This window comes from Oncorhynchus gorbuscha, linkage group LG19, assembly GCF_021184085.1.
Source record: "Oncorhynchus gorbuscha isolate QuinsamMale2020 ecotype Even-year linkage group LG19, OgorEven_v1.0, whole genome shotgun sequence".
Lineage (NCBI taxonomy): Eukaryota > Metazoa > Chordata > Actinopteri > Salmoniformes > Salmonidae > Oncorhynchus > Oncorhynchus gorbuscha.
Window position 1 is genome coordinate 11,809,663 of NC_060191.1, and position 60,948 is coordinate 11,870,610.

General features: G+C 43.6%; 1 protein-coding gene across 1 annotated transcript; it reads left to right on the forward strand.

Moving 5' to 3' along the window:
* The first annotated feature begins 30,969 nt into the window (after nt 1-30,969).
* LOC124004701 (activating signal cointegrator 1 complex subunit 3-like) lies at nt 30,970-48,288 on the forward strand. The gene is made up of 5 exons (XM_046313412.1): nt 30,970-31,058; nt 31,609-31,756; nt 32,830-32,980; nt 36,513-36,891; nt 48,207-48,288. The coding sequence occupies exons 2-4, from the start codon at nt 31,667-31,669 to the stop codon at nt 36,527-36,529; spliced, it is 258 nt and encodes an 85-aa protein (XP_046169368.1). The 5' UTR covers nt 30,970-31,058; nt 31,609-31,666; the 3' UTR covers nt 36,530-36,891; nt 48,207-48,288.
* The last annotated feature ends 12,660 nt before the right edge of the window (nt 48,289-60,948 follow it).

The following is a 60,948-nucleotide window of genomic DNA, read 5'->3' on the forward strand; positions in this document are numbered from 1 at the left end:
TAGGTTGCTCTGCAACTAGTCCTAATGCAATCAAAGCACAAACACACAGTGTTGTTTTGTCTAGAGACTGGGGACACTGTCTGATGAGTCTCCCTCAGATCTGCGTGTGTTGACGTCAACAATAGAGTCAGTTCCAGACAAAACGCGGTATCTGTCAGCGACAATGCCCTGTCTCTCAGAAGCCAATCTGGAATTGGCACCATTCCTCCAGTGACGGTTAGAGTGCATTACGACACTCTGCTGTAAAATTGACATTGTGCTTCTACTGTCGCATCTCACAAATGAACACGCTGATGTGATGTGTGGCACTTTCAAACTGAAATTGTGTCAGTATTTCATTTTGTTTATCTGTTATCTGACTGGTAAACATTGGAAGCTAATTTCTTATCACTCAGTACAACAGCTTGAGAGAGAAAGAAAAGAGAAAGAGGGAGAAAAAGCGAGAGAACGAGAGGGAGAGAGAGAAAGAGAGATCACGGGTGATAGGACTGATCATATGTATGGAGGAAGCCTGGCTGTGATAAGTAGGTCTGTGCTGGTTTAAAGAGTGACCCTGAAACAGGCTGGGATGCAGGGAGAGGTCTGGATTGAAAATTCCCTCCACATCTTCTCATGCTCTGCCACCCTGGCCAAATGACTACTGACGGATATAGTACAGGCGAGCACTGAGAAGTGTAAATTGGTTCACTTTGCACTCTCTAAAACATTTATGTCAGTGGAATCAGCCATTTAGAGGAAAAAATATTGTTTTAAAACTGATTTATACTTCCAATAGGAAAATGAATAGAAAAGCGCTCTTTGTGAGGGCTGCATGGTGGGTTTACATTTCAATGTGTGAAGGAACCATGGGTCAGAGAGAAAGATGGGGGAGAGGAGTGAGACAGACAGACAGACAGACAGACAGACAGACAGACAGACAGACAGACAGACAGACAGACAGACAGACAGACAGACAGACAGACAGACAGACAGACAGACAGACAGACAGACAGACAGACAGACAGACAGACAGACAGACAGACAGACAGACAGACAGACAGACAGACAGACAGACAGACAGACAGACAGACAGACAGACAGACAGACAGACAGACAGACAGGAGAGAGGAGAGAGATAGATGGACAGAAAAACAGAGAAGAGGCGGAGAGAGAGAAAGAGAAAGAGAGGGGGAGAGGAGTGAGATAGATGGACAGAAAAACAGAGAAGAGGCGGAGAGAGAGAGAAAGAGAGAGAGGAGAGAGATAGATGGACGAAAAACAGAGAGAGGAGTGAGATAGATGGACAGAAAAACAGAGAAGAGGTGGAGAGAGAGAGAGAAAGAGCGAGGGAGAGGAGTGAGATAGATGGACAGAAAAACAGAGAAGAGGCGGAGAGAAAGAGAAAGAGAGGAGGGAGAGGAGTGAGATAGATGGACAGAAAAACAGAGAAGAGGCGGAGAGAGAGAGAGAGAGAGAGAGAGAGAGTGAGATAGATGGACAGAAAAACAGAGAGAGAGAGAGAGAGAAAGAGAGGGGGAGAGGAGTGAGATAGATGGACAGAAAAACAGAGAAGAGGCGGAGAGAGAGAGAGAGAAAGAGCGAGGGAGAGGAGTGAGATAGATGGACAGAAAAACAGAGAAGAGGGAGAGAGAGAGGAGAGAGAGAGAGAGAGAAAAACAGAGAAGAGAGGGGGAGAGGAGTGAGATAGATGGACAGAAAAACAGAGAAGAGGCGGAGAGAGAGAGAGAAAGAGAGGGGGAGAGGAGTGAGATAGATGGACAGAAAAACAGAGAAGAAGCGGAGAGAGAGAAAGAGAAAGAGAGGGGGAGAGGAGTGAGATAGATGGACAGAAAGACAGAGAAGAGGCGGAGAGAGAGAGAGAGAAAGAGCGAGGGAGAGGAGTGAAATAGATGGACAGAAAAAAAGAGAAGAGGCGGAGAGAGAGAGAGAGAAAGAGAGGGGGAGAGGAGTGAGATAGATGGACAGAAAAACAGAGAAGAGGCGGAGAGAGAGAGAGAGAAGGAGCGAGGGAGAGGAGTGAGATAGATGGACAGAAAAACAGAGAAGAGGCGGAGAGAGAGAGAGAGAGAGAAAGAGCGAGGGAGAGGAGTGAGATAGATGGACAGAAAAACAGAGAAGAGGCGGAGAGAGAGAGAGAGAAAGAGCGAGGGAGAGGAGTGAGATAGATGGACAGAAAAACAGAGAAGAGGCGGAGAGAGAGAGAAAGAGCGAGGGAGAGGAGTGAGATAGATGGACAGAAAAACAGAGAAGAGGCAGAGAGAGGGAGAGAGAAAGAGCGAGGGAGAGGAGTGAGATAGATGGACAGAAAAACAGAGAAGAGGCGGAGAGAGAGAGAAAGAGCGAGGGAGAGGAGTGAGATAGATGGACAGAAAAACAGAGAAGAGGCGGAGAGAGAGAGAGAGAGAGAGAGAGAGAGAGAGAGAGAGAGAGAGAGAGAGAGAGAGAGAGAGAGAGAGAAAGAGCGAGGGAGAGGAGTGAGATAGACAGACAGAAAAACAGAGAAGAGGCGGAGAGAGAGAGAGAGAAAGAGCGAGGGAGAGGAGTGAGATAGATGGACAGAAAAACAGAGAAGAGGCGGAGAGAGAGAGAGAGAAAGAGCGAGGGAGAGGAGTGAGATAGATGGACAGAAAAACAGAGAAGAGGCGGAGAGAGAGAGAGAGAGGGGGAGAGGAGTGAGATAGACAGACAGAGAAGAGGCAGAGAGAGAGAAAGAGAGGGGGAGAGGAGTGAGATAGAAAGACAGAAAGACAAAGACAGAGAAGAGGCAGAGAGAGAGAAAGAGAGGGGGAGACGAGTGAGATAGATGGACAGAAAGACAGAGAAGAGGCAGAGAGATAGAAAGAGAGGGGGAGAGGAGTGAGATAGACGGACAGAAAAACAGAGAAGAGGCGGAGAGAGGGAGAGAGAAAGAGCGAGGGAGAGGAGTGAGATAGATGGACCGAAAAACAGAGAAGAGGCGGAGAGAGAGAGAAAGAGAGGGGGAGAGGAGTGAGAGAGATGGACAGAAAGACAGAGAAGAGGCGGAGAGATAGAGAGAAAGAGCGAGGGAGAGGAGTGAGGGAGAAAAAGGGGGAGAGGAGTGAGATAGACAGACAGACAGAAGAGGCAGAGAGAGAGAAAAAGTGGGAGAGGAGTGAGATAGACAGACAGAGACAGAGAAGAGGCGGAGAATGAAAGAGAGGGGGAGAGGAGTGAGATAGACAGACAGAGGAGAGGCAGAGAGAGAGAAAGAGAGGGGGAGAGAGGAGATAGAGACAGAAAAACAGAGAAGAAAGACAGAAAGACAGAGAAGAGATAGATGGACAGAAAAACAGAGAGAGAAAGAGAGAGGGGAGGGAGAGGAGAGTGAGATAGATGGACAGAAAGACAGAGAAGAGGCAGAGAGACAGAAAGAGGTGGAGGGGAGAGAAAGAGAGGAGAGATAGATGGACAGAAAAACAGAGAAGAAGCGGAGAGAGAGAAAGAAAAGAGCGGGGAGAGGGGAGTGAGATAGATGGACAGAAAAACAGAGAAGAGGCGGGAGAGGAGAGATAGAGACAGAAAAACAGAGACAGAGAAGAGAGAGAGAGTGAAATAGATGGACAGAAAAACAGAGAAGAGGCGGAGAGAGAGAGAGAGAAAGAGAGGGGGAGAGGAGTGAGATAGATGGACAGAAAAACAGAGAAGAGGCGGAGAGAGAGAGAGAGAGAAAGAGCGAGGGAGAGAGGGCTATTTGCACTCATTCATTTCAGTGGGAGAGAAAAGATTAAATGATAAAGCCATGACTATTTGGGGTTTTAATGTCATTGCTTTTAATTACACTATCAAAATGATACATCAGGAGAAGTGGATACACATTACCCTGACATGTATTAAGTGACTCAGCTAAATGAATTGTAGTGTAGTGAATGAATTATAGTGAAATGTAGCTGTAGTGATTCAGTGCCTTGCAAAAGTATTCATGACCTTTGGATTTCTTCACATTTTATTGTGTTACGAAGTGGGATTATAATGGATTTAATTGTCACTTTTTGTCAACAATCTACACAAAATACTACATAATGTCAAAGTGAGAAAATAAATCTATATTTTTTATAAAGAAACAACATTCATAACTAAAATATAGTTGCATAAGTATTCAGCCCCTTTAATTAGGCACGTCTACATTAGTTCAGGGGTCAGAATTTGCTAAACAGATCACATAAGTTATATGGCCTCACTCTATGTGATATAATAGGGGTTGACCTGATTTCTGAATGACTAACCTTTCCTCTGTCCTCCATACATACAAAATCTGGAAGGTCCCTCAGTCAAATATTGAATTACAAGCACAGATTCAACTACAAAGGCTTTTTGAAAGCCTCATAAAGAAGGGCAGTGATTGGTAGATGGGTAACATTAAGAAATGTAATATTTCTTTAAGCACGTCCAAGTTAATAACTATGCTACCTTATATAATGTTACTTACCCTACATTATTCATCTCATATGCATATGTATATACTGTACTCTACATCATCGACTGCATCCTTATGTAACACATGTATCACTAGCCACTTTAACTATGCCACTTTGTTTACTTTGTCTACACACTCATCTCATATGTATATACTGTACTCGATACCATCTACTGTATGCTGCTCTGTACCATCACTCATTCATATATCCTTATGTACATGTTCCTTATCCCCTTACACTGTGTATAAGACAGTAGTTTTGGAATTGTTAGTTAGATTACTTGTTGGTTATCACTGCATTGTCGGAACTAGAAGCACAAGCATTTCGCTACACTCGCATTAACATCTGCTAACCATGTGTATGTGACAAATAAAATTTGATTTGATTTGATTTGATTTGTTTGTAGATGATGTATTAAACCACCCAGACACATTAAAGATACAGTTGTACTTCTGAACTGAGCTGAAGGAGTGGAAGGGAACTGCTCAGAGATGTTACCACGAGGCCATTGGTGATTTTAAAACAACTACAGAGTTCAATGGCTGTGATGGGAGAAAACTGCGGACGGATCAACAACATTGTAATGACTCCACAATAATGACCTAAATGACAGAGTGAAAAGAAGAATACAAATATACAGAATACATATATTCAAAAACATGTATGTATGCAACAAGGCACTAATTAACACTGAAACAACAACAAAAAACATAGCAAAATAATAGACCTTTTGGCCTTAATGCAAAGCCATATGTTTGGGGCAAATCCAACAACTCCTTCCTCATTTTCAAGCATGTTGGTGGCTGCATCATGTTATGGGTATGACCGTGTGGTGCAGCGGTCTAAGGCACTGCATCTCAGTGCACAAGGCGTCACTACAGTCCCACGGTTCAAATTCAGGCTGTCTCAAATACAGCCGTCATTGGGAGTCCTATAGGGTGGCGCACTATTGGCCAAGCGTCGTCCAGGTTTGGCCAGGGTAGGCCATCATTGTAAATAAGAATGTGTTCTTAACTGACTTGCATAGTTAAATAATAAAAACAGGGTGGAGCTAAGCACAGGCAAAATCCTAGAGGAAAACCTGCTTCAGCCTGCTTTACACCAGAGACTAGGATAGGAATTCACCTTCCAGCAGGACAATAACCCACAACACAAAGCCAAATCTACACTGGAGTTGCTTACCAAGAATACTGTGAATGTTCCTGAGTGGCCAAGCTTCAGTTTGGACTTAAATCTGTTTTAAAATCTATGGCAAAACTTGAAAATTGCTGTCTAGCCATGATCCCCAACATCTTGATAGAGCTTGAAGAATTTTGAAAATAATAATGGTAAATATTGCACAATCCAGAAGACTCACAGCTGTAATCGATGCCAAAGATGTTTCTAACATGTATTGACTCAGGGAGCTAAATGACTATATTTAAATTATTTAATTTTGTCACGTTCGTTTGTATAGACGGACCAAGGTGCAGCATATGTTGAGTTCCACATCATATTTAATAGTGAAACTTTGCAAAACAAACAAACAAAACAACAAACCGTGACAACGGAGGTGCTACAAAAATGCTACTTAAGTATGATCCCCAATTAGAGACAACGATAGTCAGCTGCCTCTAATTGGGAATCATACCAACACAGAAAAAAACAACTAGAACCCCACAAATATAAACTAGACAAAATCCCTAGTCATGCCCTGACCTACTCTACCATAGAAAATAAATGCTTCCTGTGGTCAGGATGTGACAGTACCCCCACCCCCCAAAAAAAGGTGGGGACTCCGACCGCAAAATCTGAAACAAAAAGGGAGGGGGGGTGTCTAGTGTCGGTGGCGGCTCTGGTGCGTGGCAAAGTACCCATTCAGCTCTTGGATCCACCAACTTTGGTGGTGGCTCTGGTGCGGGCCGAAGAACCCTCTCATCCCGCGGATCCAGCCAGGGACCCAGGCTGAACACTGTGCCTGGATTGGACCTCGGAGCAGAAGAAGGCTCTTGGAGCGGGACTGGACGCCGTGCTCAGACTGGGCATTGGCACAGGGGAAGGCTCCGGCCATGGAGCTGGAGTTTCCGGACCGTGGACCGTCTCAGGAGGTTCCGGACCGTGAAATGTCACCGGAAGCTCCGGACCGGGAACTGTCGCCGGAAGCTCCAGACCGGGAACTGTCGCCGGAAGCTCTGGACTGGGGATCGTCGCAGGAAGCCTGATCCATGGGGCCGGTGACACGCACCTCAGGGCGAGCGTGAGGAGCAGGCATAAGACGTACCTGACTGGGGACACGCACTTGAGGGGGAGTGCGAGGAGCAGGCACAGGACGTACTGGGCTGTGGAGGAGCACTGGACACCATGGCACGGTGAGTGCGGGGAGCAGGCACAGGACGTACTGGGCTGTGGAGGCGTACTGGATACCATGGCACGGTGAGTGCGGGGAGCAGGCACAGGGCGTACTGGGCTGTGGAGGCGTACTGGAGACCATGGCACGGTGAGTGCGGGGAGCAGGCACAGGACGTACTGGGCTGTTGAAGAGCACTGGAGACCATGGCACGGTGAGTGCGGGGAGCAGGCACAGGACGTACTGGGCTGTTGAAGATCACTGGAGACCATGGCACGGTGAGTACGAGGAGTTGGCACAGGACGTACTGGGCTGTTGAGGAGCACTGGAGACCTGGTGTGTATAGCAGGCATCACTTGTACCGGACCTTTAACACACTTCTCAGGGTGAGTACGGAGAGCTGACTCAGGTGGCTTTAAATCGAAATCACGCTCCTAAGGGCAAATGTCGTGCATCCTCCACCAATTCAATAACTCTCATTTCTCTCTCCTCCACATTCTCCCGCAACTCACTGACAGTCTCTGGTTCACTCCTCGGTTCCGCCGACCACCCCGTGTCCCCCCCCCCTCAATTATTTGGGGGGGGGGCTTTCCTTGTGGTTGCGAACCCCGGCGTCGTCGCTGACCTCCCTTTTCTCCTTGCGTCTCCCACCAAGGAAGGCGATCCTCTCCTGCCAGGATTTCCTCCCAAGTTCATGTTATCCTCTCCTCTTTGGCACGCTGCTTGGTCCTGTTGTGATGGGATATTTTGTCACGTTCGTTTGTATAGACGAATAGGTTGAGTTCCACATAATATTTAATAGTGAAACTTTGCAAAACAATCAAACAAAACAACAAACTGTGACAACAGAGGTGCTACATACACTTACTCAAAACAATATCCCATAACACACAGGTGGAAAAATGCTACGTATGATCCCCAATTAGAGACAATGATAGCCAGCTGCCTCTAATTGGGAATCATACCAACACACCAACATAGAAAAAACAAACTAGAACCCCACATAGAAAATAAACTACACTAAATCCCTAGTCATGCCCTGACCTACTCTACCATAGAAAATAAAGGCGTCCTATGGTCAGGACGTGACAAATTTGTATTAATAATTATTATTTTAAAAATAATATTCCACTTTGACATTACAGAGTATTTTGTGTAGACTGTTGACCAATAAATGACAACTAAATAAATGTTCATCCCACTTTATAACACAAAATCCAAGGGGTCTGAATACTTTTGCATGTACTGTCCTGTACTGGAATGCTGTCAAGAAACGTGGGTACATTTTCCATGATATCAAATAAGGTAACTACCTATATATAAAAAATAAAATAACATGTACAGAAAAAGTACCACTGTTATTGAACTTAATTAAAATGTCCTCTTTTACAGTGTGATTTCACAGAGATAGCTAGGGGGTCGAGCGACAGTCGTCTGTTTGCTTGGCAGTAGTATTCTGTTTGCTCTGATTAAAATACACTGTGACAATTCATGTGTGACTGTTTGTAACATGAATTTAACCTCAAATCAATAAGAAGCTGGAATTGACTTCGCCCCCACATACACTGAATATTCAATGCACAAAGTGGCATGTAAATATCTAAGGGAAACCACGTTTGCAACGATAGCTTGTATGTTGTAGCTATACTATAGGCAACATATAAAGATATCACCGATCACTAGCCACACTTCACTTAGGGAAGTGGCAGCCCCATAGAGATGCATGTAGAGATCATGTTACCATGAGAACTGGCCGTTGAGGGGAGTTCCATAGAGTGTCCTGGGCATCTTTCTCAGACCAGGTGACTGACTGACTGACTGACTGACTGACTGACTGACTGACGAGAGAGGTCCCTGATGTTAGTCTCCACAATTCAGAGGTTAAATGCCTACTCTTCGCAGATGACCTATGCCTGCTGTCACCCACAGCACATGGCCTACAGCAGAGCATGGACCTGCTAGAGCAGTACTGCCAGACCTGGGCCCTGGCAGTAAACCCCAAAAAGACTAAAATAATGATTTTCCAGAGAAGATCCAGATCTCAAGGAATTAGACCAAAGTTCTCAATTGGTACAAAATATATAGAGTACTGTACACACTACAATTACTTACGTTTTAAAAACAAGCTCAACTGGACACCTTAATGAGGCAGTGAATGAACGGAGAGAAAGCACGAAGGGCATTCTACGCCATTAAAAAGCTCATTCAAATTTAAATACCTATTAAAATTTGGCTAAAACTAATTGAATGTGTCATTGAACCAATTGCACTTTATGGCAGCGAGGTGTGGGGTCCACTTGCAAAACAAGATTTCATCAAATGGGACAAACACCCCATTGAAACCCTGCATGCAGACTTCTGTAAGATTCTCCTACATGTCCAGAGGAAATCTACAAACGATGCATACAGGGCAGAATTGGGCTAATATCCACTAATAATAAAAACTCAAAAAAGAGCAATTAAGTTTTGGAACATCTAAAATACAGTGACCCCCTCTCATATCATTACCAAGCCCTGCAATGCCAAGAGCTGAGCAAAGAAGAGTCCCCTCATCCAGCTGGTCCTGGGGCTGAGTTCACAAACCTGTTCTACTAATGCACTGAAGCCTCAGGACCAGAACATACAATCAATCAGGATAAACCAAATTACAACACAGTCAAAACAAAACTATATTGCTTATTGGGAAACACAAACACAAGCACAAAGCAAAATGCAGGTGCTATCTGGCCCTAAATCGACAGTACACTGTGGCTAAATATTTGACCATGGGTACTGATCAAAACCTTAGAAAAACCTTGACAAATTACAGGCCCAGTGAGCACAGCCTTGCCATTGAGAAGGGAAGACACAGGAAAACATGGCTCCCTGTAGAGGAAAGGCTGTGCAACCACTGCACAACAGCAGGACCTGAGACGGAGCTGCATTTCCTGACAAAATGTAAAAAATATAAAACAATTAGAGAGTGTAATTTTCCCAAATTTGAAACCCTTATTTAAGGTTTCAAAGTCCTCTCTGATGAGAGTAGGCTACCCGTCCTGTTTGCGGAGGACGCAGAGAGCTGTGGGTTGGCAGCGCACTACATTTCTGCCTGCCATAAGTTGAGGGACAGTGTCTGACAGACCAATCAACCTGCACATGTACTCTACTGTATGCCTATTGTTATTGTTGAATGGATGGTTATTTTGACACTTGGTTATTGTTGTTACTGTTGTCCCGTTGACAATTTTGATTCTCATTTTTATTGATTTATTTTATGTTTATATTGTAAATATCCAAAATAAGCTTTGGCAATTTGTACATTGTTGCGTCAGGCCAATAAAGCAAATTGAATTGAATTGAATTGAATTGAGAGAGAGAGAGAGAGAGAGAGAGAGAGAGAGAGAGAGAGAGAGAGAGAGAGAGAGAGAGAGAGAGAGAGAGAGAGAGAGAGAGAGAGAGAGAGAGAGAGAGAGAGAGACAGAGACAGAGAGACAGAGAGAGAGACAGAGAGAGACAGAGAGAGAGACAGAGAGAGACAGAGAGAGAGAGAGACAGAGAGAGAGACAGAGAGAGAGACAGAGCGACAGAGATAGAGAGAGACAGACAGAGAGACAGAGGTAGAGAGAGTGACAGAGAGAGAGAGAGAGACAGAGAGAGAGAGAGGAGAGAGAGGTTAGGCTGTGGCCAGCTGACTTACTGGCTGACTTTCTGGCTAGCTGACTCTGCTCTATAGTGGTAGCAGAGTGGAGGTCCAGTATCATTTGTAGTTAGTCTCACTACTGTGATCTCTCCACGCCGCAGTTGATGGAGTGGTTCTTACCTGTGATGTGCTTGAGAAAGCTATTGTGTTTGGTGATGGATAGAGTTTCTCAGTGCAGTCGGGTCTGGCCGGCTGCTCCGAGGTTTAAATCAATCCGTTCATTTGTGTCTCTGTGGGATTGATTATCTGAAAGTGCAAACAGTTGAGGCGCAGTCTGGACGATGAGGCTCTGACTACGTACACACTCAACAGTACATTTTCATTCAATCACACACCGCCGCCACTCCTAAGTGCTACCTCTGCTATTACAATGACAAGTAGGAAAACACAGCAGTACCTGCATCTGCCAAAATGTACAGTATGAACATTTAAAAAAACTCAGATCTAAGTGTTTTTTGTCATGGTTGTGCATCAAACAAATTGCATTTTGGGTGATATAGAAATCCCCCCATGTGGTCATTAATAAAGCTGCATTCAAGCAGAAAAAACAAGTCTGTCTGTCAGCACAATGAAAATGGATTTGACTTGATTTAATATTTCATCTTGAGATTTCTAACAAATTGGACTCCTTGTGTTGATACAGGAAAGTTATTTTATGCATATGTTTAAGTCACAGTAAGGATCCAGTGACGTCATTCATGTGGTGTTCAAGCCGAATGTTTGAAGTTATATAAGAGGAATCACCACACCATATAGGTCAAACTGTTTAGCTCCTCACCAAGGAGAACCCTGCCATGTTGATGTGCGGCATGTTCATGTCTCTTCCTATGTATGTAGATCTAGAAATGTAGGGCCTATGGAGAAATGCCAGACGAAATGGTGTTAGAACCAAGAAGGTTTCAATGTCTCCCTTCATACTGTATATGGCCCTAAAAAGGGTTCAAATCTACAGGTACTGTAACTGACAAAATAACGGAAACACTTGAGCAAATGAGGGATACAAAGAACTGTATATTGAAAGCAAGTGCTTCCACTGGTGTGGTTCCACAGTTAACAGTGTGTGTGTGTGTCTCAGTCACCAGATTTCAACCCAATTGAACACCTATGGGAAATTCCGGAGAGGCGCCTGAAACAGCATTTCCCGCCACCATCAAAAACATAGTGGACGAATGATGTCGCATCCCTCCAATAGTTCCAGACACTTGTAAAATCTATGCCATGGTGCATTGAAGCTGTTCTGATGGCTTGTGGTGGTCCAACGGCCTATTAAGACACTATGTTGGTGTTTCCTTTATTTTGGTAGTTACATGTATTAGAGGTCGACCGATTAATCGGAATGGCAGACTAATTAGAGGCAATTTCAAGTTTTCATAACAATCGGTAATCTGCATTTTTAGACACCGATCATGGCCGATTACAATGCATCAAGGTCATCATGGTTGATGATATTACTAGTTGATCTAGCTTTGCATGTAATCGATGCGGTGCCTGTTAATTTATCATTGAATCATAGCCTACTCCGCCAAACGGGTGATTTAACAAGCGTATTCACGAAAAAAGCAATATCGTTGCACCAATATGTACCTAACCATAAACATCAATACCTTTCTTAAAATCAATACACAAGTATATAATTTATAAACCTGCATATTTAGTTAATATTGCCTGCTGAGATGAATTTATTTTAACTAGGGAAATTGTGGCACTTCGCTCGTTGCGAACTGTGAAGACTATTTCTTCCTAACAAAGACAGCTAACTTCGCCAAACGGGGGATGATTTAACAAAAGCACATTTGCGAAAAAAAGCATAATCGTTGCATAAATGTACCCAACCATAAACATCAATGCCTTTCTTAAAAGCAATACACAGAAGTATATATTTTTAAACCTGCATATTAGTTAAAATAAATTCATGTTAGCAGGCAATATTAAACTAGGGAAATTGTGTCACTTCTCTTGCGTTCATTGCATGCAGAGTCAGGGTATATGCAACAGTTTGGTCTTTGCCTTGGTCGTTGCGAACTAATTTGCCAGAATTTTACATGACTACGACATAAAATTGAAGGAGCAATGTAACAGGAATATTTAAACTTATGGATGCCACCCGTTAGATAAAATACGGAACGGTTTAGTATTTCACTGAAAGAATAAACATTTTATTTTGAGCTTCCGGATTTGACCATATTAATGACCTAATGCTCGTATTTCTGTGTGTTATTATGTTATAATTAAGTCTATGATTTGATATTTGATAGAGCAGTCTGACTGAGCAGTGGTAGGCAGCAGCAGGCTCACAAGCATTCAGTAAAACAGCACTTTTAGGCGTTTGCCAGCAGCTCTTCGCAATGCTTCAAGCATTGCGCTGTTTATGACTTCAAGTCTATCAACTCCCGAGATTAGGCTGGTGTAAACGATGTGAAATGGCTAGCTAGTTAGCGGGGTGCACGCTAATAGCGTTTCAAACGTCACTCGCTCTGAGACTTGGAGTAGTTGTTCCCCTTGTTCTGCAAGGGCCCCGGCTTTTGTGGAGTGATGGGTAACGATGCTTCGAGGGTGGCTGTTGTCGATGTGTTCCTGGTTCGACCCCAGGTAGGAGCGAGGAGAGGGACGGAAGCTATACTGTTACACTGGCAATACTATAGTGCCTATAAAAACATCCAATAGTAAAAGGTATATGAAATACAAATGGTATAGAGGGAAATAGTCCTATAATTCCTATAATAACCTCAACCTAAAACTTCTTACCTGGGAATATTGAAGACTCGTGTTAAAAACATCTCTAGGGTTCGTGGGACGCTAGCATCCCATCTAGCCAACATCCAGTGAGGTTGCAGAGCGCCAAATTCAATTACAGAAATGCTCATTATAAAAATTCAGTAAACAAAACATATTTTACATAGGTTTAAAGATGAAGTTCTTGTTAAGCCAACCACAGTGTCATATTTATAAAATGCTTTTCGGCGAAAGCATACCTAGCCCAGAACATACCTAGCCCAGAACATAGCCCAGTTGACAAATTATTACAAACAGTAACCAGCCAAGCAAAAACGTTACAAAACTCAGAAATAGAGATACAGTTAATCCCTTACCTTTGTTGATCTTCATATGGTGGCAATCAGAAGACATTACTTTACTCAATAAATGTTCCTTTTGTTCGATGAAGTCTCTTTTTATCCAAAAACCTCCATTTTGTTAGCGCGTTTTCTTCAGTAATCCACAGGCTCAAACTCAGTCAAAACAATCAGACAAAAAAATCAAAATTGTATCCATAAAGTTCATAGAAACATGTCAAACGATGTTTATATTCAAAACCTCAGGTTGTTTTTTAGCCTAAATGATCTATAATATTTAAACCGGACAATAACGTTGTCAATATAAAAGTATAAAAGAATAGAAAAAGAAATGCACATGCGCCTGAAAAAACTCTGCATCACGTTAGGGTTAGGGTGTCACGCCTTGGTCATAGTATTTTGTGTTTTCGTTATATATTTGGTCAGGCCAGGGTGTGACATGGGTTTATTTTGTTGTGTTTCGTATTGGGGTTTTGTAGGCATTGGGATTGCGGCTGAGTAGGGGTGTAGCATAGGTTTGGCTGCCTGAGGCGGTTCTCAATCAGAGTCAGGTGATTCTCGTTGTCTCTGATTGCGAACCATATTTAGGTAGCCGGGGTTTCACTGTATATTTTGTGGGTGATTGTTCCTGTCTCTGTGTAGTTGTTCACCAGACAGATGTGTAGGTTTTCACGTTCCGTTTGTTGTTTTTGTATATATATATATATATAGTTATTTCATGTATCGTTTATTCTTTATTAAAGAACATGAGTAACCACCACGCTGCATTTTGGTCCGCTTCTCCTTCAATAGACGAACGCCGTTACATAGGGTCCACTCATTCAGACTGGTCTTACTCCCTCATTTATAAGAATACAAGCCTGAAACGATTTCTAAAGACTGTTGACATCTTGTGGAAGGCATTAGGAACTGCAAATGGAGTCCTAAGTCAATGGATACTGTAATGGCATTGAATAGAAAACTACAAAACCACAAAAAATGACTTCCTGAATGGATTTGTCTCAGGTTTCTGCCTTCGAACACAGACACTATTTTAACAGTTTTGGAAACTTTAGAGTGTTTTCCATCCAAATATACCAGTTATATGCATATCATATCTTCTGGGCCTGAGTAGCAGACCGTGTAATTTGGGCATGCTTTTCATCCAAAATTCCGAATGCTGCCCCCTACCCGAAGAGAGGTTAAAAGGAACCACCAGCTTTCATATGTTCTCATGTTCTGAGCAAGGAACTTAACTTTTACTTTCTTCTCCAACACTTTGTTTTTGCATTATTTGAACCAAATTGAACATGTTTCATTATTAATTTGAGGCTAAATTGATTTGATTGATGTATTATAGTAAGTTAAAATAAAAGTGTTCATTCAGTATTGTTGAAATTGTCATTATTACAAATAAATAAATAAATAAATATTTTGTATTTTATATTTTAAATCGGTCGATTAATTGGTATCGGCTTTTTTTTGGTCCTCCAATAATCGGTATTGGCGTTGAAAAATCATAATCGGTCTACCTCTAACCTGTATATAGAACTGCAAACCATCCTTATTATAAGCAGTTCTGTGAAGAAGTTCTGCTATAGGTCCAGTGACCAGTGACCAGTGACACAGGTACGATAATGAATATAACATCCACCCATCCCAGGACACCAACAACAGTAGACCTTTGGTTGTAGATTCATCTGTTAGTGCCAGCTGGGGCCTCCCCATCCCATCCCCTCCCCACACCACTAGAGCAGCACGCCATGCCCATCCCCCTAACCCACACCACCAGGACACCCCTCCTGTACCCCACACCCCCAGAGCGGAGAGAATGGGGGTGTCTACCTGGTAGCCCGTCTGCAGGGCTGCTAAATGGAATGTCAGACACTTCCCCTCCTCAGACAAGAGCAGTGAGTGTCAGACAGAGTGGGAATTACCCAGAATCCTATTCCAGCCACGATGCCTGATGCTAGGTCTAATAATGACATTCTATGAAAATCACCATCTAGTCGTCTCAAAAGGCTGGGCAACACTAAAGTGCAAAAGATGTTATTCTCTCTCTCTCTTTCTCTCTCCTCCTCTCACCCTCATAGATTGAAGACGGGGCACAGCTTAGACATTATAGTGAAATGGCCACCAAGTGTGTCTAAGACTCCTGCTGCATTCTGACTGAAGATACAATCCTTCTTTTTGAACTGTTCAATATTTGGAGTAGAAATATTTGTTTCACTATGTATTTATCATTCTGAATTACTTTACCAGAAAAGTTTACCTCAGAGTTCTGACACATCTGTATTGGGTACGAGAATCTCAGGCGCTGTACAGAATTCTATTTCACCTTACATTTTATTCCGACATGCACCATCATATTAGATTCTATCTAAAATTGTTTTTTTTACATTTTCAAATATTGTCCAGTTAGATTGACCAACTATTCCAAGCGAGAATCCAATTTGATAACCTAGAAAGTATATGAAGCAGGAAAAATAAACCAAATAATTTAACTTATTTCAGAGACCATTCTGTGGAACAAGCAGTCAACACATCTGTCAGGCTCCTAACCAGACACCATGGAGAGAAAGATTAGCAGAGCAACCCCTCTTCACACAAACTGCTGGAAAATGCAGAGGCATGTCACATGTAACATGCACACCCTCCACACACCGTCAAACATGCACACCCTCCACACACACCGTGTCTCTCTCTCTCTCTCTCTCTCTCTCTCTCTCTCTCTCTCTCTCTCTCTCTCTCTCTCTCTCTCTCTCTCTCTCTCTCTCTCTCTCTCTCTCTCTCTCTCTCTCTCTCTCTCTCTCTCTCTCTCTCTCTCCTATAGTTGTTGGGGAGCATCTGGCAGATTGGACTCATATTTCAGGGATGTGTTATTAAGATTTTCTGATCATGTCTGAGCTGCAGCATAAGTCCTTCACCATGGAGCACAATTCACAATGTAAATAATTAGGATAGGTTTGATATCCAGGGCTGGGGAGGGGAAAAGCTGTTACCAGGCATCCTGGAAGCGCATTAGCACAGTGTTCAGTGCCATTATGACACAAACAAATGACCCTGCTCAGCCACAGCAGACAGCAAGAGGGTTTCTTATTGTTTCTGTTTGGAGCGAGAAGTGTCCCTCTCTCTCTCTCTCTTGCACTCTCTATCTCTCTTCTCCTCTCTCTCTCTCTTTGCTCCTCTCTCTGCTCCTCTCTCTCTCGCTCTGCACCTCTCTCTGCTCCTCTATCCATCTCTCTCGCCCTGCTCCCCCCCCTCTCTCTCTCTCGCTCTCTCTGCTCCTCTCTCTTTCTGCTCCTCTCTCTCTTGCCCTGCTCCCCTCTCTCTCTTTGCTCCTCAATCCATCTCTCTCACCCTACCCCCCTCTCTCTCTCTGCTCCTCTCTCTCTTGCCCCGCCCCGCTCCCCTCTCTCTCTCTGCTCCTCTATCCATCTCTCTCGCCCTGCTCCCCCCTCTCTCTCTCGCTCTCTCTGCTCCTCTCTCTTTCTGCTCCTCTCTCTCTTGCCCTGCTCCCCTCTCTCTCTTTGCTCCTCAATCCATCTCTCTCACCCTACTCCCCCCCCTCTCTCTCTCCGCTCCTCTCTCTCTCGCCCCGCCCCGCTCCCCTCTCTCTCTTTCTCTCGCAGTGCTCTCCCTTCTCTCCTCTCTCTCGGCTCTGTAGGACATTAGCAGACAGGAACCTCTAATGTACCCACCACCACCCTTCATTTGAACATTTGAAATGTACAGAATGCTAAGTAGTTATTTCTTCATGCAGGGTTTGCTTTGTTTCTTTTGAGGAAAGAAAAATGTGAATGTCAGATCGGCCCTGTGAAATGGTAAACATCATTAAATATTATGCTCTGGGAAATAAATACAATTTATATTCCCCCAGACCCCCCCAGAACTTTCTTGATTGATTATTTGAGATTCTGACCTGGGAGAAAATGTACTGTTACGATCCATTTTTAATCAGTAGATCCTTTTTACAAATGTACCAAAAACACACAGCAATGTTTTCAAAAATCACATTCTACTCGTAGTATTAACATGATATTTATGCACCTTTCTGCATCTGATTCAACAATTAGAGAAAACATCAACAACAAGACACAACAGATACATAGAATGTATTCTATTCATTCACACTGTAGCAGTTCAGTGTACAAATGAATAGCCTAAAGAATGTTGTTACCACTAGACACATTCTATTATTTCATTGCTGTGTCAGGGCCCACATTATAGGGAGCACAACACAGAAATAATGCTCTCTGTCTGGCTGCCATTGTAAGTCCAGTCATAATGTAAATGCTGATGGCAGGTGTAGCAGGTAAGGATCACATTGCAACATTTACATAATAGAATAACACACCAGTTTGTAAGAGAGGAAAGAATGCTGGGTAATTTGGAGCTGGCATGCAGAGAATGATGTCAGCACTTCAGCACAGTATATTGTATTTGTCTTTGCGCAGAAATCTTTTTTTTGTTGGTACAACATCCACACTGAGCTAAAGGGTAGAGCTGCCACTTTCAAGGAGTGGAACTCTAACCCGGAAGCGTATAATAAATCCCGCTATGCCCTCCGACGAACCATCAAACAGGCAAAGCTAAGGACTAAGATCGAATTGAACTACACCGGCTCCGACGCTCGTCGGATGTGGCAGGGCTTACAAAGTGTTACAGACTACAAAAGGAAGCACAGCCAAGAGCTGCCCAGTGACACGAGCATATCAGATGAGCTAAATCACTTCTATGCTGCTTCGAGGCAAGTAACACTGAAACATGCATGAGAGCATCAGTTGTTCCGGACGACTGTGTGACACACGCTCCGCAGCCGATGTAAGACCTTTAACCTCTTAGTCCGCCCCATCCCGGATCCGGGATCGTGACTACAACCTCAAGCTCATTACCATAACGCAAAATTAGCGATTTCTGAAAATTGCAAATTAAATGAAATAAATATGCCTATCCTCAAGCTTATCATTTTCTTAACAATCCTGTCGTCTCAGATTTTCAAAATATGCTTTAGAACCAGAGAAAATCAATAATTTGTGTAAGAGTGGTGATAGCTAGCTTAGCATTTAGCGTTAGCATTTAGCACGCAACATTCACAAAAACCAGCAAAGGGATCAAATAAAATAATTTACCTTTGAAGAACTTCAGATGTTTCAATGAGGAGACTCTCAGTTACATAGCAGATGTCCAGTTTTTCCTGAAAGATGCTTGTGTAGGACACAACGTTCCGTTTGTTACTATGCATTTGGCTACCGAAACTAACCGAAAATTCAGTCACCTAAACGTCAAACTTTTTTCCGAATTAACTCCATAATATCGACTGAAACATGGAAAACGTTGTTTGAATCAATCCTCAAGGTGTTTTGTCATATATCTCTTCATTGAAATCCCTTCCCTGGAAGCGTGCATTCTTCTCTGATTCGGATGGAAAAATACTGGTACCTGACTTTTGCGCACCAATTTCCACGCAGACACCGTGCGGGACACTTGGTAATTGTAGGCTCTTATGGTCAATCTTCCAATGATATGCCTACAAATACGTCACAATGCTGCAGACACCTGGGGGAAACGATAGGAAGTGTCCGTTCATTCCTATCGCATTCACAGCCATATAAGGAGATCATGGAAAACGTGCCTCCCAGAAATCCTGTTGATTTCCTGGTCACTCAAACATCTTGGTTTTGCCTGTAGATTCTGTTCTATGGCACTCACAGTGAAAATCTTTACAGTTCTGGAAACGTCAGAGTGTCTTCTTTCCAAAACTATCAATTCCAAGCATAGTCGAGCATCTTTTCGTGACAAAATATTGCGCTTAAAACGGGCATGTCTTTTTATCCAAAAATGAAATACTGCCCCTAGAGTCTTAACAGGTTAAACAGGCCAACATTCACAAGGCCGCAGGGCCAGACGGATTACCAGGACGTGTACTCCGAGCATGCACTGACCAACTGGCAAGTGTCTTCACTGACATTTTCAACATCTCCCTGTCTGAGTCTGTAATACATACATGTTTCAAGCAGATCACCGTAGTCCCTGTGCCCAAGAACACTAAGGTAACCTGCCTAAATGACTACTGGCCGGTAGCACTCACGTCTGTAGCCATGAAGGGCTTTGAAAGGCTGGTCATGGCTCACATGAACACCATTATCCCAGAAACCCTAGACCCACTCCAATTTGCATACCGCCCCAACAGATCCACAGATGATGCTATTTCTATTGCACTCCGCACTGCCATTTCCCACCTGGACAAAAGGAACACCTATGTGAGAATGGTATTCGTTGACACCTCCCTCTGTAACTGGATCCTGGACGGGCCACCCCCAGGTGGTAAGGGTAGGTTACAACACATCGGCCATGTTGATCCTCAACACAGAGCCCCTTAGGGGTGTGTGCTCAGTCCCCTCCTGTACTCCCTGTTCACTCATGACTGCACGGCCAGGCACAACTCAAAAAACATTATGACGTCTGCCAATGACACATTAGGCCTGATCACCGACAACAACGAGACAGCCTATAGGGAGGAGGTCAGAGCCCTGACCGTGTGGTGCAACAACCTCTTCCTCAATGTAATCAAGGTAAAGGAGATGACTGTGGACTACAGGAAAAGTAGGACCAAGCACGCCCCCATTCTCATCGACGGAGCTGTAGTGGAGCAGGTTGAGAGCTTCAAGTTCAGTGGCGTCCACATCACAAATAAATTAACATGGTCCAAGACAGTCGTGAAGAAGGCACGACAAAACCTATTCCCCCTCAGGAGACTGAAAAGATCTGGCATGAGTCCTCAGATCCTCAAAAGGTTCTACAGCTGTACCACCGAGAGTATCCTGATGGGTTGCATCACTGCCTGGTATGGCAACTGCTCGGCCTCCAACCGCAAGGCACTGCTGAAGGTAGTGCGAATGGCCCAGTAGATCACAGGCCAAGCTTCCTGCATTACAAGACCTCTATATCAGACGATGTCAGAGGAAGGCCTTAAAAATTGTCAAAGACTCCAGCCACCCTAGTCATAGACTGTTCTCTCTGTTACCACACGGCAAGCATTACTGGAGCGCCAAGTTTAGGTCAAAGAGGCTTCTAAACAGCTTCCACCCCCAAGCCATAAGACTCCTGAACATCTAATCAGCCAGAAGCGAGCCAGAAGCTAACCAGTTCACTGGCTAACGTTAGTATTCTGCTAACCACGGTTGGTGGTCATTAGCTATCCTTTAGCTCGAAAAGCTATCGGCAGTTTTGTACAACGCGACTCAGACCAGAGCATACCGGACCTATTTTCTCTCCATATCCCCGGATTTCTACCGCAAGCGCTGGACATTTACACCTGGATCTTGCAGCTAGCTAGCTGCTATCCAAATGACTATTAGCTTACTTTGATCCTGGAGCAAATATCAGTTATTCCGGAGCTAGACAGCTGAAGAGTTCCATCAGCCACTCCTGGGCTACAATCACCTATCCGGAACCGATTTACCCCACCGGGCCTTCCTGACTGGACTACTGATGTTATCTGCCTGAGGGAGTTATCCAACTGTCCCCTCCGTCGCGACGTTACCTGAATGCCCATCTGCGGCCCGCTAATAGTTAGCTGTCTTATTGGCTGCTATCTGAATAGGTCTATCGGACAATTTTCTTGGGTCACTATAACTATATCTATTTTGCCAATTGGATTGGTCCCCTCTACCACACGGAACCCCACTAATCTACCGACGGAAACGCACGAGGTGGCTAAAAACAGACCTCCATCCTCTGCCAGCTTGCTACCGATGGCCCAGCTAGCTGTCTGACCTCAACCAACCTGACTACTCACTAGACACTTATGATCACTCGGCTAAGCATGCCTTTCCTTAATATCAATATACATTGTCCATTGCTGTTCTGGTTAGTGTTTATTGGCTTATTTCACTGTAGAGCCTCTAGCCCTGCTCATTATACCTTATCCAAACTTTCAGTTCCACCACCCACACATGTGATGACATCACCTGGTTTCAATGATGTTTCTAGAGACAATATCTCTCTCATCATCACTCAATGCCTAGGTTTACCTCCACTGTGTTCACATCCTACCATACCTCTGTCTGTACATTATACCTTGAAGCTATTTTATTGCCCCCAGAAACCTCCTTTTTACTGTGTTCAGGACGTCCTAGAAGACCAATTCTCATAGCTTTTAGCCGTACCCTTATCCTACTCCTCCTCTGTTCTCTGGTGATGTAGAGGTGAATCCAGGCCCTGCAGTGCCTAGCTCCACTCCTATTCCCCAGGCACTCTCTTTTTATGACTTCTGTAACCGTAATAGCCTTGGTTCCATGCATGTTAACATTAGAAACCTCCTCCCTAAGTTAGTTTTATTCGCTGCTTTAGGACACTCTGCCAACACAGATGTCCTAGCCGTGTCTGAATCCTGGCTTAGGAAGACCACCAAAAACTCTGAAATCTCCATCCCTAACTACAACATTTTCAGACAAGATAGAACGGCCAAAGGGGGAGGTGTTGCAATCTACTGCAGAGAGCCGGCAGAGTTCTGTCCTACTATCCAGGTCTGTACCCAAACAATTTGAAATTCTACTTTTAAAAATCAAGCTCTCTAAAAACAAGTCTATCACCGTTGTCGCCTGCTATAGACCACCCTCTGCTCCCAACTGTGCTCTGGACACCATATGTGAACTGATTGCCCCACATCCATCTTCAGAGCTCGTGCTGCTAGGTGACCTAAACTGGAACATGCTTAACAGCCATCCTACAATCTAAGCTTGATGCCCTCAATCTCACACAAATTATCAATGAACCTACCAGGTACCACCCCAAAGCCGTAAACACGGGCACCCTCATAGATATCATCCTAACCAACTTACCCTCTAAATACACCTCTGCTGTTTTCAAACAAGATCTCAGCGATCACTGCCTCATTGCCTGTATCAAATATGGGTCTGCAGTCAAGGGACCTCCACTCATCACTGTCAAACGCTCCCTGAAACTCTTCAGTGAGCAGGCCTTTCAAATCGACCTGGCCCGGGTATCATGGAATGAAATTGACCTCATCCCGTCAGTAGAGGATGCCTTGTTATTTAAAAAAAATAACTTCCTCACCATCTTAAATAAGCATGCCCCATTCAAGAAATTTAGAACTAGGAACATATATAGCCCTTGGTTCTCTCCAGAACTGACAGCCCTTAACCAACACAAAAACATCCTATGGCGTTCTGCATTAGCATTGAACAGCCCCCGTGAAATGCAACTTTTCAGGTTAGAAACCAATATACACAGGCAGTTAGAAAAGCCAAGCTAGCTTTTTCAAGCAGAAATTTGCTTCCTGCAATACAAACTCCAAAAGTTGCAAAGTTCAGGGACACTGTAAAGTCCATGGAGAATAAGAACACCTCCTCCCAGCTGCCCACTGCACTGAGGATATGAAACTCTGTTACCACCGATAAATCCACTATAATTGAGAATTTCAATAAGCATTTTTCTACGGCTGGCCATGCTTTCCACCTGGCTACCCCTACGCCGGTCAACTGCACTGTTCCCCCGACAGCAACTCGCCCAAGCCTTCCCCATTTCTCCTTCTCCCAAATCCAGTCAGTTGATGGTCTGAAAGAGCTGCAAAATCTGGACCCCTACAAATCAGCCGGGCTAAACAATCTGGACCCTTTCTTTCTAAAATGATCTGCCGAAATTGTTGCAACCCCTATTACTAGCCTGTTCAACCTCTCTTTCGTGTCGTCTGAGATTCCCAAAGATGGGAAAGCAGCTGCGGTCATCCCCCACTTCAAAGAGGGGGACACTCTTGACCCAAACTGCTACAGACATATATCTATCCTACCCTACACTGCTTTTCTAAGGTCTTCGAAAGCCAAGTCAACAAACAGATTACCGACCATTTCGAATCCCACCGCACCTTCTCCGCTATGCAATCTGGTTTTAGAGTTGGACATGGGTGCACCTCAGCCACGCTCAAGGTCCTAAAAGACATCTTAACCGCCATCGATAAGAAACAATACTGTGCAGCCGTATTCACTGACCTGGCCAAGGCTTTCGACTCTGTCAATCACCACATCCTCATCGGCAGATTCGATAGCCTTGGTTTCTCAAATGATTGCCTCACCTGGTTTACAACTACTTCTCTGATAGAGTTCCGTGTGTCAAATCGGAGGGCCTGTTGTCCGGATCTCTGGCAGTCTCTATGGGGGTGCCACAGGGTTCAATTCATGGGCCGACTCTCTTCTCTGTATACATCAATGATGTCGCTCTTGCTGCTAGTGAGTCTCTGATCCACCTCTACACAGACAACACCATTCTGTATACTTCTGGCCCTTCTTTGGACACTGTGTTAACAGCCCTCCAGACAAGCTTCAATGCCATGCAACTCTCCTTCCTTGGCCTCCAACTGCTCTTAAATACAAGTAAACCTAAATGCATGCTCTTCAACCGATCGCTGCCTGCACCTGCCCGCCCGTCCAGCATCACTACTCTGAATGGTTCTGACTTAGAATATGTGGACAACTACAAATACCTAGGTGTCTGGTTAGACTGTAAACTCTCCTTCCAGACTCACATCAAACATCTACAATCCAAAGTTAAATCTAGAATTGGCTTCCTAATTCGCAACAAAGCATCCTTCAATCATGCTGCCAAACATACCCTAGTAAAACTGACCATCCTACCGATCCTCGACTTCGGCGATGTCATTCACAAGATGTCATTTACCTTACTCAATAGATTGGATGCCGTCTATCACAGTGCCATCCGTTTTGTCACCAAAGCCCCATATACTACCCACCACAGTGTCCTGTACACCAGTTTGGCTGGCCCTCGCTTCACACTCATCGCCAAACCCACTGTGTCACACCCTGACCATAGTTTGCTTTGTATGTTTCTATGTTTTGATTGGTCAGGATGTGATCTGAGTGGGCATTCTATGTTGGATGTCTTGTTTGTCTATTTCTATGTTTGGCCTGATATGGTTCTCAATCCGAGGCAGGTGTTAGTCATTGTCTCTGATTGGGAACCATATTTAGGTAGCCTGGGTTTCACTGTGTGTTTGTGGGTGATTGTTCCTGTCTCTGTGTTTGCACCAGATAGGACTGTTTAGGTTTTTGCACATTTTTGCCTTTACCTCCACTATCTCACCAAATTTACTCACATCGTATATAGACTTATTTTTCTACTGTATTATTGGCTGTATGTTTGTTTTACTCCACGTTTAACTCTGTATTGTTGTATGTGTCGGACTGCTTTGCTTTATCTTGGCCAGGTCGCAGTTGTAAATGATAACTTGTTCTCAACTTGCCTACCTGGTTAAATAAAGGTAAATAAAATGGCTCCCCAGACTATTTGCATTGCCCCCCCCTCTTTTACACTGCTGCTACTCTCTGTCATTATCTATACATAGTCACTTTAATAACTCCACCTACATGTACATATTACCTCAATTACCTTGACTAACCATTGCCCCTTCACTTTGAATCTGTACCGGTACCCCTTGTATATAGCCTCGCTATTGTTATTTTACTGCTGCTCTTTAATTATTTGTTACTTTTGGTGTATCTTTCTTAAAACTGCATTGTTGGTTAAGGGCTTGTAAGTAGGCATTTCACTGATAAATAAACAGTTATTAGTCATTGCTTGAAACTGTATGATTCTTACTCTGAAGCTTGCCAAATAATGGGTTTGAATTTTGTTTGACGGTCTCTGTTTCTAATACATAATTTGCATAGTTTCCTCTGCAGTTTTGCTACTATTGTTTCAGATGCCTTTGCCCATGGTAAGGTCAAGAGCTTGATAACGCTCACTTGGAACTAGGTTAGTGTTAAATACAGCTAGATATGGGATGACACCACTCATGATAACTTCATACTAATAAAACTCACACCGTACAATCTACGCCCCGTAGCCTCGGCTGGAGGATATGTTATCTGTGTGTGTGAGGGGAAGGGAGGGGAGAAGAGGAGAGAAGAGGAGAAGAAAATAAGAGGAGAGGGGAGGAGAAGGAAGGAGAGGAGAGGAGTCAAATGGGATGAATCAGATGAGCTACCTTCATGGGTGGGTTAGAAGAGGACAGTTTCATAATTACAAAGGTTTTTGGAGGCTGGGTGATTCATAAAACACATGTCAAGGGACAGTGGAAGATGAGTTTTACTGTTGTGTGGCACTGAAAACCTAAATAAAAAGCTTTCAGGGGATGTAACCCTATTAAGGGGTAGGGTGTATGAAACAGACGTTGCCGCTCTCCGGGGCATGCCCAGTATTTAAGTAAAATCTTTAACAGTTATCCTACAGTCTTTGACTTAACCTGAGGAGTCCCTGCGTTTAACCCCATCCTCCTTCTCATCATCACTATGTGAAAGCCCATCACCAATCCAGCTGAAACAGCGAGACCCCCCAACACATACAGTATCCTACAGTAATGAATGGGTCCAGTTTATACATCTGTGCTTAGAAATAGGATGATCTATGTTCTGTGGATAAGACTGGTTCATATCCAAATTTAAGGAGAGATTAGAATGTGTGAGTCCCCTGTAGCCTGACCCTTCCCAGGCATATTCAATGACCCACCGGACAAAGATTACCATTACATTAAACACAACATAAATCCATAAGCCCAAGCCTCTCCAGGTTCTCCTTTACCCAAATCCAGATAGCAGATGTTCTGAAAGAGCTGCAAAACCTGGACCCGTATAAATCAGCTGGGCTTAACAATCTGGACCCTCTATTTATGAAACTATCCGCCGCCATTGTCGCAACCCCTATTACCAGCCTGTTCAACCTCTCTTTCATATCGTCTGAGATCCCCAAGGATTGGAAAGCTGCCGCAGTCATCCCCTCTTCAAAGGAGGAGACACCCTGGACCCAATCCCTTGACTCTCTATGTCCTCCTCCAGGCCGGCTGGTCCTCCCTCCCGCCTCCGTGGCTTGACTGTTACAGACCTATATCCATTCTGCCCTGCCTATCTAAGGTCTTTGAAAGCCAAGTCAATAAACAGGTCACTGACCATCTCGAATCCCACCGTACCTTCTCCGCTATGCAATCTGGTTTCCGAGCCGGTCACGGGTGCACCTCAGCCACACTCAAGGTACTAAACGATATCATAACCGTCATCGATAAAAGACAGTACTGTGCAGCCGTCTTCATCGACCTTGCCAAGGCTTTCGACTCTGTCAATAACCATATTCTTATCGGCAGACTCAATAGCCTCGGTTTTTCGGATGACTGCCTTGCCTGGTTCACCAATTACTTTGCAGACAGAGTTCAGTGTGTCAAATCGGAGGGCATGCTGTCCGGTCCTCTGGCAGTCTCTATGGGGGTGCCACAGGGTTCAATTCTCGGGCTGACTCTTTTCTCTGTGTATATCAATGATGTTGCTCTTGCTGCGGGCGATTCCCTGATCCACCTCTACGCAGACGACACCATTCCATATATACTTTTGGCCCGTCATTGGACACTGTGCTATCTAACCTCCAAACGAGCTTCAATGCCATACAACACTCCTTCCGTGGCCTCCAACTGCTCTTAAACGCTAGTAAAACCAAATGCATGCTTTTCAACCGATCGCTGCCTGCACCCGCATTCCCGACTAGCATCACCACCCTGGATTTTTCCGACCTTGAATATGTGGACATCTATAAGTACCTAGGTGTCTGGCTAGACTGCAAACTCTCCTTCCAGACTCATATCAAATCTCCAATCATATCAAATCTCCAATCGAAAATCAAATCAAGAGTCGGCTTTCTATTCTGCAACAAAGCCTCCTTCACTCACGCTGCCAAGCTTACCCTAGTTAAACTGACTATCCTACCGATCCTCGACTTGGGCGATGTCATCTACAAAATTGCTTCCAACAGTCTACTCAGCAAACTGGATGCAGTTTATCACAGTGCCATCCGTTTTGTCACTAAAGCACCTTATACCACCCACCACTGCGACTTGTATGCTCTAGTCGGCTGGCCCTCGCTACATATTTGTCGCCAGACCCACTGGCTCCAGGTCATTTACAAGGCCATGCTAGGTAAAGCTCCGCCTTATCTCAGTTCACTGGTCACGATGGCAACACCCATCCGTAGCACGCGCTCCAGCAGGTGTATCTCACTGATCATCCCTAAAGCCAACACCTCATACGGCCGCTTTTCGTTCCAGTACTCTGCTGCCTGTGACTGGAACGAATTGCAAAAATCTCTGAAGTTGGAGACTTTTATCTCCCTCACCAACTTCAAACATCAGCTATCTGAGCAGCTAACCGATCGCTGCAGCTGTACATAGTCTATTGGTAAACAGCCCACCCATTTTCACCTACCTCATCCCCACAGTTTTTATTTATTTACTTTTCTGCTCTTTTGCACACCAATATCTCTACCTGTACATGATCATCTGATCATTTATCACAATCTGCAAAATTGTAATTATTCGCCTACCTCCTCATGCCTTTTGCACACATTGTATATAGACTCCCCTTTTTTTCTACTGTGTTATTGACTTGTTAATTGTTTACTCCATGTGTAACTCTGTGTTGTCTGTTCACACTGCTATGCTTTATCTTGGCCAGGTCGCAGTTGCAAATGAGAACTTGTTCTCAACTAGCCTACCTGGTTAAATAAAGGTGAAATAAAAAATAAAAAATAAAAATAAATAAACAAAAACATCAAACAATATACATTAACAGGCTACAATGTTGCATTAAATGTGACCAGATTATGAATATTTAGCATATCTTTTCATTTTAAATCCTCAGAGATTTTCCATAACATAGCGGGGATGGATCATAGGGGTATAATTTAGCATATGATTATCATTGCTGGACCCATCCCGGTATGTGCCCAGACAGACAAACAGCCCCATCCTATTGGCTTCAACGATGCCTCTGTTTTGGCCAAGTTTGACAGCAGATGGCATGAGGCGTGACATTATCAAATTAACATCAAATATCACCACAGCTACCAGTAAGGAATTTCACATCTCATACGTTTCCTGTAGTAACTGAATAAACAAAAAAGGCTTAGGCCTTTCTCTAGGCCTACATAACTTTGCTAAAATTAATGCAGGTCACATTGATATTATTAACCCTCACAGTAAATGAAGATGTAAAGACAGGCTACAAGGCTATTAAGTGATCAATTATGATCCAATTATGTGATCCAATCAGGCAGATAGGCCTGAGATGAGATGCAGTGTTGACCCTGAGGCTTATTTGTTGCAAACTCATGTAGGCCTGTGGCACAATCTGCCATTTCAGCAGCCTGACCCTGCCGTACTGATTGGTACACTTTATTTAACGCCAGGGTAGTGGGTTCCATCCCCGGGACCACCCATACGTAGAATGTATGCACACATGACTGTAAGTCGCTTTGGATAAAAGTGTCTGCTAAATGGCATATATTATTATTATATATTATTTAGCAGGCCTGTAATTGAGTGCCATGATAAAGGGCTAATCCATGCCATGTAGAGAAGAAACGCCGAAGCATGCACAAGCACCTATTCCTAAGTAATGAATGAATGAACTAAGTTGAATGTTCCTCTCTCTACACAATATGACAGTGTAACAATCTTGCTTTCTGTCCCTCTCCTTGTCCCAACCTGGGTTTGAACCAGGAACCCTCTGAACACATCAACAACTACCTCCCACGAAACATTGTTACCTACATTATCGTTCCACAAAAGCCATGGCCCTTGCAGAGCAATGAAAACAACTTCTTCAAGGTCTCAGAGCGAATGACATCACCAATTGAAACACTACTAGCGTGCACTGCTAACTAGCTAGCCATTTCACACCGGTTACACCAAAGATTATGGATATTCTGTCAAGAAAGCCTATTCCTCTCTTTGCGTTGGTGGATAAATCTCATTATTTTAATACATTTTTGAATATTCAATAAGGGTTGTTGACATTAACCACCTGTATTCAATCGAGAGAGATACTATGGTACTCACCTCATGTCGTGAACATTCATAGCCATCTTGAGACAACTCCGATATAAAGCGTTTTTTTCATAAAGTTGTCGGGATGCCACTTGTCTTACTTAAAGTGCATTCGGAAAGTATTCAGACCCCTTGACTTTTTCCTCATTTTGTTACATTATTCTTACTCTAAAATTGATGAAATAGTTTTTTCCCTCATCAATCTACACACAATACCCAATAATGACAAAGCAAAAACTGGATTATTGACATTTTTGCTGCATCATTCATGTGGAAGCAACATGTTCACTGTTGCCTTGTAATTACATGTATTTAGGTCTACATTTACATTTACATTTAAGTCATTTAGCAGACGCTCTTATCCAGAGCGACTTACAAATTGGTGCATTCACCTTATGACTACATCAACAATTTATAAGAAAAACAATTACATGTTTAATTACAGTGAAACACTGAAACAAGATTGTTTGTTATCGCCTTTGAACTCACTTCAAAGTAGGACATAGTTGCCACCAGGGTTCAAACCAAGTATGGGGTGAATTTATGAGCAGAATTATGAGCAGTTTGGAATTTATTCCATTTAACTGTATAAGTAACCTACTGCTGGGCCTTAATAGAGCTCGTCAGTTTGCAGTCCTAATCTATAAACAGAATTACTGTTTTACCTCAATTAGCCACGAAATCCCTAGTTTGAAGCTGTGTGGTGACATTTTTCCGACATTTTCCCCCACGTGGGCCAGCCCCCTAGCAATTTGAGTTTCAGCCAATGAGCTTCAGCCTTTCGCCACATCTAGCAAGAGGCACACACAGAGAGCAAGAGAGAGCAATGAAGTGGTGCACATATTTGCACATTTGTGACATGGTACACCATTTTCAGGGACCAATTTTGGCTCGTGGACACTACTTTCAGAACTACTGGCTAAAAAGTATACACAAGTACAGGAGAATATCTTTAACACAGGTTTAAGGATGATTTTAAACGTTTTGTTCTATGATATTATACCAGGCAATTAACATTAACTTTATGAATTATGAAGCCTTTATGTGCTTTTATGTGCTTGTTTTGTTTTGATAAATGCTTCAACATTCCCAAAAGTTAAGTTAGCTGATGACAATTTCTCATAGAACAAAACGCACAGGATCTCTTAAATCTGTGTTTACCACAGAAATAATTTTGCAAGTTGGAACAAGGAAACGTTTCCTACAACCAGTCAGCAAGTTGGAAATGTCAGCGTTTCCGACTAGCACCTGAACGTGCATATGGGCCAACGTTGGACCCACAGACCAGTGATCATCACTGATTAATAAACTCATAGTCAGAAAGCTGTAATACATTTTAAAATTATTCCCCTACACCAGGGGTTGCCAGACTTTTCCACGCAAGGACCCTTTTCACACACCCAAAAATTAAACATGTGAACAAAAATACTTGCCATAAATACCTGTAGCTCGCTGATTTCTCTCTCACAAATCGATTACTGCTGTCTTGCTTCTTTTATCAATTGATATATATATTGTAGTCCTTTCCATGTCTACAGGCTTGCAAGTATTTATACGCGTACTACAATACCCACTACCCCACCTTTGACAGAACATCTGACGTAAACGCTTCTGACGGTGTAGAAACGTGTGTATTAAGTCCTTGCTGTGGTTGTGAGTACAGGTATACTTATCCTTACGCCCTTTGTTGGTATTATTGTGATGATGTACCACACTGTCCTGCATTTGTGGCCATTGTATCGGGAGACGTGACAAATTGAAGCAGTTAACTAACGCAAGTCTCTCCATTTGGTCTCCCTCCCACTTGCTAGTTAGCTCACATTAACTATTCAATTCATATTAACAAAATCACGTTGTTGACATTGAGATTACAGCATTTCTTTCAAAGACTCATGTTGGAAAGAGGCTGTATTATTATTAGCCACGACATGCGTTGTCAGCTGAGCTAGCTAACTCAGTGATGATGCTAGCCAGATTTGACTAACGTTAGCTAGCTGTCAGTGGAGTTGACAGGCTTGACTGTCAGACCAAGCATTTAGCTAAGTTACCTAAATTGGTTACCCAATACACAGTTATGTGACAGGATCTATGTAACCTTATCTTCCAATTGAAAATAAATCTAGTGTCTTTGTTGGTGGTGAGGGAAAATGTATTGTTTTGTTTACTCCGCTATTGATTTAATAGCGTATGTGTGAATATTTTGTTACTTTCAGATCAGAGATAAGACTGTGTTTGGTAGCATCTTATGGACCACAGAGTGGTAGGCAACCAATGTCTCCACCCCGGCTCACCGGCGGCCTGCGCTCCTTCTCTACTGTAAGCAAGCATGAAGACTTCTCTGAAGAAGTATATGATCTGAAGGTAAGGCTAACCCAAAGCAAGTTACATTACAGACCATATCCGACTAACCATTGTGTGGGACACTATCGCGATTTAACAATATCACAATATTATTTTATTGGTAGTCGGCTGTACCAGCACCAAAACTCTAGTATTTTTCCTGAAGAGCTTGTTATCAATATTTTTAAATAGGGAGCCAATTTGTCTTCATCACTTATGCCCATGATAAAAACTCACTTTCTCATTGCTCTCTCTTGAACATCTGCAGAAGACATTGGGTGAGAAATGGGTTTGGAACATCGAATTGCAATAAAATCACAGTATTATCACAGTATTAAGCTAATTGAGGAGGATGCTTTGGGCTGTTGTGAACACAGGCTACTTGTAGTGCTTTTCACTCACTTCCCTCCTTGATATCACTTTCTTTAGCTCTCTCCCATTTACCATGCTACCTCTCTTTTCCTGTTATCTTCTTTAATCCGCTCTCTCTCTCTCTCTCTCTCGTTTCAAAATATATTCTAATCTTTGCCTCTCCCTCTATTCGCCTAATTTCTCCTCTCTCATTCTGATCGGGGGCTTGTTAAATTGTTGGTGTGTATTGAGATACTCAACTTAGGAGGAAATTGGGCCTGGTCCTCAGACCACCACCTCTGGCCCTGTTTTCCCAGAGCTAAATCCTCCACAGTGTGAAAACTGCTGCTTGAGGGAAAAGAGGGACTAATGAGGGTCGCTGGGAGATTATCAGAGCTCCAGTTAAAATTCTTTAGTTTTAGAGGACATGGAAGTGCTGATTGTAATAAAGGCATGGTGTTAATACTGCTGCCGCCCCTCCTTGCACTGAACCCCCTGACCTGATGAGCACTAATACCCAATGCTAAAGGAAAGGCTTATTTCAAATTTGCTCGCTATGCAAGGAACTTAGCGTATACTGCTGCACTATGTCTTTGAGTTATGAAAAGGACTTAGAATTACCCTCTGCTGTGTGTGATAGAGAGGGATATGCAGAGAGAAGTCACTGTGCATCCAATATCAGACTACATAGTTTCGTAATAATTATATGTAACTTTATGCCCTTGCTGTCTGTCTTATGTTAGACCAAGCGTCTGAAGAGGCAGGAGCTGTTCTCCAGAGAGGGCCTGACATGGCAGAATATAGTCCAGTTCTTCACTCGGCACCTGGAGAAGGCAGAGCAGCAGGCTGCAGCACAGGAGCTGAAGAGCATCCTACAGGCTGCCAAGCAGATAGGTAATCAACTCGCTGGACTGGCAGGGATGCATTTTCAGTCATACAGCACCATTCTAATGTTTTCTTATCTGTGAGGCTAAATAGGCAGTGTTTTCCCGAGGACTATTCGAATCAGTGGTGGCAAAGACAGTTGTTGTTTTGTAGACACCATCTGAAATGTAATTTTCTCTTTAAAAGCATTATAACCTTTAGACCAGCTTATGTTGCACGGCAGCTTTAAATAGGCTGAATCATGGGGTTGCCCAATGGACTGCCGCTACTGAATTAATATAGGGTAAACACTGATAGGTAATCAACTCATTGTCCTGGATGATATTCACTCTAAGCCAGGGTTGTCAAACTAATTTTGCCCCGGGGGCTGCATTTGGTCTTCACTGAGGTCTGGAGGGCTGCAATTAAATGTATTATATTTCCTCGCTGTCAAAATGTGCATCAGTTCTCTATCGCCCCACAATGGCTTCCTGATGTGACTTATAATTAGATTAGATGCAAATCCCCCACAATTCCTCCAGAAGTTGTACAGCGGTGCAACACAGGGCCTTCTCCTACTGCTCTTATTACTATTCTGATACTGCCTGTTGGGGGATCACACACCCCATACTCCCTGTTGGGAGATCACACACTCCATATTGCCTGTTGGGAGATCACACACTCCATACTGCAGGTTGGGAGATCACACACCCCATACTGCCGGTTGGGAGATCACACACCCCATACTGCCGGTTGGGAGATCACACACCCCATACTGCCGGTTGGGAGATCACACACCCCATACTGCCGGTTGGGAGATCACACACCCCATACTGCCGGTTGGGAGATCACACACCCCATACTGCCGGTTGGGAGATCACACACCCCATACTGCCGGTTGGGAGATCACACACCCCATACTGCCGGTTGGGAGATCACACACCCCATACTGCCGGTTGGGAGATCACACACCCCATACTGCCGGTTGGGAGATCACACACCCCATACTGCCGGTTGGGAGATCACACACCCCATACTGCCGGTTGGGAGATCACACACCCCATACTGCCGGTTGGGAGATCACACACCCCATACTGCCGGTTGGGAGATCACACACCCCATACTGCCGGTTGGGAGATCACACACCCCATACTGCCGGTTGGGAGATCACACACCCCATACTGCCGGTTGGGAGATCACACACCCCATACTGCCGGTTGGGAGATCACACACCCCATACTGCCGGTTGGGAGATCACACACCCCATACTGCCGGTTGGGAGATCACACACCCCATACTGCCGGTTGGGAGATCACACACCCCATACTGCCGGTTGGGAGATCACACACCCCATACTGCCGGTTGGGAGATTACACACCCCATACTGCCGGTTGGGAGATTACACACCCCATACTTACACACCCCATACGGTTGGGGAGATTACACACCCCATACTGCCGGTTGGGAGATTACACACCCCATACTGCCGGTTGGGAGATTACACACCCCATACTGCCGGTTGGGAGATTACACACCCCATACTGCCGGTTGGGAGATTACACACCCCATACTGCCGGTTGGGAGATTACACACCCCATACTGCCTGTTGGGAGATTACACACCCCATACTGCCTGTTGGGAGATTACACACCCCATACTGCCTGTTGGGAGATTACACACCCCATACTGCCTGTTGGGAGATTACACACCCCATACTGCCTGTTGGGAGATCACACACCCTATACTGCCTGTTGGGGGATCTGTCCCCTAATCCCACTGCATCCCTGATAGATATCAGTGGAGTGCAGCAGAGAGTGGCCCCTCCTGTGTGGAGCACCTCTGTAGTGTACCGGAAGAGACTGAGGCCCGACACACAAGAAGGCATATTTGAGGCTCTCTCAATTTGTCTATCCTTGATTCCTCACGTCCCCTCTCCTCACCTCCTTCTCAAAACACATTAAAGGAAAACATCCAAGGTTCCTCCCCACTGACCTTCTCCTCTAACTAGTTTTGAGAAGGTGACGAGGAGAATTGAGGGAAGACAAATTGAGAACAAGCCTGGGGTTCTAACAGCAGCTACATGTGTGTGTGGAGGATCAAGAGCTCAGGACAGCTAGTGGAGGCTGGCGGCCTGGGGGTGTGTCTCTGTCCAATGACTCATGCATATCAGGCCAGGGTCAGTGTCTCTGAAAGATGAGTAATATAGAGTAGAGCTTGATGCAGGTTCCTTAGCTGAGGTGTTTTAGTAGATAATACAGTACATTCTAACAATAGACGCATGCAGTAGGTCACTGAAACCATGTTGTGCAGGCAAGAGAAACATGATGTCCTACCTACCTTCTTGAAACCCTGTGAAAAAGACACTTTTGTTCTATTTATTTGCTTTCTGTTTGCCACAATTTTTTTGTCCTCATCATTGAAAGGCTTAAGAGCCTTCTGCGATAATAAATATGTTTTTGGGATATTTTCAAAAGGTTCTTGACCATGCAATTTTGGTCCTTTTAATGTGCCCTTAGCCTGTCTGTCTACCTAGAGCGTAGAGAGTAAAATAATGCTCCAGAGCCCACTGAGAATGACGATGAAAAGCACCCATCGTGCCCTGACACACACAGTGGAGAGTGAGACGCTTTTAGGCCATTTTAATTGGCTTAAATCCTTTTCATTCGTTTCTCTCTGCCTCTCTAAGTATCACCCTTTATCTCTCTCTCTCTCTCTCGCGCTCTCTCTCTTTTTCTCCTCTCTCCCTCATCTCTTTATCTCTCTCTCTCGCGCTCTCTCTCTTTTTCATCTCTTTATCTCTCTCTCTCGCGCTCTCTCTCTTTTTCTCCTCTCTCCCTCATCTCTTGGACAATTAGTCCTGATTCCCTTGATTAAACAGAGCTCTAAATGAGCTACGGTGTGAGGACACGTGTCTTTTAGAAAGTGCATTTTTCTTCTTTCATTTCTCTGAGGAGCAGTGCTAGACAAGGCTAGACAATGGTAGTGTTTTACTGCTTGGAGCATACAGTTGGAGCATACAGTTGGAGCATACAGTTGGAGCATACAGTTGGAGCATACAGTTGGAGCATACAGCTGGAGCATACAGTTGGAGCATACAGTTGGAACACACAGCAGTGCAGCAAGAAATGTCACATTGCTGTAGCCACTAGCCAGCTAGGTATCACAAATGGTAATAGTAATGGTAGTGGGTTTTCTGATAATCACAATGATCATCATCAGTGTCAGCATATTTAGGTCACGAGGAGACGAGGGCCGTCAAGCAGATGTTCCTCGGCAGCCGACGCCTCATGTGCTGCTGTGGCCCCTCTGGGAGAGTCCCAGGTGGGGGGAGTCTAATTTGGTCTTCGGTTACAACTGAAATACTGAAATCAAATTTTAATAAAATACTATGACTATATATAGGCATACTTAAAATAAAATATTTTAAAAAGTACATTTTTGGTTTATACATTTTCTTCCTAGTATTTTATTATTCTACTATCATATTTTTCTTAGAGCATTATAAATACATAAATATTTAAATAAGTAATAATGTATATATTTATTTATTAATGTTTTACAGGTGGCGGAGTTTGTTAGTTCCCAGAGCTCCTGTCGCTCCCCTCAGCGTGGCTCGGCCTTTGGACGCAACATCACCTTCTCCTATGACTGTTACACCCTGGACCCCCAGGAGGCCCTGCCCTGGGCGGGGGTCCTGAGGACGAGACCCCTGGTGGAGGCCTGGACTTCCAAAGCTTCCTCAACAACCATCAAGGCCTCTGGGGTAATGGGGGAGAGGCGGATGGAGGCAGGCTAAGCCCGGGAGGGGCTCAGAGCCCTGGGGATGAGACCAACCTGAGGGGGAGGTGGAGAAGTTCCTGAACTGAGGCAACATGATCTCCTCCAGCCCTGAGGAACTGTGCACCTCCCTGTTTTTGATTGACGACGAGCTGCAGAACGCGGTGAGCAGCCCTCTCTCACACCACCTTTACCCTTTTCACACTATTGTGCCGACCCAAGCCTCAGTTATTCCTTGACCTTAGCCAGCTGGCCTCTGGGGTTTAAACCCCGGTTCAGACCACATCCACTTTGGAACTCGTCTCCACGGCAGGTCAACCTTGGCCTTTAGTGTGTGGGTGTGAGGTTGATGTGGTACATATCTGGAGTTTGGAGAGATCTGGAGTGCTGACCTTAACCTTGTAGGAGAGGAGGAAGACTTTACTGCACACCAGGATAAAGGCTGCGGTATGCCTGACATACACACCAGGATAAAGGCTGCGGTATGCCTGACATACACACCAGGATAAAGGCTGCGGTATGCCTGACATACACACCAGGATAAAGGCTGCGGTATGCCTGACATACACACCAGGATAAAGGCTGCGGTATGCCTGACATACACACCAGGATAAAGGCTGCGGTATGCCTGACATACACACCAGGATAAAGGCTGCGGTATGCCTGACATACACACCAGGATAAAGGCTGCGGTATGCCTGACATACACACCAGGATAAAGGCTGCGGTATGCCTGACATACACACCAGGATAAAGGCTGCGGTATGCCTGACATACACACCAGGATAAAGGCTGCGGTATGCCTGACATACACACTAGGATAAAGGCTGCGGTATGCCTGACATGCACACCAGGATAAAGGCTGCGGTATGCCTGACATACACACCAGGATAAAGGCTGCGGTATGCCTGACATACACACCAGGATAAAGGCTGCGGTATGCCTGACATGCACACCAGGATAAAGGCTGCGGTATGCCTGACATGCACACCAGGATAAAGGCTGCGGTATGCCTGACATGCACACCAGGATAAAGGCTGCGGTATGCCTGACATGCACACCAGTATAAAGGCTGCGGTATGCCTGACATGCACACCAGTATAAAGGCTGCGGTATGCCTGACATGCACACCAGTATAAAGGCTGCGGTATGCCTGACATACACACCAGTATAAAGGCTGCGGTATGCCTGACATACACACCAGTATAAAGGCTGCGGTATGCCTGACATACACACCAGTATAAAGGCTGCGGTATGCCTGACATACACACCAGGATAAAGGCTATTGTGGTATTGTGCAGTATGCCACACACAATAAGTGAAACAGTTTTCAGGTTCAATGTTTAATGTCTGAAATTCTCTCAGGTTTTTAGAGGGTGGAAAGACCTTGGGTTTAGTGTATGTGGAAAGGATTTGCGCCGTTACCAATGATGCAAGACTAGCCAGAAGTACTGGGCAACAACAGGCAATTAAGGCAGCACTTAGTCTGTTATTGAGACATGTTCACTTCTTCACAAGAAAATAACACACTTACACAGAAGGATAGATGCCAGGTTGTGACAGAGGAGAGGAAGGATGGATTGATGAGGCTCTGGGCAGAGCTCCCATCTCTCTTATACAGGTGCTTAATTTAGAGTCGTTCTCTCTCTCCCTCGCTCCCCTGCAGCCCACAAAAACACAAGGTCGCCACACACATTTAATTAATATAATTTATTAGTGGCTCTCTGTTATCCAGCATCCAGTCTAGAAGAGGTGTGTGTCTGCGTGCTTGTCTGTTAGCAGTTAAAGGTCAGGGTTAGAGTGCCTCTTAGGCCACATGCTCTGTCGGCCACATGCTGAGACCTCTGGCAATGAGATTTCATCCATAACTTTCACTTATGAATTAGACAGTGCCTCTTTCTGTCCTCTTGAGTCCCTCTCCCTCCCTTCTCTTTCCTTCTCTCCACAGCAGAGTGTAGGTTTTACTAATACCTGAGTCTACATTCTCTTCTAATGTTCTTCACGTAGCTGACATTTGGAAGCCAACTCTCCTACTGACATCTTTCGATGTGGAGTGCCCTTTGTGTGTGTGCCCTCCTCTGTGCGTGACTCCAAATTCAACAGCAAATTTGAAAGACTCTACCATTACATGTGACAGAGGATAAACCCCCGCTTATTATTTTATTACCTCTCATTTGTACCCCTGGAATGATGACATTTGCTGCAATAGCAGTGGCTTGAGAGAGAGAGCTTGATTTTAAAGGTATGTTTTTGTTTTTTGTGAAGAGAGCTGAAGCTCCATTAAAGCACCAGGATATAGACTATTGAGTTATTATATTCATAGTTTTTGACCGCTGTAAGACCTACTGTATGCAGGTGTGCTGCTTGTATGGCAGTCTCATTCAACATTTTGTATTATAACCAGTGCTCTATGTGGACACTGATAGTTGCCTGTCTTCCTGAAAGCTTGTTGTCGCCTATGCGTTTTCTAGAACAATCTATGGTTCACAGTTCACCTAATGTCTCCGCCTCATCCAAGCTTAAAGGTAAAAAAATGGCTTCAGGGTGGTTAGGTCTGTGAGCTCCTTCCTTCTGAGGGGAAAACTCTCTCACTCCCAGCGGACTTCTCTGTACTCCTCACCTTCCCTTTCAAGCTGAGAGGATCCAATGAACTTCAAGGACAGAATTCATGAGTGCCCATAAAAAATATATTTTCTCTGGGCAGCAGGGGAAAAACAGACCAACAATATCAACACAGTCCCAGGGTCATTTCACCTCCAAAAAGCACAAGGTTTTCGACACCCACCACCTCAGATTGTTCTGAAATAATTTCTGTTGTAAGAAACAGAAGGTTACAGATCATTTTATGATATCCAATTGGTAGTTGGTCTTGTCCCATCGCTGAAACTCCCGTACGGACTCGGGAAAGGCGAAGGTCGAGAGTCATGCCTCCTCCGAAACACGACCCTGCCAAGCCGCACTGCTTCTTGACACACCGCTTGCTTAACCCGGAAGACAGTCGCACCAATGTGTCGGCGGAGACGCCGTACAGCTGGCGACCGCAGTCAGCATGCTTGTGACCAGCCCGCCACAAGGAGTCGCTAGAGCGCGATGGGGCAAGGACATCCCGGCCGGCCAAAACCGCTCCTAACCCGGACAACACTGGGCCAATAGTGTGCCGCCTCAAGTGTCTCTCGGTCGCGGCCGGCTGTGACATAGCCTGGGATCAAACTCGGGTCTGCAGTGACGCCTTAGACCGCTGCGCCACTCGGGAGGCCCCCTGCAACATTATCTCTGAGAAATTAAGCTAATTGATTGCACCCAAATTCAGTAAATATAGTACATAACATAAGACATGAGGATTCCAAAGAAATTGTCAAAAGCCCTCCCCATGCCAAATCTTATCTGTTTCAAACGACAGAAATGATTTCAGAACAATCAGAGATTGTGGGTGTCGTTGCTTTCTGAAACGACATGGAACGGCCCTCCAGTCACTGAGAGGGAAAGGAATAAAACCAAGACCCAGCACTCAGAGAAACAGACTACCCTTCACAAAGGACCTGGCTGACCTGTCACCTGACATCATCAAAGTGCATCTGTTGTTTGGCTCCTCTACCGCGGTGGCTAACCAAGTCTCCAGAGAGGATGTGGAAAAGCAAAAGAGCAAAGTTTCTCTTTCCATCCAACTATCCATCTGCAGACTGAAAAGCATGAATTGAATGATCAGTTTTGTTGTATTTTAGCTTTATTTAAAAATAAAAAAAATGTAGGATATGAGCATTTTTGAATATATAAAAAAAATATATCTTCTAATGTCAGGTACTATGTGGGGTTTGATGTTCTCATTGAGTACAGTTACATGCACATAAACGATTTCCTTAATAATCATGTTTCCATGGACACATCTGAAGTCAGACTTCCTGATGGGACTTAAATAAATGCGTGTGCTTACTTCCATTTAAACCTTACGCTGATTCAAGATAAGCCTGTATAACCTTCTTACTGCCCTAATCAGTTTAATATCATATTGAGTTGCACCTTTTGCTCTCAGAATAGCCTCAATTCGTCAGGGCATGGACTCTACAAGGTGTTGAAGGCGTTCCACAGGGATGCTGGCCCACGTTGACTCCAATGCTTCCCACAGTTGTGTCAAGTTGGCTGGATGTCCTTTGGAAGGTGGAACATTCTTGATACACAGACAGGAAACTGTTGAGTGTGAAAAACCCAGCAGCGTTACAGTTCTTGACATACTCTAACTGGTGCGCCCGGGCACCTACTACCCCATTCAAAGGCACTTCAATCTTTTATCTTGCCCATTCACCCTCTGAATCACACACATACACAATCCATGTCTCAAGACTTAAAAATCTTGAACCTTTCTCCTCCCCTTGATGTACACTGATTGAATTGGATTTGACACGTGACATCAATAAGGGATCATAGCTTTCAACTGGTCAGTCTATATAATGGAAAGAGCAGGTGTTCCCGACGTGTGCAGCTGTCTAAGGCACTGCATCTCAGTGCAAGAGGCGCCACTACAGTCCCTGGTTTGAATCCAGGCAGTATCACATCTGGCCGTGATTGGGAGTCTCATAGGGTGGCGCACAATTGGCCCAGCGTCGTCTGGGTTTGACTGGGGTAGGCCGTCATTGTAAATAAGAATTTGTTCTTAACTGACTTTCCTGGTTTAATAAAGGTTACATTTAAAAGAAACGTAAATACTTATTTTTTTTGCCCCTAATGTTTTGTGCATGTAAACATACATACTCATTGTGTCTGTTGCACACAACATTTCCACCCCTTATGGTTAATACTGTATGTTTCTCTCCTGTGCTAGCCAGCTCCTTGCTCAGTGATCGCTTCCCTCCCAGTCAGGTTTACTTTTGTTTTGCTGTCCCCAGCCAGCTAAGTGCCAGGTGGCTGTGTTTGGGGGGCTAAGCGGCACAGCATTATTCTGTCTCAGGCCCAGACTTACTTTGGGCATGGTAATTACCAGGTGCTCAGTCTTGGCACTGAATGCGTGTGTTTGGAGGGGAGGATGGAGGTTGAACCATAGGATGTGTTTGTTTACTGCTTTAGTGTTTTTTGGCTTAAGCACACCAGCTGATGTCTCCCCCTCTATTACTCTCTCTCTGCTCCTCTCCTTCTTGCCCTCTCTTTTTCTCTCTGCTTCACTCTTGCTCTCTCTTGCTTTCTTTCTGTATCTCTCTCTCTATATATATATATCTCTATCTCTGTATCTCTCTCTCCCTCTGTATCTCTCTCTCCCTCTGTATCTCTCTCTCCCTCTGTATCTCTCTCTCCCTCTGTATCTCTCTCTCCCTCTGTATCTCTCTCTCCCTCTATCTCTCTCTCCCTCTGTATCTCTCTCTCCCTCTATCTCTCTCTCCCTCTGTATCTCTCTCTCCCTCTGTATCTCTCTCTCCCTCTGTATCTCTCTCTCTCTCTCCCTCTGTATCTCTCTCTCCCTCTGTATCTCTCTCTCTCTCCTTCTGTATCTCTCTCTCTCTCTCCTTCTGTATCTCTCTCTCTCTCTCTGTATCTCTCTCTCTCTCTCTGTATCTCATTCAATTCAAGGGGCTTTATTGGCATGGGAAACATGTGTTAACATTGCCAAAGCAAGTGTGGTAGATAATATACAAAAGTGAAATAAACAATCAAAATTAACAGTAAATATTACACATACAGAAGTTTCAAAACAGTAAAGACATGAATGTCATGTTATATATATATATATACACACACACACAGTGGGGCAAGTTCTCCAACTTAAAAAGATGAGAGGCCTGTAATTTTCAACATAGGTACACTTCAGCTATGACAGACAAAATGAGCAAAATAAATCCGGAAAATCACATTGTAGGATTTTTTATGAATTTATTTGCAAATTATGGTGGAAAATAAGTATTTGGTCACCTACAAACAAGCAAGATTTCTGGCTCTCACAGACCTGTAACTTCTTTAAGAGGCTCCTCTGTCCTCCACTCGTTACCTGTATTAATTGCACCTGTTTGAACTTGTTATCAGTATAAAAGACACCTGTCCACAACCTCAAACAGTCACACTCCAAACTCCACTATGGCCAAGACCAAAGAGCTGTCAAAGGACACCAGAAACACAATTGTAGACCTGCACCAGGCTGGGAAGACTGAATCTGCAATAGGTAAGCAGCTTGGTTTGAAGAAATCAACTGTGGGAGCAATTATTAGGAAATGGAAGACATATAAGACCACTGATAATCTCCCTCGATCTGGGGCTCCACGCAAGATCTCACCCCGTGGGGTCAAAATTATCACAAGCACGGTGAGCAAAAATCCCAGAACCACACGGGGGACCTAGTGAGTGACCTGCAGAGAGCTGGGACCAAAGTAACAAAGCCTACGATCAGTAACGCACTACGCCGCCAGGGACTCAAATCCTGCAGTGCCAGACGTGTCCCCCTGCTTAAGCCAGTACATGTCCAGGCCCGTCTGAAGTTTGCTAAAGATCATTTGGATGATCCAGAAGAAGATTGGGAGAATGTCATATGGTCAGATGAAACCAAAATATAACATTTTGGTAAAAACTCAACTCGTCGTGTTTGGAGGACAAAGAATACTGAGTTGCATCCAAAGAACACCATACCTACTGTGAAGCATGGGGGTGGAAACATCATGCTTTGGGGCTGTTTTTCTGCAAAGGGACCAGGACGACTGATCCGGGTAAAGGAAAGAATGAATGGGGCCATGTATCGTGAGATTTTGAGTGAAAACCTCCTTCCATCAGCAAGGGCATTGAAGATGAAACGTGGCTGGGTCTTTCAGCATGGCAATGATCCCAAACACACCGCCCGGGCAACGAAGGAGTGGCTTCTTAAGAAGCATTTCAAGGTCCTGGAGTGGCCTAGCCAGTCTCCAGATCTCAACCCCATAGAAAATCTTTGGAGGAAAGTCCGTTGAAAGTTGAAAGTCCGTGTTGCCCAGCAACAGCCCCAAAACATCACTGCTCTAGAGGAGATCTGCACGGAAGAATGGGAAAAATCCCAGCAACAGTGTGTGAAAACCTTGTGAAGACTTACAGAAAACGTTTGACCTCTGTCATTGCCAACAAAGGGTATATAACAAAGTATTGAGATAAACCTTTGTTATTGACCAAATACTTATTTTCCACCATAATTTGCAAATACATTAATAAAAAATCCTACAATGTGATTTTCTGGATTTTTTCCCCTAATTTTGTCTGTCATAGTTGAAGTGTACCTATGATGAAAATTGCAGGCCTCTCTCCTCTTTTTAATTGGGAGAACTTGCACAATTGGTGGCTGGCTAAATACTTTTTTGCCCCACTGTATATATATATATATATATATACAGTGTTGTAACAATGTACAAATAGTTAAAGTACACAAGGGAAAATAAATAAGCATTAATATGGGTTGTATTTACAATGATGTTTGTTCTTCACTGGTTGCCCTTTTCTTGTGGTAACAGGTCACAAATCTTGCTGCTGTGATGGCACACTGTGGAATTTCACCCATTACATATGGGAGTTTATCAAAATTGGATTTGTTTTTGAATTCTTTGTGGATCTGTGTAATCTGAGGGAAATATGTATCTCTATGGCCATACGTTGGACAGGAGGTTAGGAAGTGCTGCTCTGTTTCCACCTCCTTTTGTGGGCAGTGTGCACATAGCCTGTCTTCTCTTGAGAGCCAGGTCTGTCTACGGCGGCCTTTCTCAATAGCAAGGCTATGCTCACTAAGTCTGTACATGGTCAAAGCTTTCCTTAAATTTGGGTCAGTCACAGTGGACAGGTATTCTGCCACTGAGTACTCTCTGTTTAGGGCCAAATAGCATTCTAGTTTGCTCTGTTTTTTTGTTAATTCTTTCCAATGTGTCAAGTGATTCTCTTTTTGTTTTCTCATGATTTGGTTGGGTCTAATTATGCTGCTGTCCTGGGGCTCTGTGGGGTGTGTTTGTGAACAGAGCCCCAGGACCACCTTGCTTAGGGGACTCTTCTCCAGGTTCATCTCTCTGTAGGTGATGGCTTTGTTATGGAAGGTTTGGGAATCGCTTCCTTCTAGGTGGTTGTAGAATTCAACGTCTCTTTTCTGGATTTTGATCATTAGTGGGTATCGGCCTAATTCTGCTCTGCATGCATTATTTGGTGTTCTACGATGTACACGGAGGATATTTTTGCAGAATTCTCCATGCAGAGTCTCAATTTGGTGTTTGTCCCAATTTGTGAAGTCTTGGTTGGTGAGCGGACCCCAGACCTCACAACCGTAAAGGGCGATGGGCTCTATGACTGATTCAAGTATTTTTAGCCAGATCCTAATTGGTATGTTGAAATGTATGTTCCTTTTGATGGCATAGAATGCCCTTCTTGCCTTGTCTCTCAGATCGTTCACAGCTTTGTGGAAGTTACCTGTGGCGCTGATGTTTAGGCCAAGGTATGTATAGTTTTTTTGTGTGCTCTTTGGCAACAGTGTCTAGATGGAATTTGTATTTGTGGTCCTGGTGACTGGACATTTTTTGGAACACCATTATTTTGGTCTTCCTGAGATTTACTGTCAGGGCCCAGGTCTGACAGAATCTGTGCATAAGATCTAGGTGCTGCTGTAGGCCCTCCTTGGTTGGTGACAGAAGCACCAGATCATCAGAAAACAGTAGACATTTGACTTCGGATTCTAGTAGGGTGAGGCTTTTCTAGTGCCGGGCCAATTCGTTGATGTATATGTTGAAGAGGGTGGGGCTTAAGCTGCATCCCTGTCTCACCCCATGACCCTGTGTGAAGAAATGTGTGTTTTTTGCCAATTTTAACCGCACACTTGTTGTTTGTGTATATGGATTTTATAATGTCGTATGTTTTACCCCCAACACCACTTTCCATCAATTTGTATAGCAGACCCTCATGCCAAATTGAGTAGAAGGCTTTTTTGAAATCAACAAAGCATGAGAAGACTTTGCCTTTGTTTTGGTTTGTTTGGTTGTCAATTAGGGTGTGCAGGGTGAATACATGATCTGTTGTACGGTAATTTGGTAAAAAGACACTGACATTTGCTCAGTACATTGTTTTCATTGAGGAAATGTACGAGTCTGCTGTTAATCATAATGCAGAGGATTTTCCCAACGTTACTGTTGACGCATATTCCACGGTAGTTATTGGGGTCAAATTTGTCTCCACTTTTGTGGATTGGGGTGATCAGTCCTTGGTTCCAAATATTGGGGAATATGCCAGAGCTAAGGATGATGTTAAAGAGTTTTAGTATAGCCAATTGTATAGCCAATTTGTTGTCTGTATATTTGATCATTTCATTAAGGATACCATCAACACCACAGGCCTTTTTGGGTTGGAGGGTTTTTCTTTTGTCCTGTAACACGTTCAAGGTAATTGGAAAATCCAGTGGGTTCTGGTAGTCTTTAATAGTTGATTCTAAGATTTGTATTTGATCATGTATATGTTTTTGTTCTTTATTCTTTCTTATAGAGCCAAAAAGATTGGAGAGGTGGTTTACCCATACATCTCCATTTTGGATAGATCATTCTTCGTGTTGATGTTTGTTTAGTGTTTTCCAATTTTCCCAGAAGTGGTTCGTCTATGGATTCTTCAATTATATTGAGCTGATTTCTGACGTGCTGTTCCTTCTTTTTCCGTAGTGTATTTCTGTATTGTTTTAGTGATTCACCATAGTGAAGGCGTAGACTCAGGTTTTCCGGGTCTCTATGTTTTTGGTTGGACAGGTTTCTCAATTTCTTTCTTAGATTTTTGCATTCTTCTTGAAACCATTTGTCATTGTTGTTCATTTTCTTCAGTTTTCTATTTGAGATTTTTAGATTTGATAGGGAAGCTGAGAGGTCAAATATATTGTCAAGATTTTCTACTGCAAAGTTTACACCTTCACTATTGCAGTGGAACGTTTTACCCAGGAAATTGTCTAGAATTGATTGAATTTGTTGTTGCCTAATTGTTTTTTGGTAAGTTTCCAAACTGCATTCCTTCCATCTATAGCATTTCCTAATATTACTCAGTTCCTTTGGCTTTGATGCCCCATGATTGATTATTGCTCTGTTCAAGTAGACTGTGATTTTGCTGTGGTCTGATAGGGGTGTCAGTGGGCTTGACTGTGAACGCTCTGAGAGACTCTGGGTTGAGGTCGGTGATAAAGTAGTCTACAGTACTACTGCCAAGAGATGAGCTATATGTGTACCTACCATAGGAGTCCCCTCGAAGCCCACCATTGACTATGTACATACCCAGCGTGCGACAGAGCTGCAGGAGTTGTGACCCATTTTTGTTTGTTATGTTGTCAAAGTTATGTCTAGGGGGGGCATATGTGGGAGAGAATGCTGTCACCTGCAGGCAGGTGTTTGTCCCCCTGTGTCCTGAGGGTGTCAGGTTCTTGTCCGGTTCTGGAATTTAGGTTGCCACAGACTAGTACATGTCCCTGGGCCTGGAAATGATTGATTTCCCCTCCAGGATGGAGAAGCTGTCTTCCTTAAAGTATGGGGATTCTAGTGGGGGGATAATAGGTAGCACACAGGAGGACATTTTTCTCTGTTAAGTTCCTTTTGAATTTCTAGCCAAATGTAAAATGTTCCTGTTTTGATTAATTTAATGGATTGAGTTAGGTCTGCTCTATACCAAATTAGTCCCTTCCCTGTTTCACACCTGGTAGTTTGGTGGATGGGACTACCAGCTCTCTGTAACCTAGAGGGTCCGTCTCCTCTATACCAGGTTTCCTGCAGGATGACAATGTCTGTATTACCGATTTCTTTGGTGAAGTCCGGGTTCCTGCTCTTTAGGCCAAAAGCAGATGACCTCAAGCCTTGGATATTCCAGGATGATATAGTGAAGGCTTTTTGTTCCATAAAGTGTCCAATGTTGTTGGTCGTGGTTTAGCCTCAGGCCAGTAAGTGTGTATCTCTCTCTCTGTATCCATCTCTCTGTATCTCTCTCTCTCTCTCTCTGTATCTCTCTCTATATCTCTCTCCCTCCCTCTCTCTCCCTCTCTCTCTGTATCTCTGTCTATCCCTCTCTCTGTATCTCTGTATCTCTCTCTCTCTCTGTATCTCTCTCTCTCTGTGTATCTCTCTCTCTCTCCCTCTCTGTATTTATCTGTATCTCTCTCTCTCTCTGTATCTCTCTCTCTCTCAATTCAATTCAATGCAAGGGCTTTATTGGCATGGGAAACACGTGTTAACATTGCCAAAGCAAGTGAGGTAGATAATATATAAAGTGAATATATAAAGTGAAATAAACAATAAAAATTAACAGTAAACATTACACATACAGAAGTTTAAAAACAATAAAGACATTACAAATGTCATATTATATATATACAGTGTTTTAACAATGTACAAATGGTTAAAGGACACAAGATAAAATAAATAAGCATAAATATGGGTTGTATTTACAATGGTGTGTGTTCTCTCTTTCTCTGTATCTCTCTCTGTATCTCTCTCTCTCTCTCTCTCTCTGTATCTCTCTCTCTGTATCTCTCTCTCTCTCTCTCCTCCAGCTGTTTGAGCTGCTGAGCCCAGAGGGATTTGAGATGATCTCTGTTCTCCCCCAGCGAAGGTCTTCCATCATGAATTCTCTCCTTTCCATCCCTGCAGACAGGATCAACTACCCACCAGGTGAGTCAGACCCCACCCCCTGCACCAGAGGCATCCAGGTCATCTCCATAGAAACTAGAGATCCACCACACTCTCTGAGAGCAGCGGGGTAGAGCATCGTTGATAAATTAAACTGTCGATAACTGGTTTGAAATTCAAAGTCTACCTACATAAACAAATCTACTGACTCCAACATTCATCATTGAAAAAAAAATAAACAATGAAATAAATAACTATTTTGCCTGTCAATACCCCTCATTTGGAGGACCGCTTTTAATATTAGGCCTTTTTATTTTAAATGTTTTATACTTATTTACCCCCAACCTTCATCATTGTCAGGGTGTTCTCAAGGGAAGTAGAAGGTGTGGTCTGAAGTATAGGAGGAGGAGAGGGTGATGTATGATAGGGTCACTAAGGTCGACTCTTGGCTATGCATTTCTCAGCGGGGTCATGACCTTTAACACCTGGTCCATGTTTGGATGTTAATTATTACAACACAAACAACACAGTCCAGCTCCAACAACCCTTAAAGATCTATCTGAGGGTTTGATGTACAAATCAATATTAGACTCTGTAAATCTTTGATGGTGTCCAGTACAGAGAGGTACAGTATGAAATGCAGTGTCCCTGTCTCTTTGTCATGGGTCAAGGTTGGTAAAGCTACTGTTGAAGGAATTCTATATTCCTCTGTATTGTTTCTCAATCAGACTTAAATACTCTGTCAATGCATTCGAAGGGTTTGTAAGACCCTATATTTTTATAAGAATGGACAGAGGCCCGGTCTTAAAAGTCAGGTAACAGCGTTTAATTCAAGAGAGTACTGGGTACATACACATTTTTCCACAGGTTATAAACTGAAAATGACGTCAGCGTTTTCAAAATGTTCTATCTCTTCATGACACTGGTAGAAAGGCCCTATAGTTCTCGAGCCTTCCCTCCTCGCCTGATGCCAAGGTCAGTCAGTGTAGATAGCATTCTAGACAGTCTGGAGATAGTCCATCCCTGCCATCTGGAGATAGTTCATTCATTTGTACCAAGGCACTGTTCTAAACTCCTGACTATATTATATACAATTGAGAATGGGAGAATTCATACATGTACAGTACATAATAGCATTTGGACTAGTCAGTCCTGATTGAAATGTATACATAATTAGTCATCATTGATAAAAATTCCCTTAACACCTACTAAGGCATACAATTACAAATACTTCCCTACTGCTATTCAAGATGGAACATTTTAATTTTATGTACATTTAACATAACTGTGAAAACGCTATTCACCATCCTCTTTACCGAAAGGTTCAACATTCCACCATAACTTATATTCCATTCTATACCTTTTCCCTCCCTCCCTCCCTCACTCACTCACTCACTCACTCACTCACTCACTCACTCACTCACTCACTCACTCACTCACTCACTCACTCACTCATTGTTCTCTCATTTCTTTGTTCCCATCACCTACCCCTCAGGTCTGTTTTGGAGCTGTGTATTGCTCTCGTGTTCTGCATGATTGTCAAACGGCTCAATACACTGAAAAGCTATTACCTAAAGATAGCCCATTAAGCTTAGCTCAGGTCCTTCACTATTTCTCTAGTTTTTGAGGGAGGAGGATGGGAGGTTGGGGGAGGAGGATGGGAGGTTGGGGGAGGTAATGCACCATGATCCATTTAAGTCCAAGATAGTCATCATCTCCAGCACTAGACCAGTCACTCTCTTTTTGCCCCTCTTGCCTTCCACTACTTCTCACAAATCAGAGAAAATGTAGCAAAGTAGGATTTCACTCTATAGACAAATACCTGGCTCATGCCTTGTATGGTATTACTGTCCTCACAATGACATCTGGAAGGGAACTGTGGCTCTGTCTACGTCCTTTAGTACGTTCGTCACATGCAATATCTCAGACAGCACTGGCCCAATTTTGGCGAAACTTTGGTGAATGATGCATCTTGCCATAGAGATCCGGCACATACACGATGACACTGATTGGCCCAAGTGGGGTACTGTAGTAATCAACTGAAATTGAAAACTTTGAACAAGCATGTCTCCTGTTCCGTTTGAGCTGCTGTCATGGAATGAGCTGTTATATGCATCCCCTCATGAGCAACACGTTAGGGCCATTTTGTCCCCCACCGAACCAACATTTGTACAAGCATAGCTCCTGCCCCGTTTGAGCTCTAGTCATGTTGTTTTGGACATGTAAACATCTTCTCATTAGGTAATTATGGGGAACTTGTTTCTATGTAATTTTGGTACTTACAAATGGAATGTCTTTCTACACAACATATGTTGGAATAATTGACACAGGGAGGAGCGCAACATGTTCACTGTAGACTAGTTATTATACTGAGGGGTGGCATTATCCCTTAGCCTGGTCCTAGATCTGTTTCTACTGTCTTGCCAACTCCTAAGATCAGTGTCCAGCACAAATGGATCTGGGACCAGGTTAGTACCAGAGAATACACTGCCTTGGTTGGTGCTGAAGTGTTCTCCCCTGTACTAGGATATGCGTCCTGCTGTAACTTAGCTATGCTGATCTGCTTTTTCCTCTCTATATACAGTAGCCTATGCAGTAGCCACTATTGCTTTCACTATATATTTTACCTGTTGGGGATGTCATTCGAAAACATAATGTTAACTTTCACTGCTATGCGGATGACACACAGCTGTACATTTCAATGAAACATGGTGAAGCCCCAAAATTGCCCTCGCTAGAAGCCTGTGTTTCAGACATAAGGAAGTGGATGGCTGCAAACTTTCTGCTTTTAAACTCGGACAAAACAGAGATGATTGTTCTAGGTCCCAAGAAACCAAGAGATCTTCTGTTGAATCTGACAATTAATCTTAATGGTTGTACAGTCGTCTCAAATAAAACCGTGAAGGACCTTGGCGTTACTCTGGACCCTGATCTCTCTTTTGACGAACATATCAAGACTGTTTCAAGGACAGCTTTTTTCCATCTACGTAACATTGCAAAAATCAGAAACTTTCTGTCCAAAAATGATGCAGACAAAATTAATCCATGCTTTTGTCACTTCTAGGATAGACTACATTTACATTACATTTAAGTCATTTAGCAGACGCTCTTATCCAGAGCGACTTAAAAATTGGTGCATTCACCTTATGACATCCAGTAGAACAGTCACTTTACAATAGTGCATCTAAATCTTAAAGGGGGGGGGGGTGAGAGGGATTACTTATCCTATCCTAGGTATTCTGGAGATAGTCCATCTACTGCAATGCTCTACTTTCCGGCTACCCGGATAAAGCACTAAATAAACTTCAGTTTGTGCTAAATACGGCTGCTAGAATCCTGACTAGAACCAAAAAAAAAATATCATATTATGCAGTGCTAGCCTCCCTACACTGGCTTCCTGTCAAGGCAAGGGCTGATTTCAAGGTTTTACTGCTAACCTACAAAGCATTACATGGGCTTGCTCCTACCTATCTCTCTGATTTGGTCCTGCCGTGCATACCTACACGTACGCTACGGTCACAAGACGCAGGCCTCCTAATTGTCCCTAGAATTTCTAAGCAAACAGCTGGAGGCAGTGCTTTCTCCTATAGGGCTGAATTTTTATGGAATGATCTGCCTACCCATGTGAGAGACGCAAACTTGGTCTCAACCTTTTAAGTCTTTACTGAAGACTCATCTCTTCAGTGTGTCATATGATTGAGTGTAGTCTGGCCCAGGAGTGTGAAGGTGAATGGAAAGGCTCTGGAGCAACGAACCGCCCTTGCTGTCTCTGCCTGGCCGGTTCCCCGCTTTCCACTGGGATTCTCTGCCTCTAACCCTATTACAGGGGCTTACTGGCGCTCTTTCATGCTGTCCCGAGGAGGGGTGCGTCACTTGAGTGGGTTGAGTCACTGATGTGATCTTCCTGTCTGGGTTGGCGTCCCCCCTTGGGTTGTGCAGTGGCGGAGATCTTTGTGGGCTATACTCGGCCTTGTCTCTGGATGGTAAGTTGGTGGTTGAAGATATCCCTCTAGGGTGTCGGGGCTGTGCTTTTGGCAAAGTGGGTGGGGTTATATCCTTCCTGTTTGGCCCTGTCCGGGGGTATCATCGGATGGGGCCACAGTGTCTCCTGACCCCTCCTGTCTCAGCCTCCAGTATTTATGCTGCAGTAGTTTATGTTTCGGGGGGCTAGGGTCAGTTTGTCATATCTGGAGTACTTCTTCTGTCTCTTATCCGGTGTCCTGTGTGAATTTATGTATGCTCTCTCTAATTCTCTCTCTCTCTTTCTCTTGGAGGACCTGAGCCCTAGGACCATGCCTCAGGACTACCTGGCATGATGACTCCTTGCCGTCTCCAGTCCACCTGGCCATGCTGCTGCTCCAGTTTCAACTGTTCTGCCTGTGATTATTATTATTTGACCATGCTGGTCATTTATGAACATTTGAACATCTTGGCCATGTTCTGTTATAATCTCCACCCAGCACAGCCAGAAGAGGACTGGCCACTCCTCATAGTCTGGTTCCTCTCTAGGTTTCTTCCTAGATTTTGGCCTTTCTAGGGAGTTTTTCCTAGCCACCGTGCTTCTACACCTGCATTGCTTGCTGTTTGTGGTTTTAGGCTGGGTTTCTGTACAGCACTTTGAGATATCAGTTAACGTACGAAGGGCTATATAAATACATTTGATTTGATTTAGTTCAGTGAAGTATCCTCTCTCTACATTTACAGCCTTCTCTACTGCTCTCCCCCTGTAGCTTGGAGCAGAGCTGACTGGCTCAAATTAAGGCAGTTGCCCCTGTAGTTCACTGTTTCCCAGGCTTTGCCTACAGAGTACACTGACTGTTTTATATTGAAGTTAGTTCCTCCATGGCCTGTAGCTGAATTCAGTCAGTGATTTCACTCTGTATTTCCCCACAGCATGGAACTGATTCTACTGGATGTTACTGAAGCTGTTCCCTGTGTAGCACGTCTCTCCTGCTTTCTGTCTCCTCTTTTTGGAGATGTTTTCTTCGCTTGGAGCCTAATAGTTGTTTTTTTACCCCTTAAAATGTGAACAAAGCTGCGAGTAGCTGAAGATGTGATTGGGAGGATAAGGATGGATCATTTGTCATTGCTGGGGTTCCAAATCGTAGGCGGGCATCAAAGAAATAGAAATATATATATATATATATATATATATAAAAAAAGGTTGGAGTTTTAGTTTTTCCAAACGTTTCTTGAATATTTAAAATAATATTTGTATAGCCTAAGGGATTCATGTTATCTATTTGAGTCATTCATTTCCCATTAGTTTATTCAAATACATTTACAGCAGTGGTTGTGATACTGTAAATTAACCACCTAATCTAAAGGCCCAGTTCAGTCAAAAATGAGATTATCCTGCGTGTGTGAGAGAGAATACTGTGAAATTGTAAATGAGTTAATAGACCAATAAGAGTTCCAAAGCTCTCTGCCAATAACAGCTAGTGTTCAGTTTTCCCCTCCCTACTGAGACCACTCCCAGACAGTCCTAGCAATATTCTAGCATGAGAAATTGCTCTTTGCTAAGAAGCTATTTTGTTTGTTTTCAATGAAAATGGTGGGGAAAAAAGAATCGCAGTAAGGTACTTAATTGTTACCCAGAAATGGTTTGATATTGAGCCAAAATACGTCTGCATTGGACTTGTAGTCCTTCACACTCGCACCCATACACAGGTTAAAAATGGCAGATTTGGGCACTGTTAAATGCCAAAATTGGAACGCAGTGGCTGTACAGTAACTTATGCTATACATGACATCAGAGCTCTGGCTCTCTGCTTCACAGCACTGTACAGATTGTAGTGCTGAGCGATTAGTGCTTTTTGCGGTAGTTTCAGTTAGATTAATAAAAAATAATAATGGTTTTCAGTTTTGGTTCTAAAAAATCCAAATGCACTGTGCATTATGTGGCTTGAATGCTGTGACAACACAGAATAAAGTTCCATGATGGTAGTGATGCCCATTACTGCTTATCACTTATTAACCATCATTTATTCACATTACTTTAATCAAATATCTCAGTTATGTATATTACATTCGTTTTATTCGATGACTTGGTTTCATTTCAAGTCATCTCATCTCTATAGAGCGGCTGCCTATGCTGTCTTCCAAAAACACTATTTTAGTAGTTCTTCAAAGTAAATACGGCATACTTTAAAGACCGCCGAAACTGTCACTTAGATCATGTATTTTCAGGTAGAGATACCTCGTGCAGTCGATCGTGCATTCTTCTCTCTGTTATTTAGCAGGTGTAAAAGAAAAACAGACCGGACATGTAAGCGCGCAATGGATTGTGGTCATTGTAGTTAGTTTACAGCTGAAAACTTGGCTTCCTACTACATCACAGTTCGGGTTTGATCTGACTTATCTCTAGGAGAAACTGTGCAATGTCCATATTGAGCTCACAGAAAAAACCTAAACGAAATGGAATAAAAATAATTTTACAGGCACCTGTCAATTAGTTATTTTAAAAACAAACAATATACACCATTTTGGTTAATCGCACGACCAGAAATTGCCCCCATCCCTTCCAGTAATTGGTCAACTTTTGCACTTTTGTTGTCTGAGTGAGCAATATGCTGTACATTAGCATGACTCTATGTATTTTGAAAGATGACACATTGAGAATTATAATAAATACAGCTTTGATGTTTAGGGTTAGTCTTACTGGGGTCCTACACGTAACAGAAATACATTCCACACAACAGACGGACATGTAGTGTGTGTGCATCTATCAGTCACACATACATGTTAGTACAACCATTAGGTCACATGGGGGAGAGGCTTTGTGCTGTGAGGCGTTGCTTTATTTGCTTTTTGAAACCTGGTTTGCTGTTGACTTGTGCTGTATAAGATGGAAGGGAGGTCCATGCACGCATGGCTCTGTATAATACTGTACGTTTCTTAGAATTTGTTCTGGACCTGGGGACTTTGAAAAGACCCCTGGTGGCATGTCTGGTGGGGTAAGTGTGTGTGTGTCAGTGCTGTGTGTAAGTTGACTATGCAAACCTTTTTTGAATTTCCAACACATCGTTTCTTATAAAAACAAGAAGTGACACAGTCTTTCCTCAACTCTTAGTCAAGAGTCATAGTATTAATATTAGCCCTCCAATTAAGTGCAAGAAGTGCCACTCTGTTCTGGGCCAGTTGCAGCTTAACTAGGTCTTTCTTTGCAGCACTTGACCATATGACTGGACAATAATCAAGGTAAGGTCAAACTAGAGCCTGCAGGACTTGCTTTGTGGAGTGTGGTGTCAACAAAGCAGAGCATCACTTTATTACGGATGTCATACCGGCAAGCCACTTCACATTAACATATTATTCAATATTATAAAACTCATGTAAAAGTTTCTGATCACTATGTTGGATGTAGTTACAAGATGACATGGCATCATACCCTTGTTGCTCTGAATAGAATGAGCCTATCTTTGGCTATTGTGAAGAAGATTTGTTGGGGCACACACTTGAATTACTTATTTTTATGTGCACCAAAATTATGATTTGTTTTCCCTGAATTGCATTGTGAAAGCCTAATTGTAAGACAGTATTTTATAACTTAACTTCATGTTGGCAATAGAACAAGCTTTCACACGATGCCTTGTTTCAGGTTAACTGTTTGTGTCCTTACCTTTGGTCTAATATTTTCATAATCTCCAAACTGTTCCCTTTCAGTTGCTACCATGGTTATGCAGATGCTCTTCATATTTCTTCTGCAAGAAACATTTCAACTTAGCACTATTCGTATAGGCCAATTCCCACACGGGTTGGTGTGCAATTTTTTTATTTTTTTATTTTACCTTTATTTAACCAGGCAAGTTAGTTAAGAACACATTCTTATTTTCAATGACGGCCTGGGAACAGTGGGTTAACTGCCTGTTCAGAACGACAGATTCGTACCTTGTCAGCTCAGGGGTTTGAACTCACAACCTTCCGGTTACTAGCCCAACGCTCTAACCACTAGGCTACCCTGCCGCTTAGTATGTATATATAGTCAATCGATCTGTGTGTAATTAAGCAGTATAAATCATTAATTAGCTGTGGTTGGTTCTATGGTACCTGAGCCTAGGTGTGGTATCAAGTGCCAGGTCGTTTTGACCAGGGGCAGGTAGACACTAGAGGTCGACCGACGTAATCCAGTTGTGATGATGTAATTTTAACCACCATATTAGGCTATATCCACCTACCAGTATCTGTTTTCTTTGCGTTATTTTGGAACTGCCGATGCTAGGGGAAGGGCTTAGTGTTTTTCACATCAAGCTCACTTCTGTTCCATGATACTTTATCTCTGGACAATACTGCATCCTAAAGTCTTCTTCTCTAGGTCACTTCCAGCCCCTGGAAAAATGAGCTGAGTGTGGTGAACTAAAGGTTCATTTTTAATATTGAATCACTTTGATATACACTGCTCAAAAAAATAAAGGGAACACTTAAACAACACAATGTAACTCCAAGTCAATCACACTTCTGTGAAATCAAACTGTCCACTTAGGAAGCAACACTGATTGACAATACATTTCACATGCTGTTGTGCAAATGGAATAGAAAACAGGTGGAAATTATAGGCAATTAGCAAGACACCCCCAATAAAGGAGTGGTTCTGCAGGGGGTGACCACAGCCCACTTCTCAGTTCCTATGCTTCCTGGCTGATGTTTTGGTCACTTTTGAATGCTGGCGGTGCTTTCACTCTAGTGGTAGCATGAGACTGAGTCTACAACCCACACAAGTGGCTCAGGTAGTGCAGCTCATCCAGGATGGCACATCAATGCGAGCTGTGGCAAGAAGGTTTGCTGTGTCTGTCAGCGTAGTGTCCAGAGCATGGAGGAGCTACCAGGAGACAGGCCAGTACATCAGGAGACGTGGAGGAGGCCGTAGGAGGGCAACAACCCAGCAGCAGGACCGCTACCTCCGGCCTTTGTGCAAGGAGGAGCAGGAGGAGCCCTGCCAGAGGCCTGCAAAATGACCTCCAGCAGGCCACAAATGTGCATATGTCTGCTAAAACGGTCAGAAACAGACTCCATGAGGGTCGTATGAGGGCCCGACGTCCACAGGTGGGGGTTGTGCTTACAGCCCAACACCATGCAGGACGTTTGGCATTTGCCAGAGAACACCAAGATTGGCAAATTCGCCACTGGTGCCCTGTGCTCTTCGCAGATGCAAGCAGGTTTACACTGAGCACGTGACAGACGTGACAGAGTCAGGAGACACCGTGGAGAACGTTCTACTGCATGCAACATCCTCCAGCATGACCGGTTTGGCGGTGGGTCAGTCATGGTGTGGGGTGGCATTTCTTTGGTGGGCCGCACAGCCAACCATGTGCTCGCCAGAGGTAGCCTGACTGCCATTAGGTACCGAGATGAGATCCTCAGACCCCTTGTGAGACCATATGCTGGTGCGGTTGGCCCTGGGTTCCTCCTAACGCAAGACAATGCTAGACCTCATGTGGCTGGAGTGTGTCAGCAGTTCCTGCAAGAGGAAGGTATTGATGCTATGGACTGGCCCGCCTGTTCCCCAGACCTGAATCCAATGGAGCACATCTGGGCCATCATGTCTTGCTCCATCCACCAACGCCACATTGCACCACAGACTGTCCAGGAGTTGGCGGATGCTTTAGTCCAGGTCTGGGAGGAGATCCCTCAGGAGACAATCCGCCATCTCATCAGGAGCATGCCCAGGCATTGTAGGGAGGTCATACAGGCACGTGGAGGCCACACACACTACTGAGCCTCATTTTGATTTGTTTTAAGGAAATTACATCAAAGTTGGATAAGCCTGTAGTGTGGTTTTCCACTTTAATTTTGATTGTGACTCCAAATCCAGACCTCCATGGGTTGATAAATTTGATGTCCATTGATCATTTGTGTGTGATTTTGTTGTCAGCACATTCAACTGTGTAAAGAAAAGTACTTAATACGAATATTTCATTCATTCAGATCTAGGATGTGTTATTTTAGTGTTCCCTTTATTTGTTTGAGCAGTGTATTAACTTCCTTTTACACTGTTGGGGCAGTGGTTATACACTGCAGGGCTGATTGGCCTACTTTAGCTTACTAGTCTCTTCCTCTCTTTGTCAAGTATTGACCACAGAGAAGACAGATGCAGGACATTTTCTGGGATGTTTTTTTTTCTTTTCTTCCCTTCCATCCATCCACAATTCACATTGGAGAGGAAGTGGTGATAGGCTTCTTCTTCTCTTTTCGCTTGTCAAAGTTCACCTGCCTGCCAGACGGCTTTTGAGATTAAAGTTGCCTTGACGATAGAGTGGAGAGGTCAGGAGAGGCTAAAAGAGGATGATTACATTTCCCACTTTCTGCATTCCATCAAATAATAAGTGGCATTTGGTGGGAGGGTCTGGGTCTGTCAACTTCTGATTTATCTTTCAAATTGCAAACTCGTTAATCGGCATGTTGGTAAATACAGTTGAAGACGGAAGTTTACATACACCTTAGCCAAATACATTTTAAACTCGGTTATTCACAATCCCTGGCATTTAATCCTAGTAAAAATCCCCTGTCTTAGGTCAGTTCGGATCACCACTTTATTTAAAAAAATTGAAATATCAGAATAATAGTAGTGATTTATTTCATATTTTTATTTATTTCATCATGTTGTCCCAGTGGGTCAGAAGTTTACATACACTCGATTAGTATTTGGTAGCATTGCCTTTTAAATTGTTTACCTTGGGTCAAATTTTCGGGTAGCCTTCCACAAGCTTCCCACAATAAGTTGGGTGAATTTTGGCCCATTCCTCCTGACAGAGCTGGTGTAACTGAGTCAGGTTTGTAGGCCTCCTTGCTCGCACACGCTTTTTCAGTTCTGCCCACAAGCTTTCTATGGGCTTGAGGTCAGGGCTTTTTGTTGGCCACTCCAATACCTTGACTTTGTCCTTTAAGCCATTTTGCCACAACTTTGGAAGTATGCTTGGGGTCATTGTCCATTTCGAAGACCCATTTGTAACCAAGCTTTAACTTCCTGATTGATGTATTGAGACGTTGCTTCAATGTATCCACATAATTTCCTCCCTCATGAAGCCATCTATTTTGTGAAGTGCATCAGTCCCTCCTGCAGCAAAGCACCCCCACAACATGATGCTGCTACCCCCGTGCTTTACGGTTGGGATGGTGTTCTTCAGCTTGCAAGAATTCCCCTTTTTCCTCTAAACATAACGATGGTCATTATGGCCAAACAGTTCTAATTTTGTTTGATCAGGCCAGAGGACATTTCTCCAAAAAGGACTATCTTTGTCCCCATGTGCAGTTGCAAACCATAGTCTGGCTTTTTTTATGGTGGGTTTGTAGCAGTGGCTTCTTCCTTGCTGAGCGACCTTTTAGGTTATGTCGATATAGGACTTGTTTTACTATGGATATAGTTACTTTTGTATCTGTTTCCTCCAGCATCTTCACAAGGTCCTCTGCTGTTGTTCTGGGTTTTGCACTTTTTGCATCAATGTACGTTCATCTCTAGGAGACAGAATGCGTCTCCTTCCTGAGCGGTATGACGGCTGCGTGGTCCCATGGTGTTTATACTGCACCATATTGTTTGTACAGATGAGCGTGGTACCTTCAGGCATTTGGAAATTGCGCCCAAGGATGAACAAGACTTGTGGAGGTCTACATTATTTTTTCTTATGAGGTCTTTGCTGAATTATTTTGATATTCCCATGATATCAAGCGAAGAGGCACTGAGTTTGAAGGTAGGCCTTGAAATACATCCACAGGTACACCTCCAATTGACCCAATGATGTCAATTAGCCTATCAGAAGCTTCTAAAGCCATTACATTTTTGGGAATTTTCCAAGCTGTTTAAAGGCACAGTCAACTTAGCATATGTAAACATCTGACCCAATGGAATTGTGATACAGTGTTACATAAGTTAAATAATCTGTCAGTAAACAATTGTTGGAAAAATGACTTGTATCATGCACAAAGTAGGTGGCCATACCGACTTGCCAAAACTATAGTTTGTTAACAAGAAATTTGTGGAGTGGTTGAAAAACTAGTTTTACTGATTCCTAAGTGTAATGTAAACCTCCGACTTCAACTGTAAATGTTCTCTGCTTGATGGCTGTTTTTACAGATCTCTAAATGAGATTTGAAATCTGTGCAGCATTCTCCACCTCAAGTAATTCAGCTTGGTAGTACTACTGATGAAGGCAGGAGATGGTGAGACGCTTATCTTCTGTGATTTGCTTCCCAGGAAGGTTCATAGATATGGATAGTGTTCTATATATATATATATATATATATATATATATATATATATATATATATATATATATATATATATATATATTATATATATATAATTATTATGACGACGAATAGACTCTTCATGTCTTCTCAAAGCTCTCCCTGAGTACTGAAGCACACACACGCTGTCTCTGAGTAAAATAAAAAAACAGGGAATTTTAGCTGTTCAGGGTGAACTTAATCATTGCTGACATGGTCACAAACTATTTGGTATCTCTGAAGACAAATGGTCAGGCAGCGAAACACACACTGCACCGTCAGCCAGCCCGCTCAGTACTATGGAACTGTCTGTGGAACATGTTCTACATATTAAAATGAGCCAAGACGTGACTTGCAAGATAGTTCCGCCTTCTCATTCACACACACACACCCATATGGTAGGCACACAGACACACATTCATGCATGCAATAGGCACACACACACAG

Excerpts from the sequence above, each read along its gene's own strand:
- LOC124004701 (XM_046313412.1), top strand. The coding sequence starts at position 31,667 with ATGTCTCCACCCCGGCTCACCGGCGGCCTGCGCTCCTTCTCTACTGTA. Across the intron at positions 31,757-32,829 it reads AAGAAGTATATGATCTGAAG|ACCAAGCGTCTGAAGAGGCA; the intron begins GTAAGGCTAACC and ends GTCTTATGTTAG.